General features: G+C 38.7%; 1 protein-coding gene across 6 annotated transcripts; it reads left to right on the top strand.

Annotated features, from left to right (window-relative positions):
* Positions 1–1,539: 1,539 nt before the first annotated feature.
* On the top strand, positions 1,540–34,157 carry PCDH10 (protocadherin 10). Of its 6 annotated transcripts, none has more exons than XM_069855236.1 (7): positions 1,540–4,180; positions 5,541–5,599; positions 6,173–6,279; positions 14,637–14,966; positions 28,119–28,214; positions 30,174–30,248; positions 32,566–34,157. In XM_069855236.1, the coding sequence occupies exons 1-6, from the start codon at positions 1,568–1,570 to the stop codon at positions 30,206–30,208; spliced, it is 3,240 nt and encodes a 1,079-aa protein (XP_069711337.1). In that variant the 5' UTR covers positions 1,540–1,567; the 3' UTR covers positions 30,209–30,248; positions 32,566–34,157. The 6 variants fall into 6 exon arrangements, with proteins under 6 accessions (XP_069711337.1, XP_069711338.1, XP_069711339.1 ...); XM_069855237.1 differs by having other exon boundaries at positions 14,661–14,966; XM_069855238.1 differs by lacking the exon at positions 28,119–28,214.
* The last annotated feature ends 37,932 nt before the right edge of the window (positions 34,158–72,089 follow it).

The raw sequence follows: 72,089 nt of genomic DNA on the forward strand, positions 1-72,089 counted from the left end.
TTACAGACCCACGGTGGAAAGTCGCGCTTTCTCCACCTTCAAACAAATGAGCTGCGCTGTGTGTGCATGATCTCAAGTTTCCCCTTGTTTATGCTTTTTTCTAAAAACGTCGCCGCTGCCGGCCTGGGGGTTGGAAAGTTAGCAAGCGGTGGAAACTCCCTCTCCAAGGGATATTTACAATTCCCCTTGGGGTGATGCTGACGGCGAGCGGTGCCTCGGGGCGGGGGGAGCAGCCGCTCCGGGAGGCAGGTGGGGAAGCTGAGGCAGGCGGGGAGGCTCCGTGAGGCGCGGGGGGCAGGCAGGCAGCCCCTCTCAGCGCCTCGGCAGCCGCAGGATTAACTTCCCCGCGGCCCCGGCTCTCTCCCGGCTCTCTCCCCGCTCGCCCCGCTCTGCCCCCCGTGACGCCGCCTGCCTGACGCGCGGCGCGGCCAATCGGAGCCGCCCCCGGGGGCGGAGCCGCCCGCCCATTGGTTGGCAGGAGCCGGGCGCTGCGCAAAAACAGAAAAGCCGAGAGCGAGCGGCTCAGAAACCGCCGGCAGAGAGCGGAGCAGCCGGGAGAGGAGGCGGGAGCAGCAGCAGCAGCAGCAGCAGCAGAAAGCAGAGAGAGAGACACAGACACACACAGAGACAGAGAGAGAGGGGCTAGGCGCAAAAGCAGCAAGAGAGGAGAGAAACTGATCAGCACATCCATAAAGAACAGAGTGATGATGATGAACGCGATCGTAGCAATAAAAGAAGAAAATGAAAGACTGTTGATAGAAGAGAGAAAAATCTAAAATCCTTTAATAAAGAAAAAAAAAAGAGGAGATCCCAGAGAAATCAGGGAATGAAAGTTTTGAGTAGCAAATCTCTTCTCTGCCTTTTTTGATATGAAATCTTTTTGCGGGTAATATATATTTTTTTTTTTAATTTTGCGGTTTTCTGCCTTTTTTTTTTTTTTCCTTGCATCTCAAGAGGGCATGTCCACCGGCTCTTCCAGCAGCATCTGCCCCTCCGGCTCCCACCAGGAAGACAAACCGAGGACAATCTTGAAATACCAAAATTTCCTCCTTGGGATTTGCTGCTGCTGCCTCCGCCGCCACTGCTGCCGCCGCGGTGCAGTGCCAAGACTCTCGGAATAAATAAAAGCGGGCTACTGTGTATCTCTAGCTACATCCAGCTAATAGCTATTATTAGTTGGCCGTTTATTTCGAAGATCACAGATGAAGTGGGGACGCCGGTCTTCTTCATTGGGTCAGCGTGTGAAACAATAATACCCGTAACAAAAAGGAGGGAGATGGGGGAGAAAGAAATCTTAACGTGAACCAGAAGAAATAATATCTAGCACCCCCCCCCGCCTTAAATCAACCTCTTCCCCCTCCCCTTTCCTTCTCCCTCCCCCGATCCCTCTCGACACGCTCGCAGGCGCGGACACGGACAGACACACAGACACACACACACACATCGATAGACACGCACAGGCACACGCGCTGTACTGTGTATTTTCGGAGGAGGAGGTGGTGGTGGCTTTAGGAAGAGGAGGAAGAGGTGGTGTTGGGGAGGGGGGGATCTCTTTCCCCGTTTGGAGATGATCGTGCTATTCCTCTTTGCCTTGCTCTGGATGGTGGAGGGGGCTCTGTGCCAGCTCCATTACACGGTGCAGGAAGAGCAGGAGCATGGCACGTTCGTGGGGAATATCGCCGAGGACCTGGGCTTGGACATTACAAAACTTTCGGCTCGCCGCTTCCAGACGGCGCCCAACTCCCGCAGCCCTTACCTGGAGCTCAACCTGGAAACCGGGGTGCTCTACGTGAACGAGAAGATCGACCGGGAGCAGATCTGCAAGCAGAGCCCCTCCTGCCTGCTGCACCTGGAGGTCTTCCTGGAGAACCCCCTCGAGCTGTTCCAGGTGGAGGTGGAGGTGCTGGACATCAACGACAACCCGCCTGCCTTCCCGGAGCCCGACCTGACGGTGGAGATCTCGGAGAGCGCCACGCCGGGCACCCGCTTCCCGCTGGAAAGCGCCTTCGACCCCGACGTGGGCACCAACTCCCTGCGCACCTACGAGATCACCCCCAACAGCTACTTCTCCCTCGACGTGCAGACGCAGGGCGACGGCAACCGCTTCGCCGAGCTGGTGCTGGACAAGCCGCTGGACCGGGAGCAGCAGGCGGTGCACCGCTACGTGCTGACGGCGGTGGACGGCGGGCAGCCCCAGCAGCGCACCGGCACCGCCCTGCTCACCGTCAGGGTGCTGGACTCCAACGACAACGTCCCCGCCTTCGAGCAGCCCGTCTACACCGTGTCGCTGCCGGAGAACTCGCCGCCGGGCACCCTGGTGCTGCAGCTCAACGCCAGCGACCCGGACGAGGGCCAGAACGGCGAGGTGATCTACTCCTTCAGCAGCCACATCTCCGCCCGCGCCCGGGAGCTCTTCGGCATCGCGCCGCGCACCGGGCGGCTGGAGGTGAGCGGCGAGCTGGACTACGAGGAGAGCGGCGTGTACCAGGTGTACGTGCAAGCCAAGGACCTGGGGCCCAACGCCGTGCCGGCGCACTGCAAGGTGCTGGTGCGGGTGCTGGACGCCAACGACAACGCTCCCGAGATCAGCTTCTCCACCGTCAAGGAGGCGGTGAGCGAGGCGGCGGCGCCGGGCACCGTGGTCGCGCTCTTCAGCGTCTCGGACCGCGACTCGGAGGAGAACGGGCAGGTGCAGTGCGAGCTGCTGCAGGGCGACGCGCCGTTCCGCCTCAAGAGCTCCTTCAAGAACTACTACACCATCGTCACCGAGGGGCCGCTGGACCGCGAGCAGCCCGGGGGAGACGCCTACACCCTCACCGTGGTGGCCCGGGACCGCGGCGAGCCGCCGCTCAGCACCAGCAAGTCCATCCAGGTGCGGGTGAGCGACGTGAACGACAACGCGCCGCGCTTCAGCCAGCCCGTCTACCAGGTGTACGTGAGCGAGAACAACGTGCCCGGCGCCTACATCTACGCCGTCAGCGCCACCGACCGGGACCAGGGCGCCAACGCCCGGCTCGCCTACTCCATCCTGGAGAGCCAGATCCAGGGCATGTCCGTCTTCACCTACGTCTCCATCAACTCCGAGAACGGCTTCCTCTACGCCCTCCGCTCCTTCGACTACGAGCAGCTCAAGGAGTTCAGCTTCCAGGTGGAGGCGCGCGACGCCGGCGAGGAGCCGCAGCCGCTGGCCGGCAACGCCACCGTCCACATCGTCGTCGTGGACCAGAACGACAACGCCCCCGCCATCGTCAGCCCCCTGCCCGGCCGCAACGGGACCCCGGCGCGGGAGGCGCTGCCCCGGGGAGCCGAGCCGGGCTACCTGGTGAGCCGGGTGGCGGCGGTGGACGCCGACGACGGCGAGAACGCCCGGCTCACCTACAGCATCGCGCGGGGCAACGAGGCCAGCCTGTTCCGCATGGACTGGCGCACCGGCGAGCTGCGGACGGCCCGCAGGGTGCCGGCCAAGCGCGACCCGCAGCGCCCTTACGACCTGGTCGTCGAGGTGCGCGACCACGGGCAGCCGCCGCTCTCCTCCACCGCCGCCATCCAGGTGGTGCTGGTGGACGGCGCGGGCGAGCGCCCCGGAGGCGGAGGAGGAGGAGGAGGAGGCGGAGGAGGGCTGGGAGCGGGGGCGGGCGCGGGCGGCGGAGGGTCCGGCGAGCATCGCCCCAGCCGCTCCGGGGGCGACGCCTCGCTCGACCTCACCCTCATCCTCATCATCGCCCTGGGCTCCGTCTCCTTCATCTTCCTGCTGGCCATGATCGTCCTGGCCGTGCGCTGCCAGAAGGAGAAGAAGCTCAACATCTACACCTGCCTGGCCAGCGACTGCTGCCTGGGCTGCTGCTGCTGCTGCCCCTGCTGCGGCCGCCAGGCGCGGGCCCGCAAGAAGAAGCTCAGCAAGTCGGACATCATGCTGGTGCAGAGCTCCAACGCGCCCAGCAACCCGGCGCAGGTGCCCGTGGAGGAGTCGGGCGGCTTCGGCTCCCACCACCACAACCAGAACTACTGCTACCAGGTCTGCCTCACCCCGGAGTCCGCCAAGACCGACCTGATGTTCCTCAAGCCCTGCAGCCCCTCGCGCAGCACCGACGCCGAGCACAACCCCTGCGGGGCCATCGTCACCGGCTACGCCGACCAGCAGCCCGACATCATCTCCAACGGCAGCATTTTGTCCAGCGAGGTGAGGCCCTTGGCACCCAAACCCCTTCACCCCCTGGCCCCGGGGCTCCCCCTGCCCGCCCCGTCTAGGAACTCCCGCCCCGTCCCACCGACCCTCGTCCCACCGACCCTGGTCCCCGCGAACGAAGCTGCCTGGGGGCCCTGAGCTCCTCCTGAGCCCTGGGCCCGTGGGGCGGGGAGGGGGTGGCAGCCGGAATCGCCCTTGGGAAGCGAGGGTGAGGGGGGTGCTGCTTTTCGGGGAGTCCCTGCTGCTGGCAGGGATGAAATGACACCAGGCGTGATCACAGGGTTGTCTCGAACGCTTTAAAACAGTTGTCTCGAAGCAACGCTTTAAAAACGTCTTCTTTTTTTTCTCTCTCTTTGCATGTGCAAGTAAGGCTTTGGGGGAACCCCCCTCTGGGACTGTGACGATCTCTACAGTTAGTGGGAACTTTAATTAATTTGTGAATTAGGGTTTATTAATTGACTTCTCTTTATCTGAACAGCTCCTTATAACCCAAAGCTGGATTCGCAATGGAAAGCAGCGAGAGTTTCCGTGAAATTACATGCAGAAGCTTAACATTCCCTCCTGTTAAACATGTTGCCTATTTGGTGCTATCTAGTGTGTAGAGAATTTCTGTCAAAGCATATGCTGTGCTATGATGCTCCCCTGTTAATAATTTTCTACCAGTTTTGCTCATACACTCTCTCAGTACCTCTCTGCCTGTGCCCTAGTGAACACAGCACATTCTTTCTTCACATGAATGCTGAAACCTGAATGCGGTCCAGTCTGGCAAAGGTGGTTTGAATGATATTCCCTAAAGCTTGAAGTTTGCAGTAAAATTTCTAATGTTGACTTGTAAGATTGACCTTTCCTCAGAATGTCCACAAAACTCTGTCTTCTGTTGCCTTTTGAAGGACTCGAGGGTATCTCAATGTATCTTCTCCTTGGGGTTCAGTAACTGTACTGTCTCCTCCTGTTTTTATACATCAGAACTAAAAACAGGCTGAAAACTAGATTGCAGGAAGTTTTTTTTCTCAGACTAAGCAGTACATAACTCTAGAAATAGTTCTGTTGATTTTGGTGGGAGTCCTTGTGACGTCCAACAGCGTGCAGTGTGAGAAAACGTGTCAAAATCTCATCCAAAGAAACTCATGAAAAAATCCCTTATGCCTTCCCGTCTGTGTGAGTAAGAAAAAGAGCTGTGTTTTTTTTCTTTTTCCCCCCTTACATTCCAGAAAAAAGATTGTGTAGGCCTATGTGCAGCTAAAGATTACCATTTATAGTGACTATGGTGAGCTACTCTGATGTATTTTCTCACGCTGGTTACAGGAATGTCAAGAGTAAAAATATTTCCCAATATTTTCTTTTCTTTTCCTAGACAAAACATCAGCGTGCTGAGCTCAGTTATTTAGTTGACAGACCCCGACGAGTAAACAGGTATGAGCTTCTTAGCCTCGTTTTCCTAATGCATACTTTAGCAAGTCTGAATGGGGAGCAGAAATGTGTTCGCTGCAGATGTAAAATAGTAGTAAAGCAATGGGAAATTGAAGCGTGTAGATGTCTTACATAGAACACTGTTGACTAAATGAGTTGGAATTGCAGCTTTTCTGAATTGGTTTCAAAACCAACTGAAACGAGAACGAGATCTCATTTTGCATTAGTCTGAAACATGCTTTAAATACTTACGAATGCTTCTAGAGGGTCTTCCAGAAAACATTGGTCCCTCCCAGGTAAAATTTAGCTATCCAGCTTAAGTAAATGGTACCTAATTGTTTACATCAATTATGTGAAAACCAAACAGAGCAGTAATGCTTGCTGTCTGTTTCAGCCAGACCACCAAGGTCTGAAATTGCCAGTTTTGGTGATGGTGGTCAGAGCACCTCTGCAGAAGCAGTGCAGCAGGCAGGAGTGGGGGAATGCAGCACCATGTTTCGCCATGTGATGGCAGAAGAATGTTTTACGAGTTCCTCTTGCGTGTTTATTCTAATGTAAAGATGTTTCTGTGTCTAGTTCTGCATTCCAGGAAGCAGACATAGTAAGCTCTAAGGACAGTGGTCATGGAGACAGTGAGCAAGGAGACAGTGATCATGATGCCACTAATCGAGGTCAATCCTCTGGTAAGTCTGATAAGAGAATGGAAATAGTAGATCTTTAAGTAGGGAGACTAGAAAGAACACTTACTTACAGGAATATAATACAAGAGTGGCATAAATGTGAGCATATTGTATGGGAGGCTGGTTTTAAGCCAGCTTGCTACTACAGTTACCTGGGCAAGGAGACAATTTTAAACCCCTTTCACTCACAGGGCAGCGTTTGTTTTATTCATTTGGTTGAGGGGGCTGGTATGTTATTCTGCATCATCTGCTGTAGCAAAACTTCCTGCCCCTTAAAGTTGTTCGTACATTTTATAGTGCATTTTTTTTTCCAGTGGCGGATTTGCAGCATTTCAAAGCATCAGGCAATTTTGTTTAGGAGGCACTTCAGCTGGCATGGCAGTGTGAAGTGTAGGGGGAGTTCCCAAGGGAAAGAATGAACCCAGTAATTGAATGACAGCCAGACTGTGAGGATTTTTGCTGGGGATCAGTGGGGACACATTGGGTGCTCTGAATATGTAATGCCTTAGAATTTTTTGAGGATTGTTTTTTAATCCAAATTGAGGCACCATGCAATGTAAGTGATCTCCGTCCTAATAAAGGTTTGCTATTCTTAAGTACATTTCTTTCAGTTTCAACAAAGGAAAGAAATGCTTTAAAAGACGGTGATTTGATCCACCTAGAAAATACATACATTGCAGTGTTATTCCCATGTGTATGGCTTGCTGTCTTTGGTCTCATACTGTCAGTTTTCTTCTGAAAGGGACATTTGTTTAGAGCCTATGCATTAGAATTCATTCTCACCCGTGCACTGCATTTTAGCCACAAATGCGTGTACTTTCTTCCCTACCACAGTCTCCCAAGGCCTGGTATGTCTTGATTCAATGCAGTGGTTTCTTTCCCCTTGTTTCCTCTGTGCTCTGTGATGTATAAGGATTCGCTACAAGTGTGCAATACAAAATACCGCCAGAGTCTCTCCAGTCATCTATTTTTTTCCACTGGTCCCCCTCTTAGAAGACAGCATGGCAAGGAACTCAGTGCTATCACAGCAGTGCTGCCTCACCCTCTTGCTCTGTTAACGTCCTCTATTTTCTTGCTGATACAGTCACTGTGCCCTTAACGGTGGGAAACCCAGGCACCAGGGGAAGAGGAGCCTGCTACAGGGCCCCTTTATGTTGCTGCAAGTCATTAATATGCAGACCTAATGAGACTTGAGAAGAGCCAAGAGTCTCCGGAGCTCCCTGCTTCTTGCGGGGCTTCATGCTAAGTGAACAGAGTGTCTATTTTATGTCTGGGAACCTGACAACAAACCAGGTCTTGCCAGAAGTTTACATCTGAACACAGAGCCTCTTTCATTTTTGGCCTATATATGGCGTATGATTTATTGTTGTTTTAAAAAGCCATGTATTTAGCCTCCCCCCCCCTTTTCTTCTGCACTCTTTCTGATGCAGCAATCAGTGCTACTGAGTTATAAAAAGCTCCCTCTCCTCCTGCCCTCCCTGCATTCCATTTTTTTTTTCTTTTACGCATTTTACTGCAGCAGTCATCTCAATGAACATTTCCATCAGCTTAGTCCCTCAACATAATGAACCATAATAACCAAACAGGAGAGAAAAGAATAAACATCTGCAGAAAGGGCTGGGTTTGACTGATGGTGGGAATATAATCATATAGTTGCACATCAACTGAAAGCTATTTTCTTTTGGATGCATTCAGTGCTCTTATTGTTGTGCCTCTGCTCTTTATTCTTTCTCTCCATTTTAAAAGTAGTCTATCTCACATATGAACAGTGGAACTGCTGTCAAACTTGGCATTAGTCCCTAGCTGGGTAAATTCTTCATTTTCATCATTACTATTTTGTCAATACAAAAAGGGAAAAATCTATACTTATAAAATAATTTCAAATAATTTAGAAATCTGATGTGAGTTATGAACTTCCGTGTCTTGAATGGTGTTTACATATGAGGTAATGAATGCTGACAATTAGGTTTCGTCTACTCACAATTACAAGTTTGAACTGAAACGTAAAGTACACAGAACTTCAGTTTAATTCATTGGTGCTGTGATTTGAGAATAATTTGCTTGCATGGTTTTTAAATGCTAGTTCCAAATAGATATTTAAATACAAATTTCTGTAGAAGCTGCTTTAATTTTCCACATACATATAATATAGTTTTCCTGTAAGTTTTGGGCTGAATCCTCCTGTCAAGATGCAAAGAAAGTGCTCCTTGACCTCAACAGTGACATGATATTTTGATATAAAAACTTCACTCTTGCTGTTAGCTTTTGGTTGTGAATTTTATGGGAAATAAAGGAGCATAAGTCTTGTTTGATCTTGAATAGCTAGAGGAAATATCTGAGGGAATGCCTTCTCAGTTTTTCAGTTGTTCTGGTGCTCTATAATGAATTCTTTCTGAATTATTGAAGGAAGACACGCTGGTTGATAACATGACAGAAGTCTGAGCTGTTTTTTTTCCAAGTGTTACCTGATACCATTCAGCATCCCATTTATATTCAAAAACATTGTATTTGCATCCAAAAACGTTTTGCAGATAATTCACATTGACAAATTAAACTCACTCCCAGCCAGTTTTAGTCAGCGGCATGTTCTGCTCACAAAACATCTTTTTACTGTTCTGTACATGCCTTCTGTTACTGTCACCAGTGAACAGTCCTGGGGCACACAAGTAGCTATTCCACAATAGTCCATTGTTAGCCAAGCTGACTGTCAACAGTCATGGTCAGTTACTAACCGGGAAGGAAAACATTCCGATGAAAATCTCTCACTGTGTCATAGAATTATCCTGCATAATATTTAGTGAAAATTCTGAACTAAGCTGTTCTGTGTATCATAAAATGTTTTAGCATGTTTTGAAATAGGATTCTTGTTCACCCTTCTCAAAATGCATTTTCTTAATAGGGATTTAATCATGGTTTCAAATGTGCTGGAATGTATATAAGGGATTTATATTGTTCCCATTAAAGTACTACCTGAATGCCTTGTAATTATCCACATTCTTATCTACCTTAATATCCATGAAGTACAAAATACAGTCATCTGCATTTAGCAGGGAATGGCAAGTAATAGGATTCTCAAGAGCCTAATTTTCATGGACTGAGGCGTCATTTCATTGCCTGGGATAGAAATCTGAGCTTTTTGGAAAACAGCTTTGCAAAGGTGAAGAAATGCCAGAAGGTTTTTTTTGGCAAACAGAGGAGGGGTTTCTCAACCTCCAAGTGCGTGTTCTAATTGTGCTCTGCTTTGCCTGAAAATTGTTGAGACAAAAGCTGCTATTTGTTTTTGAACAAATGCAACTAATACAGCACTACTAGCTGTTATTAACACACTGTATTTCAATCATGTTCTGTAGGAGTAATTTCTAAGCATGAGGTTAGTTTATTTCCCATGGTTGATTAAATTCTTGGCCTCCCTTGTGAAATTGCCAACTTGGGTGCCAATTAATACTCTGCGTGTGTGTATGTTTAAATTGTATGATTAGACACCTGTCCTGCAAGATTTGGACTCATGCCATCAACTTATTTCATATGGTTGCTCACTAGCTACTCAGCTTTCTCAAGCTGAGCATGCAGAGTTCTTTACAATATTACTTCTGTTTCACCTTTTTCCCTGAATTGGCATGATCTCTCAGCTGTGCTTCAGAAAGAAGTATCCAAGATGTGAAGCTAAGTAATTGTACTGTCACGTATATACAATAAAATGCATCAGCTTTTATGATAATCTCTGTGCAGTACTGGACAGTACGCGTTGCTGACTGGCTCAGATCTAAAAATTAGGCTGAACTTTAGGAAGGGAATTGATAAGTGTCTAATACAAAGGCTCAGGGTGGAACATTGCCTCACGCCTTTTCAGTACAGATAGGTAAACCCAACTGGGTTAGTATACTTTATTGCAGAAGAGCTGCAATGTGTCAGTGTTCATAAGGAGAAGAATTTGGGGAGTGGGAGGAAGAATTTTAGTGATAAAGGGACAGAGAAAACTAGTACTCGCTCTGAGCCTATGCAGAGTGACAGCTAAATCCTGTTTTGAAGATCACTCGGGCTAAGAGTCTATCTTGGATGAAGTGAGAGTGAACATGAAAATAGCTCAGAAAAGTGCTTTGACTCAAGCTGAGGGTGATTTCTTTTTCTCTTTTCTTTCCCTGGGCTACATGCTTAATAATGTTCACATCGCAGCGCTCCAAGTAGAGCTTTGAAGTTGAAATTTGGAAGAGCTGAATATTGAAGATGTTTGAGTCTTTATTCATGTTCTCATGCAGATGAAGCCAGTTTTATCCAAGGCAGTACATCAATTACTTAGCAAGAAAGAATGGTTATAACTCTGTTTCATAAAGTCCGGTTCTTCAGTAGATAGTCTTCTGCAAAGGAGGTTAACATTACTGTCCTTATTTGCCAACACAAAACATGAATCATAGGGAAATGAGTAACTTGCTCAAGGATAATCTAAGGGAATGGACAGTTGTTCTGGTAATGGAGCTCTGAAAAGGAGGCCTCATTCCCTACTTGACGCCTATCTTACATCCAATTAGCTTTTTTTTAAGAAAAGCTACCACAGAAGAAATGGAAAATGCTATTTAATTCCAAATAGCAGCCAAAGTTATGAAAAAATGACACATGTTGGGGGGAAAAAGCCCTCTCAATAACAGTTCTACCAAAATAATTTGTCAACATTTAATTTGTATTTTTGCTTTTTATTGCCTTGTTTACTCAGTAATACATATGCACGTGTTCACTTATTGCTCGAAAAGCTGAGTGTATGGCTCTTCTCCCTTAATTAAATTAAGAAAGAATACATAATTTAAAAATGGTTTTAGGCTTAATTTTTTCTTTGATCTAAAATGTTTTTCAAATCAATTAGAATTCATGCACATAGAAATTTTGTCTCCTTTTGAAATCTGAAAAGGAAGCAAATTGGAAATATGCCTCAGAAAAGCAGCGCTACCAAGTATCTGATTCAAAGCACTTCGATTCAGGAAGTTCAGATGCAGATATCAAACTTAACAACTTATTTTTTTTGTTTTTCTTTGAGGGAGGAGCAGGAGCTTGTCTTCCTTCAAAATATGCAAAATTAACTTTGTGTGAGAGCTCATATTGCGCAGTGGTCTATCTAGTAATAAGAATTGAACAAATAGAAACAAACTAGTGGCCTTTGCCATAAGCCATTATATGTAGACTGTATTCAGAATAGTGTAATGCTTATCATTTTTCAGCACTTCGTTGTGATATACAATCTGTTTGTATCTCTGAAGGACGTTTGAAATTCATAATTCAGAGTCACCTTTAAAATCTCAGTTTATCTGCATGCAAAGGTCTAATATGCTAACTAAATTAAAAATACAAAGCATTTTTCTTTAATGTGGCTTTGCATTTATGATGGATAGTTTAGTTCTGAAGGACCTCATATATAACCAGATTTATGAGGGAGATGAGATGGAAGTGTTATACTGCTGAACATTTCTTTTTGTTATAAATCAAGAACATGATTCTTGGTTTATGGAGGAGTTCTGTGCTGAATGTCTGTCTTAATTTACCATGTTATAGCCTTCCTTCTTGGAAAATAGAAGTAGCCTTTCCCTGCCCTGTTTTTAATGATTTTCAATTAGAAACAGAGAATTCTATACCATGACCCACATGAAAAAGGTGGAGGAAGAATAGCCAACATTCATGTCATAGTCAGTGTAAGTATACATAGGTGCCCAGGGATTTAAAAATCAGACTTCTAGTTTGAATTTATTTTCATCCAGAATACTAAAGCCAAGGGCTTGGTTCTGCACCCATTAAACTCTTAGGGAATGTTGTGACTGCTTCAAGTAGGAACAATATCCAACCCTCTCTGAACATTATGTTCCCATCTTAAACAAATATTTATATTCTAGCTGTGTGTTCCAGCAGTGTGTATTAAAATTCAGATGTATATGTGCGTAAATATATATTTTTTTCCTTTTAAAGTTCTTATCTTCAAGGGAGGAAAAGTCTGTCATAGAAGCTTACATTTTATATCCCCTACATTCATTACTCTGTTTATTCAAAATCCTGATTTATAATGCTCTAACATGTCTTTTATAATAAGCTGTTATGTAATACTATTCAGAGCACTGCAGTAGACAAGCAGTATTCAAAAGGGAACTAAAAAATAATGTTTGGATAGAGACATTTTGCAGTTTAACAGCTGGTGTGAAAACAAAATAGTAAAATGGAGGGTAATTTTCCAGGAGAAATAAAAATCCATGAAGAAAAAAAAAAAAGAGTTTCTCTTTGAATATATATATTGAGTATATATATATATCCCCTCCACTGACAAAAGAATTTAATTTAATATTTATCCATAAGTTTTTCTTTCTCCTGCTCTCTTTCAGAAAATGTTGAATGAATATCAGCATTGATACACCATTAGCAACATGTAACTAATAATTTTCCTATTAAAAGTAGAGTTATTTGTTGTTTAAGTGTAACTTTGCTAGGAAGTCTGAAAAAATGAATAAACATTTTGTGTTAATTGTCACTTAAATATTTGGAATGGTAAAAAGTTAAGTTTCACAAATATGTCTTTTCTTGCATAAGAGATTTTTGTGCAGACATTTCAATACATAAGAGATAGACACACATGGTTTTACAGAAATTGTTATATATTCATTTCTTTCTAGGAAGCCTTCATCCCAATCTTTTTTTTCAGTCTCTGATAGCTACTACCACTACAGAATTCAGAACTGTACAATTTGTGCACATTGCCTGATGATCTTCATCTGATTCCTTAATCATATCTGCAGTTCACATTTGCATTCCTCAACAGTTCACTGCTCAGTAATTTATTTTCCTACTTCTGCATGCCAATTATCAATGCAAGGTTCTAATAGAAACTGGACCTTCTATTGTATATTCCTTAATTTAAAATTAAAAAGTCACCCTGAAGTGAAATTAATCTGAGATAAAAAGCTTTTTCTCTTTCTTCACATGTTTTCTGGCTAAGTGCCTGCCTTTAGTAGTCAAGCACTTGTTGATAGCTCAGAAAGATTCTTGCTCACTGAAGAAATTGTTTTTTGTAGTGTCAGTGCATAAATATTACTAATATAAGTCAAATTATGGTTCGAAACAGTAGTAGAATTCCTAATACTAATCCTCATCTTGGAGATCAAGCTAATCCAGTTCTTTGCAATACTGGCTGCTGAATGAGCTACATTGCATGGATCTTATTTGAGCTTTTCATTTTTTGTTCGTATTTCTCTTGTAGTGTCATTTTTTTTGTCATTCTAATTCAGTGCTTGTAAATGCAGTGTTTCTAACAGATTCAGTTCAGTTTTGACATACACCTATTCTAAGACACTCAGTTCCCTTTGTAAATACAAGAAAAAGATATTTCTTTACTCTTCTGCTTTTCTGTATGATATTGAACAACTTGAAGAAGTTAGTACTTACTTTGCTCTATGCCTATGATTTCATACACCATTCCTCTCAAAACAAGTATAATCCAACAACTTAGTGACTCACCGTCAGGAAATATTCTTTTGGAAGGCTGATCTCAGGGTAGTCAATAGAAACATAGCTTGTCACTTAAAATCTTAATAGCATTAAAGGATTTGTAAGCAAACAGTTCCATGTTGGCAGGGACAAGTGTTTGCTTATATAGGAGAAGCATTAACAATTTTGTCAATAGTATCCACTGCCATGTCACATCAGACTAAGGCCACCTTTGTACCAATAATTACAGTAATTTATTATAGGATTCTGTTCCTATTGCTCGGATGATGTGATGGTAGCAAGGACTCATGTTACAATTGATTACAGTGATCTGGTCACTTGAAAGTCGTATTCCTACTTTGTAAGATCTGCTTTTAGTATCAATAGGCTCCATCTGTATATTAACATATGCACAGATAGTTCCTTCACAGGACTCATTAATATTTCATTTTCATAAATGAAATCTGTGATTCCTCAATCGGGACATTTAATTTCTTCAGTCAGAGATACATTTATGTAGAAATAGTTCCTTCATGTTCTTAAACAAGTATTTTCAACTAGTGAGTCACAAACATCAACCTACAAGTAGAATTGAACTTGACGGGTTTTAAACAGTGAGGTCTGCAAGTGATTTTGTGACATAGAACCACCAATAATCTTCTTCTTGGGATATTTTTGTGCGTATGTCTGACATTCTGTTATGTTTATATTATGACATTAAGTTATGTTTATTAAATAGTGTCCTCGACTTCTGAAGACTGGACAGTCACATTTTTATTTCATTGTTGAGGAGATAGGAGTAGTGGAAGAAGTTCTTAGGACATCTCTCTTTCTACTTATGTCTTCGCTCAGCATAATCTTTCATGTCTGTTAGCAGCCACTCACAACGCTGAAGCTTATATCTCTAGTTTCTTTTTCTCTCATGCTTGCAGGCATGGATCTCTTCTCCAATTGCACGGAGGAATGTAAAGCACTGGGCCACTCAGATCGGTGCTGGATGCCTTCCTTTGTTCCATCCGATGGACGCCAAGCTGCAGATTACCGCAGCAATCTGCATGTACCTGGCATGGACTCCGTTCCAGACACTGAAGTGTTTGAAACACCAGAAGCCCAGCCGGGGGCAGAAAGGTCCTTCTCCACCTTCGGCAAAGAGAAGGCCCTTCACAACACTCTGGAGAGGAAGGAGTTGGATGGACTGCTGTCTAATACACGAGCGCCTTACAAACCACCATATTTGAGTAAGTACTATTCGAAAAAGCTGTATCAAAATGTTCCCTTTGCGGGAATAAAAATTAGCTCTTTCTGCTATTTATGGTAGGAATAATACAGACACAATTTTAGGAGCAGTGGGAAAAAATGGCTTCTCTTGGTTTCAGGCACCACTGAAGAAGGCATTGTTCAATGCCTTTAAAAAAAGACAAAACCTTGACTGTTTTTAGCATGACATGACTGTCAACAACAAAAGTACCAGCTGATATTAGTGAGGGAGTTGTTCATTTTTTTTTCTCATGCTGGATTATTTTCAAAGTTCTCTTGGATAGATGGTTTAAGCATTGGCATTGTCAGGCGAACATTTTTTAATACTAAAATTAAATTGAGAGAACTGTCCTAGGGGCTTTATTTGATGATTAAGCAGTATCTTGTGAATAAACAGTATGTGTATTAATTTGAAGTAACTAGTCAATTAGATAACATTAAGGGTTTGGAAAGAAGAAGACAAACTTTTGCCTTCGGTCTAATCATCTTAGTCATCATAGTAATCTTACTAATCATCTTAATCATTGTAGCCTACCTAGTACTGACATTTGTCAGTGCTTCTCTGTGCTCTCTGTCTTGTTCCAAAATCTTGCCTCTTTCTTTAGTCACTCTTTGGCTGTGGTTGGATGGCAAGAAAGAGTGTGAGAGATCTCAAAAAGACCTTCCTAATTCCTTTTGGAGTCTGAACCAGTTGCAAAACCCTTGAGTAATACTTTGATCTAATATGTCTTTTCATTCTATTTATCAGCCTTCTGTATTTTATTAGAAACTGTAATCTCCTTGGCTTCAAGAGTTTATGATGTTTATCTCATCCAAATAAGCCAAAGACATTAACATTGCAATACCACCCTTTTTAAAGCAACAAAAGTCTTTTAGGACAGCGCATCAGGGGTAACAAAAAAATCTTACTGAATGGTATTTCTTTATTTTTATAAAGTATTTAGTTGTTCTGAGAGGTGCTGCTGCTTTGCTACAGATTAGTCTCAGCACAGACAGCTCAGTTCTCTCTTCTTTATTAGCTGGTCAGGTATTTCAGTGCTTCAGAGAGGTCTTTTTGCGCCTTCACTCTTTAGATTTGCTTGATTAGAAGCTTCTAAATTTGGATACTAATTCTAATAAGTGAAAGCGGTTTCTAAAAATCCTGTATTTAGACAATCAGCTTGTTTTGTGGAGGCTAATATCTCAGGTGTGAATCATCTGATCATGTTATAAAGACCAAGGTGAAATTTCACTTAGCTGTGACCTAAGGACTCATAACTGTCTTTCCCCAACTTGTCTTCCATCATTTACATCTAAGAAACATCCTTTAGTACTAAACTGTAATCTAGCAATGCTAATCATTTGTTAAAAATTTGAGTTTTGTAGCCCTGATGGTCTAATTACAGCAGAGTTCTGATACAGTGTGAGGATACAAATGATAATTACATCTGATGACATCACAATGCTATCTCTGTTCTGTTTTGTTGTAGCCCTGGGAGTTTTATTTCAAATAACAAAGAAATATTTTATTGATAGTTTGGAAGCTTTAAAGTTTATTCAGCTAACATAAGTAACATTGTTGAACAATGTGTTTACATATAGGAATTTGTTTACATTTTACTCTTTTCTAGCATAAGGACTTAAAAAGTCAGAGGTAAAATATTGGAAGTAAAGAATATAAATGGTTGGCATTATATAATTGACATTTGAGAATACATTATTAGTTTTGCCTTTTTTTCAAACCTCAAAGCTAAAATGGCTTTTTGTAGAACAACAGTAATAGCAGTAATATTTAGGATTTGTTTTCCCTTATTCAGTATTTTCTTTAGTAAGATTTTAGATTTTAATTGTGTAGCAAATAACAGTACAAAAAAAAAGAAACAATAGTTGTAGCAGCCACTAAATAATGTATTATTAAGAATGTATTCATTGAATAGGGCAAGAGGAATGAGAAGAATAATTTGATTGAGGAAGGAACTTAAGTTGAGCCACTGGATAATCGCAAATGTAATGAAAAGAAATTCAACTTTTTTAATGAAGATCATCTCAAAATCAGTTTGTTAGTAGAACGATCCTTTTAAAAGAAGTGATTAAAATGCATGAAACAGAACACACAAATTCAGGAAAATTACTGCATAAAAAACTGCAGCATGTATGAAAATGGCCATATGAAGAATCAGTAGCAAAGAAGCAGAAGTATATTGAAGAATACAAAAACTATTTGAACTTAAACGGCCTCTTAAAAAAAAAGAGATATTCTAAAGCAGAATTATCTGAAAAGATCATTGATTTCTAGCAAGCAAACTTCAGGATAGTAATAGTGGAGATAATAGTGACTTCTTAGAGCAAATAGCCCAAGGCATACAAATAACTATAGACAGTTTTCAAGATGTCAGGTGTAGTAAGCTAGGAGTCTCCTGAGCTGCAGTTAGTGAGGGCAAGGATGTTGCAGAGGTTATAAACTGTTTCTTTGCATTTCTGTTTACCAGAGGAGGGAAAGAGAAAGAATGACAGGTATATTTAGGGAGTCACCCATTCCAGGTAATGGTTTTGAATAAATGTGCAAGACTGAGTCGGAGAAAATGTTGAAAAATTGACGGAAACAAATAGGAAGAAGTCCATGGACTATATATGTCTTTAATTTTCAGTTTCTAACAAAAGCTGATAACCAAAGAATGTCTGAAGTTGTGTTTATCATTAAAAAAAGAGAAAATATTTTAAATTAGAGACCAGTGAGATACCTTAGCATAGGACATAAAATTGTAACTCAGGATTTTAGGAACAAGGTAGCTAACATCTGTCCAGGAAAATTTCACAGGAAGGTTGTCATTGTACTAGAATTTTGATAGACTGGATGGGAATTAATCAATAGTATTTAAACTGTCAAAAAAACTCTAACTGTATCTTCTATGTAGTAGAAGAAGCTACTAAATAAACAAGTGTTGTCACAGGGTAAAGCATTACCAGAATCTCTGTGCTTAAGAGAAAAATATCATAAGGTTGAAGGAACATTTTACCAGAAGCAAAGTTCCCCAAGTGTCTGTGTGAAAATCTGCGGAATTTAAAAAATCAATTATCCAGAAATGAAAATGAGAAAAAGGAGGTGGTATTTGCAGATGGCATAAAATGGTTTAGGTCAATTGAGTCTCTAATAGACTACGTGTGTCACGTTGTGCAGTGAGGCATGGTCCAGAAAACCCAGTCTTCTTCTGACCTAACTCACTCTGGAACTGAAAGCTGCAGAGTAGCATCAGCACAGTTGAATAGCTGAGTGAACGTATTGCATAAGCTGTGCTGTTAGCGCCTTGGGTACAAATGTAAACTGGTAGCCTTATGTAGAGTTTTCACCGTTTCGTATGAGTGTATCTGCTCAAGTTTGTGTCTGCTTGGTGATTCTTGCAGTGTGTTCCAATGAGTACATTCAGTGCAGAACCTTAGAAAAGATGCATGAGGAAGGCAATGTATATTATCCTGAGAAATTTGGACTCTTCTTGAGAAAAAAAGACCATGGAATAATTCCCTGAAAAGTGTCCCCAGATGTACAAAGCCAGCAAGAAGGAAACAAAATTCCAGGTTATAAAAAGGAATTGAAAATACTCTCCAGAAGTACTACAAAACCCTTATGCAAAACATATCACTATTTTGCTGTAGCTGGTCTATTCGTTCCATAGAAATACGTAGCATGACAGGGAAAATACAGAAAGTGTTTCCATGCAAAGTCATATCAAAAGCTTAGCACTAATTAATTTAGACAAGCTGTGATAGGGATATGAAGCAAGCAGGAGACTGCACAAAAACAGAGAAGGTAATCTGGGTGCTTTCATTTGCTGTTCTCAATAAAAAGAGAGCAGCAAGACAGCAAAACAATTGAAGAGCAACCAGGTCGTGAACTGATGAGATTATACACATTTGATAAAATGATACACATTTGACACAAATAATACAGTAATCTGTCAAACTTGATTGTGGAGTGTGATTGAAAGCAAAGGCTTAATAGTGGGGATTTGAGTGTTTGCTTCTTTGTTGTCTGAGGTTTAGGTCACTGCGTGGATAAGTGAAAACAGCAGCAGCTATATTACAAATTATAATGTAGGAAAAGAAATAAGTCCTCAAACTTGAAAGAGTTTCTTTATGTCTCGTTCCAAATTTTCACCTTATCAGTCTAAGCCATTGAACTTAATCATACACCAGTTTCCACATGAACATACATGTTCTGTATATTATTCTGAGCAGAATACACCAAAAGTACATATCTTTGTTCTCGAATAATATATTTGCAAGAATATATTCTTTACATATGTTTTAGGTATTTATTATGAATACAAATTAGAAAATTGTTATGGCATCAATAAATTGTAGGGATTTTGAAAAGTTTTCTCATGGAGTGACTCCAGGATTCTTTTAACTTGCATGTTCTTCTTACTGCATAATTTCTGCTTGCTTCTTCTTGTTCATCACTGCCTTTCTGCAAACAGTTAAGAAATTTTCGTTATGACTTGAGTGTTGCTAAAACATTAAAGACTTTCTGAACTTTACTGGATAAAATAAAGTAAGTGAAATAGCACTGGTGAGGAGAATAAAATGTAGCTTTTGAACAATTCCTATGATTTTTTAAATAGATTCTAATCATTTCTGTCTAATTTTTCTTTCAGTGGTGTTGATATTAGCCATTAGTTTTATAAGTATTTATATATAATTATATATAAATTATTTTTATAAATATTTTTACTGTAGTGACCAAAAACCCTATTACAAGAACAATACCATGTTGTACCAGAATCTGTAGGATATTAATAGAGACTGATCTTCACAATGAATACATGATCAGTCTGATTCTGATCTAGTTCTAATACTTTGGACCAGGTCCTAAGATAGCAATGGTGGGAATAGCACCACTGCATCCATCTCAGTAGTGGTTTGGTCTATAACTGATGATAAGAAGTAAGTTCCATGTTTTCTTATTTTTTTCTGTAGTTGTGGATGGTACTAAACTTGCATTTCTTCTAAAATGCTCAAGAGCTTTCCTGAAGTTACATACTGACGCTAGCAGTAGAATATTTTCTTTTCCTATTAAGAGATGAGGAAATTTGTAGTATATGAAAACAGTCAAACATTGCCATGATACCTTAACTTTCTATGTAGAAATGCTTATTTGTTCTAAAAAAATTACTTTCTATAGCTTAATCTACTTTGAAAGCAGGTTAAAATAAGTGCATAAAGGCACAATTTGCAGAACAGAATAACAGTGTTTATACAGAGACCTTCTAGAATAATAATTGTGTTCTAAAGTAGCCCCCTAATTAGCTCTGCAATATTTTCTGAATACACGCAAGCATCTTCACTTGATGAACCTCTATCATTATCATGGTAATTATTTGCAACACCATCAACATATTTTATGTATGAATCAGGATTTTATCATATTAGGTATGGTATATACATGGAGAATAAAAAAGTTGGTTTCTTCCCCAAAGAGCCAGCTACCTAAACAAGGTGAATTAGAAGGGAAAAAAATCCCTTTCTTTGGCTTAACTGTTTTGATTTCTGTGATACGGCTGCTTAGTATCAACACTACCTTTCATAGATGCACATAGGTCTAGGCTCACAGAGTGAAGTGATTTGCATGAGACTTCTTTGTATCACCCAAAAAATTTAAAGGTAATTTTGTCCTCACTCTGTGCCTCTGTTTCTTAGCCCGGAGAGCCATTGAGGCACTCTGCAGTTAGAACAGCAGTGAAGGTCTGTGTACAAGGAGGTAGATGGGCTTTGGACTGGGGACAAGTCACTGTGTTTATATTAAAGTTTAGATTTAGTACAAGGTTATCATTGTGCAGAATATTTTGTCACCACCTCAACTTGACTTATCCAAGTTGGTTAACAAAGAAAATCAAATAGCTCTCAAAAGTCTTTGTATGGTTGAATATTTAGGAATTGGACAATCAATTTATTTCAAATAAGCTACCACAAAGAACGGTTTAACTTACAGTCATTATCTATCTCCCTGAATTAGATTAGAACAAGTGACCTAGAGGAGAAAAATGTTCATGTCTTTATACTAGGGCAAGAAGTACCTCACAATCCTTTGCTTATTTTTCGAAGGAATAAAAACAAGTTTGTGTAAATATTTTGATTCAGTTAGGATCATAAAGGCATGTTTCTGTATGGCAGGATAAGTAACAACACTTTCTGCTACTGTTTAGTGTAAATATAAGAAAAGATATTTTAAACAATAAGTCTTTACTGTTTTGGAAAAGTTTGGAAAAAAAGAAGGCAATTACTTTTTCGTATATTTCATGAAGGAAGAAGTATTTTCTTTGGTTTTTGGTTTTTTTTTCCTTTAGTTACATCTCAGTTCTATAACTTATTTCTGTACTTTTATCAGAGCTGTGATAGACGTGGCATTTCCATTCACAGAAATAATAGCTATTTTGAATGGGACACTTGATTAATTTTGAAAAATGAGGCCTGTCTACAGTTGTGCTTTTAAAATTAGCCCACTGGTTTTCTAGTATGAGTCAGGCAAACGTGGCAGCTGTCTGATCCCTTGATTAGTCACTTTTAACATAATTTCTGATTTTTCACACATACTTTAAGTAAAAACACACATAAGTAAAAGCAAACAAATTAGCACCAGTAAGTTGCATTTACATGTTACAGTTCTTGGGGTAAGAAGAAAGCAAATATTGTAATGCTGGATTAAAAGAAAAAGAACAATAAGTTGCATTGAAATGCAATTTTTATTGGTATGAATAAACAGATTATATGTGCATAGTAAAAGTCTTGTTCCTTTGTGAATAGTGCAGTTTTGTGCTCAAAAAGAATGTTAAAATCGTATCTTTCAACTTTAAATCTCATCTGCATAGCTGAATATCTTGCATGTCCTGTCACAGACAGTGGATTTCTTCTTGTATATTCAGGAATTTATCTCTGGGACAGGATATAGCTCTCCTTTCTGCACAAATGAGAGAGATTTTGTACATGCAAAGTTGCTCAACAAAAATGGAGGCTGAGTTGAAAAGCCAACGTCTAATAATGCTAAGAAACCTAACTGAATACTTTTCTAAAAAGTCTAGTAGAGCATTCCCATTTTTGCTGTCTGAAATGATAAGAGATTTATTGACTCACACCTCAAGATTGCCACTTCAAAAAACCCGAAACCTGAAATAAAACTTAAGTAATTAATACTAATTAAATTATAATAAAGGGAGAGCAAGACTATTATGTATTTTTACTCATTATCGTAGGTACTCTACGATCTTGCATAAACCACTTACGATGATTCAGTGTTTAATGATTATTGCATAACTTCTGAAAGGTATTTTTATCTCACATTCTGGTTGGCATTCTTCATGTGAACGTATTCCTCTTGCAACTATTGCTCAAAGGATAGAACACTTACAGAGTGTTACTGCAATAATAGAGGGAAAATGGATAATTAAGAGAGCAAAATTAAGAAGTAGTATATAAGTATGCTTGGCTGTAGCCCAGTAAAACCTGTAAATTACATCATTGTTATCAATTTTTATGAAAATCACGAATATTAGAAAAAGAAATAAAAAGAATAATTTTAAAGCACAGGTGTTAGCAGTTATATTTAAATGCTGTTTACTTGAATTTCTTTATGTAACTGTGATCAAAGTTAGCAGTACCCTCTACTGTACGAAATACTGAATAAAAAAGTGCCCTTTTTTAGGATTACATAGCATCTTTTATCTTAGATGACTTTATAGCTCTTTGCAACTACAGTCCAGGAAAATAATTAAAGAAGTTAAAAAACCCTGAACTTGTACAACATTTATTTCAAAGAAAATGGTATTTTTCTTTGTCTTAAAAACATGACATTTCAGCTATTCGTCTTCTTCTAATATCTGTAAAAGTCTGTATTTGCCAGTTCTGAATGAAACATATAGAAGTCTTGTGTAGCTAACTGTCTCAGACTGGTGCTATATTTATTCATTTATGTCAATTTAGAGAGTGCTCATGTCTGCCGTGAATATACCATCTGTGGAGGTTTTTTTTTTTTAAATAATGAAATACCGTTTTCTGGATTCCTACTCTTTGAATATAAAAAGAACCAGCAGAAAGATTACTTGAAATTTTAGCAGTAATTTTTGAGATTACTGTGTTATGCTGGTTTAGAATTCCAAAATGCCTCTTGTCCTATAAATTTAAATCCTATGGCAAAAGTAACTTAACCACTTATGGACATGAGTCTCTTTGGAAAGCAATGAAATGTTTGCAGTTAAAATTTTCAAAGGCACTAATGTTATTCATTTTTCATAGGCAAATTCTATTCATTATGAATAAATGCTATTCTTAAATATACAAGCCTCCTTATCGTGACAGTCAGGAGCTGGAGAATGGAATGTGTGCCTAATCTTGGATCTATGTGCAGCAAAGTCTTCTCTCTGCTTGCCTCCCTCTGAGGAACTCCTTAGCCTGCATAGCAGAGGAATTTATTCTTATTTCTGTCTCTATTCCTGCACACAATAATTCTGATTTGCCACTGTCATTTCCACTGCTTTAATTTTTGAGGGCTTCCCTTCCATTTTTTATCCCTGACCAAAGGAGGATAAACAGGGAAAGCCATTTATGTAACATAATGAATAACCAGTTAAAGAAGGAACTGCATCTATTTATTGTGTTTGGGCAGGCACACTATAGGGACCGGTGTTGCTATTTATCTGGCAAGCCTGTAAACAGCTCTTTTTGTACACTAGCCACCAAGAAACCACAGTTTCATGTTAGCAGTAGGGTGACTGCTGCTGGGAAGCAGCTGTCAATATATTTAATTTGTTTTAGGAACATAGCATGGTGGAGTCAGAAGAGTGAAAAATGATGTATTTGGTACCTTCTTGTAAGACAGGAAGCAAGAGATACAGGCAATTAGAATATAATTTTTGCCTGCGATATCTAATAAGTTGTCAGGAGAGCTAAATATGATGATAGTAATCATTGTGGATTCACTGAAAACCCAAACTCTCCTATGATAACTTCTTCCTTTAGTAGGATAACGGTCTTTATTGGGTGAAGAAAATATTGTGGAAATGGGGAAGTAAATTTTTAGAAAAGTCTTCCTAAATTCAACCTGAAAATTATCTGCATGTATGAGTTGCAAGAATAAATCTGCATTTTTTGCATATACATGAATATATTTCATGTGTGTAAGTAATGTTGTTTTACATGACATTTTCACAGGTTATCAGGAGTACTGTGGATTAGAACAAAAAAAAAGTGGATGCAGAGTAGATTCACCAAAGAAGTTACGGGGATTTTAGCAAGTGACCCAAGTCCTCTGACTTTATCTGCATCATGGCTGCATTCAGCACTGGAAAAGGATTCATTATGAAACTGCTTGAATGCAATCTTTCTTTATTCACAAGGCATTTTATAGATGCTGATACTGTGGATTCATCTTATGTCAGAATAAAGTTCTGTCACTTTGTGACTTTCTTAGTTGCCTCTTTATGCTTTAAATTGACATCCATCTATTCTCAATTGGAATTTAGATGACAATTGAATGTGGCTGCACCCAGCTGTAGGTATTGATAGGAACTGAGATCTAAACAATTTCTTGCTTATAAATGAGATGCAGTAATAACTTTTTTTCCTGCTCTACTTAAGATAAAGTGCTGTGTGCTTTGTACTTGCAATATTCTTTATGTCCATCTAATTAATTAAACAGGATCCTTCCCAGCACTGGAATGTTATGGTCTGTTCTCTTATACTCTCTGACGTGCCTTTAGCCTGCGTCAGCTAGCTTTTTTCCCTAACGAGTTCTGGTTATGGTGCAGGTGTCATAATGTGGGCCAGGGACCATTTCTGAAAGCAGATTGAATATGGTCACGCTGTATGACCCCCATATATTTCCCAATGTGGCTGAGAAATTTTAATAATGCAGATATAAATTGTCCCATTCTGATAGTTTTAAATAACAAAGAATCGTCTTGGTCAAGTTTCACTCATGGATAGAAACTGAGCCCATGTTTTGAAAGGATTGTGAGAAGTTTATATGATAAACTTAAGTATGGTATCTTGATAAATTGGCAAGGACTTTCTGAAATCTGAGTGTATGCTGCTTTTTAAAACAATGTTAAGTACTGCGCTTTCAAAATGGAAAATGTTCATGAAAAGAGGAAGGACATGCATAGCAGATCGTGATGTCACCTCGTCCCTGTCAGGAGAGAGGTGTGGTGGGAAACACACTATGGCAAAGATAAATTGCATTGGAATACATAGTGTGATGCTAATGTAATACTGTAGTGCATGTTACCTTGTGTAACAACAAGTAAATTAAGTATTTCACCCCAAATCCAGCATGATTAATTTAGCACCTCTGGAGGCCACCAACCGGAGACTTGTACATGTTTGCTTTTCCCTTGAATCTATAGGGAACTTAGGCACTCAAGAGCAATTAGGAGGAATGGTTCATATCCTTCCTGTTCTCCTCAGGTCACTGGTAATTTTAAGTTACATTGTAGCCAGCCTTTAGTGTATTCTGGTTTTGTTGACTCTCAAACTGACATGTTAATTTTCAGGCTTGTCAGTTGAGAGATACGTATATTGAAGATTTCAGAAGAGTGCAATAAAATGGTGAATTTTAAAGAAAAAAAGGCATGGAGGAAGAAGAAAGTAAGATTGAGGAGAAGAAATGACTGTTGCATACAAATACATAAGCATTTTTTATGAAAAAAAGAAAAGAATCAAGTACTGGTATTATGAAAGATAGTATAAGAGTATTAGCTTGCAGCGAATTGGGAAGAGTGTGAACTTGCTACTAGAACATGTATGCAATTACAATAAATTGCTGATTAAAAATTTGGAAAAACTCTTAGGGGATATACTCTGTGATAAGTATGGCATATATCACCAATAATCAAGGGATTATTTAATTGGTCTTAATACAATACATGATTAAAAGAACTCTTGCAAAATAAAATATTCCATGATTCTCTGAATATAATGGTAGTGTCATTTATTATCTTTAGTGCTTTCAGGTAGATAATATGGTTATTATAGTACAGAAAGACAAAAATGCACTCCTTACTGTACCGTGTGAAAAAACTGGGTTTGGTATTTTTATGGTACATTATAGAATATAGCTTAGCGTTTTCTGTGCTGCATTGTAGTAACTACAAAGCATCATTTCTGTAGTAAATAATGGCAACCAGAGATAAATCAAATCTGACAGGTACTATGCCACTGGGCTGTTGCTGGCAGTGGAAAAAAAATGTCAGCATTTAGAACAGAAAATCAAATACACATAAAAGTATCTTATGTGCCACAGAAAATTTATGACTAAATCCAGGACTTGATTCAAAAGAAAATCCTTTCTAATCATATGTTTAATTTAAAGCACATGTTGATTAAGGTCGGTGCTTAAACTTAAGCCTTTGCTTGAGGATAGTCCTAAACAGAGAGAAATTTCATCTAGTGCTTACATAAACTGAGACTTGGGTACTTATTCTTAAGAACTAAAATGCTTTAATGGTTTGTGGTTTGGGATTTTTGGGGTTTTTTTTTTGGTTTTTTTTTGTTTGTTTGTTTTTTTCCAGAGGTCCAGCTAAGTTCAGGTAGAATTTAAGAGTCAGGGCACTCAATAGCACCAGAGGAACATTATTTCAGTCACTGTCATGATGTGTGAACTTTTTTATCAGGTATCCTTCTTGCCATACAAAAATATTTATGAAGGCATCTTGCAAACATTGAAAACATCTTTTAAGTATGTATTTTCTGATCTTGAAATGAAGCTAATAGAAGCAGCAATATGTGTCAGGAAGAAATTTAGTCAATAAACTTTTTTCAAAAAAGTCATAAGTGTTTAAGTTGTTTATATAGCATAGTTACTTGACACTACGTTCAAATTTGAAAAGGGGCACTTTTGTACTTAAGTGCAAAGGGCAAACCTTTTTACCTCTTTTCATGGAGTAAATAACACTGTTTTCCATATTCACTAGGTTATCATCAGCGCAGTGTCCACCACTGTCAAATTTTGACTTGGTGGGGAATTTCTGTTTCTGGAACCAGTTTAAGTGAATGTAGATGTGGAAATACATTCACTTAATGCAGGACAATAGGAAAAGACAATGTATGTGGTTACATTGCTTTGTGCGAAAAATAATCTTTTTGGCATAATCATCTTTGTTCCAGAAGATGTATTCTCAAAGGAAAGAAGGATTTTAAGGGTCTATTTCTTTGGCTAAAAGCAAGCCTGTTTCCAGAAAAGTTTCAGTACAACAATTACAAACTTTTGCGTTTTGGCCTACTTTATTTATTCACAGCCTGAAGACTTAATGCTCACATCTTTTTTTTTTTTGTCATTTCAGATGAGATCTAGGTAAATGTACACATCAGTCCACATGTTGCTTGTTTATTTCAGAAACAATATTTATGGGGTTTGGGTCTGCAGATCCCAGAAAGAACTTCCAGTCATACTGAATTCCAAGTCTTTATTAGGGACAAATTCTGCCTCAGTGCAGCTTACACATTCACATGTAGGAGCTTGTCCTGCCTTCCCTGTCTTGTCTGATGCTAGAAATGTACAGACAGAACGTGGTCTCACTTTTACTTAACCCCCTTGGTGGCCTGCAGGAGTCTACAGACATACACATAAGTACGTAAACAACAACCACGAGAGCAAATTGACTCTCTGATATTAAGGAAGAGTTGGCCTTATTTATTTATTTATTAATACAGAAGTAAGTATGTTTTCTCTTCCTTTTTTCAACTATTTGATATAATATAGAGTAAGGAAAACCACATTAATTGTGTAAAATGTAACATGGGCATCTGGAATGCAGGATATTTTGTCCATGCATGCTCTATAGGCTACAAATTTGAAGCCCCAAATCTCTTAACTAAAGCCTTGAAAGAAAAGAAAAAATAATTCCCCTTAAACTAATTCATGAGGAAAAGATATATGATAAAAAGTTTATTTTCATATTTGTGTACCACAGTTTATTCGACTGGATAAGACAATCTTTTTTTTATAATGCCATGAGTGGAATTTTCATAAAATATTATTAGCAGTGCTTTGAAAAAAACATCTTTAAGTAGTAGCTCATTAAAAAAAAAAAGACTTTAAAAAGACTTTATAGATTGCACAAGGTACTGAATTAACACCTGCAGTGACTGGAATACTTTTTTATCCACAGAACATGGGTGGCAGCAGAGTAATCCCCATCCTACATCCCCCAGCCCCAGCCCCAGCCGTGTGTCTCACCCTTTACCTGGATACACCACTACAAAGGGTGAGGGAGCTATGATAGTTTACTCTGCATTCCCATTCACTTGTTGACCTCTTTCCAAAAATATACTTGATGATAGCTGAACTAGGACTTCAGGTTAACTGAAACAGCTGGGTTGTTTCATATAGTATGCCTTCTACTACTACTTAAGTCCTGGTCTCTATTTAATTGGGCTGAGTTACAACAAGAGTGCTGAATTTGCAGTCTGTGGGTTGTCATAGAATTATCCATTCCTGGCACAGTCAAAACTAATGGGACTTAGGGAAGGGCAATAGTTCATCTGCTACAGTTAATGTATAGACTGTAAAGCAAACTGTAAAAATATAGAGTTAAAATTAATGATGCAAATTTAAAACCAATGTTGCCATAATGTATATGAATGTAATTAATTCCTTTTAAAATTATTGTTCACTACAAGTGGCAGGTATTCACTGTAAAGCCTGAATAACTGGGCTATTTCTGAGTAGAATGCAGGAGGTTACAGCCTCCCGTAATCTGTGCAGCAGTTGCAGTGTTGCCTGGGGACCACCTGATCTTCGTAAACGTGGCGTGGTGAGGCACACGTTTTTATTTTTTTTTATGGGAGACCCACAAGAAAAAGCTTAATGCATTGAGAGCTTTGTATAGAAGCCTGTATCGGGAAGCCCATATGAAGACAAATATTACTTCGATATTGTGCTAACTTATAGAATTAGGATCTGAAATAGAAAGATGACAGTTTAGACACTGACTTTCCCCCCTGTTCTCTGGTTACATAGATTTCTTTTAAGTAAAAGAGAGTTCTTAAAGTTGAAGTATCATCTTAAGTGAAGGGGGATCAGTGGTATTTCTGTAACAGCAGCAGCATGCCTGGCATTTGATATTCTTTGGAGATTTTATTATCTAGGGGTTCATTTGGATCTTGAGACTATTGGCACTTAGGGGAACTCTGCAGTCATTCTGTTACAGCAGATACAATACTGTGAGAGTTCGTGGAGCTCTTAAATTTAGTATGGAGTGAAAGTGACAGTAGTTACAAAAGGTATAGGATGTGTTTTCTTTTGCTACTTTCGTTGTCGGCTGTGGAGGGAAGCAGTGGGCCTTCTTGTGGGCCTAGTTAGTTTAGCTAGCAACATTAAGCAGGAGAAAATTTCTATTCAGAGAGTTTTCCAAGAGTCTTCCAAATTCAAGCAGTCCCTTGTCAGGTTTGCGAAAAGAGTAAAAATATATGGCTGTATTCATGGCTGTAAAGTAGTAGTCTGACATCAAGTTTGGATGCGTTGGGATGATTCAAAACAGGGTGAAAGATCTGTTAAAAAGACTAGTGCTTTACAGTATTTTCTGTTCATTTCTGATTTATCAGCTAGGAATAATCATTGCATGTTTTATTTTCTCTTTTCTATTTCTTGCACTAGTGTTTTTCATTTCTTTTTATGTTCATCTACCACTGATGCCTTTATGTGTCTCTTCAGTCTACACAGAACTAGTTTGCTGTGACTGGGAGGCGTACTGAGGAACAAATGAATCTTACATAGTTTTGCTGGGTTTTATTTCCAGTTTCTGTTGCAATTCCATATAAATTTTATTCCTTGAGCACTCTTAGTGTAATACTCAAAATCTTTGTTAAGGTCTCTGGGGAAGGATCAGTAGTTACTATAGTACAAATTGTGTACTCTAAGAATTTTGTTTGGAATACTTGTGATTCTTTAATATCTTATTCACCTTGAACTCTATTAGAATATATGGGCAAACAATGTAATTAACAGAATTACGAAACTGCTTGTCATTAAAACTTTCTTTCTGACTAGTACTTGTAGTCACACAGACTTGCAACTTCCCTATGCACTAGTTTGAGAGTTTGGTATAAGGGTTATGATAGGGATGAGTAAGAGAGCTGTGATCTCAGAGGAGATATTAGGCACCAGAAATTATGGTGTTCTTGTTCCAGCTCTTACACTGACTCTGATACTTCCATTTCTGTAGCACTTGCCATCTCTGGATCTCAAAGTGGATTATAAAGAATAGTGATTTAAACCTTCCTGCACCTCTAGGAGATGGGTAAGCAATGTTATTCCCATTTTACAGATGGAGAAATTGTGATACAGAGAGGCTCAGTGTTTCTTATTAAAGCTTATTCGTGAACATACATGCATGCACGCACACAGAGCCAGAAATAGATGTCAGAACTTTCATTGCCTTCTGTTTTAATTTAAGTCCATCCTCCTTTCCATTTAACCTCTCTGATTTATATTCCCCATCTGTAAAAAAGACGGAAAATGGTATAGACATGGAGAGATTTTCTTGCACATAAAATTCTCTGCAAATACAGAAAAAAATCCCATAGAGGACGAAAGTTGCCTTTGAAATCCAGTGCATCTTATGTGTTGGCAGGGGATATTTTGGGATTTGGGATAAGGTTTTTTGTATGTAGGGAGAGTTGTAGATGTTCTGCACCCATTGTGTAATATTTAGTTATTGCTATAAAGTAGCCTGATTCTGTAATATAAGCATATCAACTGAAGTTTAAACATTAAAAAGGCATTAGTTTACCTGGCAAAGGACTAGACACAGCCAGTAACTCAGTTTCTGTATTATCTGAAATAATAACGTAAACAGATTTTGCTGTGCACCTCAAGTGTCACATCAACAGTGCTCATGTACTGTGTCAGACCAGAATAGAAGGACAGTGTGCTGCTCGAAAGCAGCAGTTGCCCCAGTTGCAAACCTGTATAGATTTATCCCACGAAAGTCCTACTGTCTCTGTACTCCAGCATGAGTTCCTAAGTGGCAGGCAGCAATCTAGATTTCTCTACTTATGTATTTACAAGAGAACTGAAATTGTTAGTGAACTTTTAGAAGTTTTGAAGATCAAATATAAGTCTTGCTATTGTTATTACTGTTATTGGAATGATTGTTTCCTGTAATATTTAAAAAGATATTTTAAAAGATGTCTAGAAACTTGATTGATCTGATCATATACTGCATCAAGACATTCTACATTAATCAGAGGATTCTGATCTGATTAGTCTTAACTATAATGTAAAAAGCCTTGCAGAAGCTTTTAAATATCCTTTCTAATTCTGCTACTAATTTTCTACAGAAGTGACACATTCAAAACACAGTATATTAGATGTTTTCATTTTAATGTTTATAATGCATCTGGCAACTGTTTGTATGTGGGACAGATAACTTATATATAAATGTTTTTCACACTTTTCTGCATGCATCCTATGACATAGGCAGGCTAGATTAGGCAAACATACCATACCTATCCAAACATTTTCCTGTAAGTAACCTAACTTCCCTGTGATACATTTCATATGTTTACTGGTGAATATATATACTGAATAAATATGACTAATGTATATGTTTGTGTTAAATGGAATGGAGACTGGATGTTTTTGTGTGTCAGCATGAAAGCATCAACATGTATATATGGATGGCATGATTCAAAGATTCATTCTAAAGTTAAAATTCCTTTTTGTTTTAGTTTTAACACTTCATGCACAGAAATATACTGATTTTTCAGATAGGGATTTAAGGGAGTCGGAGCTAAAGTAAAACCTGATTTTATTGTTATAAGCTTTACTAAACAATAGTAATAATGATGATGATACTTCGGAAGTGAGTTAGTTCCTTGTCTCAACTTCACGTGTGACAGAGATCAGAGTTTAATCCAGGGTCTTACTGAAAGCTAGTACAAATCGTTTGTTACCTTTGCTCCCAATTACAGTTAAAATAGCCAGTGACTTGAGGTAATACAGCTACTGCAACTGGTGGATTAGGATATGGGTTTGCTAATGCATTGACCTTCTTCATCTGTGTAACACGAGTTAATTTCCAGCCTGACAGTAAGTGCTGAAATTTGAATTGTAGCACTAATGCACCATTTTTTCATCTCCATCAAACCAGACTAAAGGGCCACTTGGTGATGATGATAATGGTTCACTTTGAAAGAAAAGGAAAACCAGCTTCTGAATCTTTGGGGTATTCTAGATCTTGCTATAAATAATGAGATGAATAAGGAAAAAATAGGCTTGGAAATTCCAATAACGTTGAACCTGCAAGTGACTATTTGCCTTGTTCTTAAATTGATCCTGTATAGGCACATTGGAATACTTGCCATGACAAGTTAGACATAATAATAATACAGTATGTGAAGTTTGGTTTTCAGGCTATCAAGCCTCAAAAAGTCTTTTCTCTGAAAAGTGAATCACCATTAACCTGTTTGCTACAGTGGGAATTTTAAGCTACAGTTTGTGACAACTTTTGCTTGTTTCTCTACACTCTAAGAAATACCAAACCTAAGAACTGTTGGAGACGGATTTTTTATTTTTTTTTTTCTCTCAGAAGTGTCTTTCTTTCTTTCCTGCAGCACGGAAAAGGATATGCTAGTCACTTCTACAGGACTTACCTGAAGCAGCATGATTTGCACAAAAGTCGACCAACAAAAAGCATCAACTTTCAACTTCATTATCTTGGCCATCCAGTTCTGTGTAACTGAAGGATTTGTGTGCTGTTGGAGACATCATGGCCAACAATAGGACCTAATTGCTCTCAGCAGGCCTGAGAAATGAGTTGAAATGTGTAGAACTGTAGAAACTTCAGAGGCAACTGATCTTGCCTCTCTGATCAGTGTGTGCCTGTTTACAGCACTATATATCTTTCTCTCTCCAAAATGTCACTGAGCCCTTTAGATGTTTATATTCACCACAAGAAGCCAATCGTACGGATAAAAGAAATGTGCATTATAAATGCAATATCACTGTTTTAAACTTGACTGTTTTATATTATTTTTGTGTGATCAAGTGTTCCCCAAACTATTCCAACTTTACAAGAGAGATTGTGATCATGTTCTTTTCACGTGGGTCATAAAAATGTTGTTAATCTGAAGGCCCACAAAATTATCAAAGACATTCTGTAGTTTATACACCGTGTTGCAAAGTGTTTACTGTACTATTTCAAAGCTTCTAAATAAATATAAAATATATATATATTATATTATATATAATTTTCCGAAAAACGTGGTACAACTTAGTTGATTTTTAAATGGATTCATACAGTCTACACCATACACTAAAATGAGAAGGTAATTCAGGGTTCCTAAGCTATCCTTGCTAAAAACAAAAATAAAATAAACCTTTAATAGTACTTCCCCAATATTCATATTTTGGTCAATCCTGTTTTTCTTGTTTTAAAAAAAAAAAAAAGCTGTAAGCAACAACATTTTGTCTAAAAGCTGTAATGAATTTTCAATGCCAAAGATGCAGCTGTCAATATTACCAGAATGAGCGCTATGTACTATCAGAGGTATAAATCACTCTCCATTATTTTGATTATATTTCTATGGTTTTTAATTTGGAATCACAGAATCTTTTATAAGGCTCTATAAACTCACCTGTATATGTTGTTAAAAAGAACACTGGGTGTCTGTACATTTTGCAATGTAAGATATAATGTAAGTGAAGTTAAGTATTTTAAGAGAATCATCGCAGACTCATAAGTATGCATACATACACACGCACACAAACACACATGCACATCTCTCTGATGTAGTTTTGTGAAACTATACCAATATATTGCCTAAAAATATTTCTCTTGTGGCTAGGAATAGTTGTTGATAGAATTCAAATTACCAAGGCAAAGTATATGCCAAAATATTGACTCTTTTATCACAAAGGAGATTTGAAATTAGGAACATAGCACATACTCAGCTGACCCTTCTCCCACTGAAGCTAAAAAGGGGTTGGCTACCATCTTTGTTGGGAAAAGGATTAAGCCCTTCTACATAATCTTTATGTTCTGTAATAATTCTGTGGTCTGAAACAGTATCTTAGAGCGTTTCTTTTCTATGAAATATTGAAAAAGGTAAACTTTCAAAAGTAAAGTTTAAAATTACTTTCATGTCCATGGAGTTTAAGTACCATTTACTAAATGTAAAAATCTAGTAAAATGTTTTTTTCTTTTTTTTTCTTTTTGTATTGTGTTTTTTTCCCCACTGTATCTTAATATGTCAAATATTGAAAATGAATGAAGGAACACTGTGTTATCAACCAATGTCTTACCGAATTTGAACAAATTCTTAGCGATGATTCAATATTAAGACAAGAGAAAACCCTCTCATTGATCAAAGTGGAATTTGTATCATGCCGTTGTGTAGAAAACCTGATATCCCCACCAATGCTGCCAGAGAATGAATGTGTGAGAAGCTGATTTTAGCTACTGCTATGTCATAATAGAGTTTGAGTTTCTTCCTTTCATTATTTATATATATATACATATATATATAGACGGTTTCTATTAGATAGAAGTATATAAATCATCTGTATGGAAACCATCTGGCTATGAATCCAAACGACTCTTCTGATCAATTTGTGAGAGCTCTTTATACAAACAGCTACTGGAACAAACCCTGAAGTTATTAATTTAATACTCTGAACAAAAAGCAAAATGCTTGTTGAACACTTTTGAAGTGTACATTTAGCACATTTGTATACCTACAAAATATTTTGTGGGATCCTTTTTAAATGTGTGCATTATACAAAACAAAATCAAAAAAAGCACCAATAGCTATTGATTTGAGCAAACACAACAGCGAAATGTTTCTCTAGCTGTAGGTAGAGGGACTTTTATTCACCTATATGCTTTGCTAATTTTATTACAAAAAGCAGTGAAATATGGGACAAATATTTCATTTAAATGAGGGGTTTTTTAAGTCTTGTTTCTGCTTTTAAAGCAAGAAAGTGCTTGCCCTTCTTAGAACTGCTTTTTCTTTATTTCCAAGTATCTTTTTAATATTAGACATATACTGTAAATTAAGGTTGTTTTTAGACTTTGGGAGGAAGAGGAGATAATTTTCCTTTCTATTTAATGGACAGTTGAAGTGTTTTTATTCAATGAAAATGCCTTCATATTTTTCATGCCAATTTTGCTGAAAAAATTAACTTTACGACATACCCCATATCACATCATTCATTTCCATAACTGAACTCTTTCCATGAACTATGTATGTAATATCCATCCCCCAAGCTCTATGGTTGACTCAATGATCCAAGAGGTCTTTTTCAACCTGGTGATTCTATGATTCTATGAATTATTTTGTTTCTTTCTTTTTTTTTTTTAATGTTAAAAAATGTAGACATCAATCCATCCATTTACAGAAATCCTCTAGAGTTCATTGGGAGAGTACCAGAGGGAATAATGACAAGTTGCAGAACTGCTGAGGAGAAGGAAGTTTTTAAGTACTACGGCCTGGGATCCCAAAATAAAGACATAGCTTTTGCTGATTTCCCTAGCTCACTGTGAATTTCAGTCCCGATAACATTTGACAACGTGAGCTTTAGGACACATTAAGAAATGATGCATAGCTGCTGTGTCCCTAAAGGAGTGCTGAGAAACATTTTTGGCAGCACAGAGGCTCAACTTCTTCCATGTTTCTTTGTTTTAGAGGGGAAGATACCTGTTGCATCCAGCCAGCTCCCATTGACATTGACTTGTTCAGCATCTCCCATATATTTCATCATGCCACTAGGTGCCTATCTGCAGTGATAGGTATGTAAATGCCTTTAAACGTCAGCTTTTGTATTTGCCTCTTCATTAAGCATATGTGATACAAATGTCTAAGGACTCTGATTTGCATATTGGACGCAAAAGTAAGCTGAAGCAGTCAGAAAATGTTTAGATTGGATGTTGAGCTATACCTAGAAGCTGGAATAGGGAAGGTTCTGATATCTTCATTAAAGGTTTTTAAAAATAGTTCAAAAAATGCCTGTCAGGGATGATACAAGTGTACTTAAACTTGCCTCAGAGAAAAAGCACGGACTAGCCTCTCAGTCCTGTTGTTCTATAATTCCTAGTAGGGCATGCTAAGTGTTGGAGGATGTGATCTGTACACAGCTGTAGGGATAAGAAACTTTCATCCTTCAGTTAGGTATCAAAGCAATAGTTAATGTTAAATTTACAATTTATGAACATAATAGAACAAACTGTCTGTTTGAAGAAGTGTCTTTGGAGTAAATTAGAGTTCCAGCACAGAAGACAGGATTTTATAAAAGGTAACAAAATGGAAACAGATCTGTAAACATTTTTTTAGTTTAAAAAAAAATTCTTGATTTATATATGTAGCAATGGATTTCTAAGCAGCTTCCCCATTAGATTTCTTCCAAACCAGACGTTAGTTTCTTCCAGATGGATTCTTCCAGAACTTAGAAATACTAAAATGTTTCACTACTTGAAATAAAATTTCAGTTATTTAATGCAAGTTTTTACTAAGATGCCTATTGAGAAAAATAAGAAAAAGAAAAGAGATATTTCCATTAATATATTCTCAGCTGATTTGAACAAGGTGTAGTAATTTTTCATCAGTATTGTTGCAAAATTAAGTGGAGCGACAATGCACAGATAAATACAATATGTAAAGATTATGCTTCCTGCATTATAGTCACTATATGTGTGTGGGGGGAGATGTGTGTGTGTGTATATAATTATAGTTCAAAATCTGGTAAGTTGCCACTGGATTTTTTCTTACGGGAATACACTCCTATCAGTAAATGCAAACAGAAACACATATGTGATACTACAAAGTCAGACCTGTTCCTGAGTGTAGAATGGAGTTTTGCATTCAAGATTTGAATTCAGCCCCTTCTTTGTGCATTATACCTACAACCAAGCATATATGTCACTATTTGACTTTCCAAATTTTACCTGCTCATAGTGGGCTTTTTTTTCAGTACTATCATTCCTCAGGGTAACGAGTGGATAAATAGATAGTCTTCCTAGGCTGATAAATTGTCACTGCAGTTTTGCAACGCAATTAAATATTTGTATGTCCTGTATGGAGAAAGCTGATCATATCCTGCCATCATTCCATGTTCAAGTCTCGAGTTTTGTGGCATTGGGACTTTTGAATTAAAATTTATACAAAGGCATAGGGGCCAAAATTAGCATCTTTGATATATATCTAGTTATTATGATTTGATTGCAAAATACTGGCATCAGCTGTTTATAAAGAATAGAATGCTGTTTATTCTATTTGAAGTAATGTAAAAGACAGCCAGTAAGACTTGATTATAATATTAAGCTATGAGAAATTCTGAAACTGTGAGTTAAATCCATTGCACTGATCCCTACAATCAGAGCTCAAATTATTTTTAAAGAGCTCCTTCATTTTCTTGTCTCTAATCTGCTAATCTGTCTTGGTATGAAATGGATACATATATATATATAAAAACAAATACATCCATTAAAATCCATTGTGGAGCATCTGTGGTTTTGTAGATATATGTAAGAAATGAGTAAGAACTAACTTGGACAGCTTTCTTTAATTGAAATTGTTTTTGAATTTGAATTTGTTAATAAAGTTCATGATATGGACAGACATCAGGAAAAATGAAGTTTATGTGGGTTAGTTTCTCCAGAAGGCAAATGCTTCATTGAGGAAGCATCCTGTAAAACATGTATAAATGTGAGTGCTGGAAATCTTGCTGAGTCGAGATGAAGCATACTGTGCTAAAGCTTTCTTGTTCACTGTGTCAGCACTGATTAAAGTGTCCTCTGGATGTTAACAACCTAAGCCAATCAGAAGATATCAAAAATGGCAAACAGGATTCAGATAACATTTACCATTCTTACTGAAGAGAGCTGAAGGCAAATAGGTGAATATAGACTAAAATATTTATGTGTATTATATAATATGGAGAATTCAGTCAAGAAAAACAAACATTTAATGAAACTATGCATCCAAATACATGCAGTTCAAATATTAAAGTTCATCAAAGGCTCAAGTTAAAGGTGTATTTTCAATAACTCATTTTTTAGTTTCACTGACAGCAGAGAGTAATGTATTGTAAAACAAAGCCTTACGACAACATGATGAAGGGAATGTAACCAAACTAACCTTAAGTTTAAGAAGTCTTGGATCCCAACATTCAGGTTGCAAAACCAAACTGTATTTTATATGCATCAGAGCCTAATTCCATTAAAGGCAATCGCCCAAGTCACAGTGATTTGAAGGAGAGCAAAAGGAAGTTTTCATTTCTTTCGTTATGTACATGCATTTTTAAGCAAGAGCAGCCTACAATAAAATTATTTGACACTAGAAAAAGGGAAACTTCACTAGCTCTGCTTTTAACAAGCTGCACAATCAAGTTTGGAAATTTGGACATGGCTGAGTGTCAATTTAAGAGAGACACGCTTCTAATAATTTTATCTCAAAGCAAAATAACACAAAGGATTGATTGATATCACTGTTCAGCTTTTCTAAGGAGAGAAAAACAGAAATACAGTCCCAGAAAGATATATTCATGTTTTAACTATGCAGAAAGGCAGAGAATTAAAAATTAATTGGAGCAGGGTATTCTTACACTGCCACAGCTAGTGGTTGAAATTGTGAGCAAAGCAAGAAAAATACCAACCTCAACAATGAATGTTTTGGAAAGTTTTGGTTTGGAAGACAACAACCAGATCCTGAGCACATTATATCCTTTCAGACCTAAATTGAAACTTATTTACTATTATCTTTTCTGGTCTAACTTTTACGTGGAGTCAAAAAGCAGTCCTCTGAAGGGTTCCTGTGTTCACCTTTGTGTTTGGGGGGTATTCCCATTTCAGGAGAATAAAATAGAAAAAAGACCTAGATGAAGTCTAATGTCAAAATTCTCTAGTAATTCCATCTCCATCACTACAGCTTTTCTAGACAGGTATCAGAAAAATTTAGGGCAGAAACTTTATGGGCTGCTGACAGAAGAGCAGTGTTGTGGCACTGTTCCTCTGTAAAGAAGAAAGAGAGAAAAAAAGAGATCATTCTCTGCTATTCCTAGTCTCACAGATGACATTAGTTGGTACTTAAATAGTGCTTTGTTCATGAACATAAATATCGCAAAAGAGAAAGATTTCACCTCGAGAGCAATATATTTGTTGCTGCTTGTGCTGTCTCCAAAAAAAAGCAAACATTCTCCTGCTCAGACCCCTGAAGGTGAGGCTAAATTATGCCGTTGGAACTCATGCCATTTAGTTTATGTAAGAGGCTTGGTTTGATTTATATGCTGACTGTCAACAAAGAAGTGAGACAGAGTGCTGGAAGTAAAAGACAGTTGATTAATATAATCAGGGGAGAAAATGAAATATACCTTGTAATGATATCATTAAATTTCAGTGAGTTTCTGGAAACATTCTGTTAAAAAGCAAACAAACAAGCAAAACACCCAAACCAAAAAATAAATCCACTCCTTGACACTCCAAGTTCACATTTAATTTAGGTTAGACCCACCTGAGTTGAAAAATAACATCATGAAAAGTATCTTGTTCTTTCTTACTACTATTTCCAGGGCACACTGGGGGCACCTCCCTTCAAATAGGGCTGGGCTGATGCTGAGACAGGCATCTGGCCCACGGGCAGGGGGCAGGATCAGTCCCAGGGCTTGATCCAGAGCCAGACGCAGCCTCGGAACAGCTGAGCTGGGAGTGGGCTCTGGCGATAGTCACCCCACAGAACATCAGGGAGCCCCTCCACACAGCCCTTGCTGGGACAGAGCCACCCTTTGCTGTGCTGCTGCTGAGCCAGTCCTCAGCCCACAAAGTCAAAGACCCAGGAGGGTTTCTCACCCTGTTGTGAAAACTTAACAATTTACAAACTTCCTTCCCAGATACATTATTATATTCAACTTCAAATACTATTTTTTAATGGGTGTTACTTCACTATGGTGTTCACTATTTATGTCAGCTAGTTTCTGGGGGGCTGCTAGCATTGCATGTAGTTAAGTAATAGACTTTCCATCCTAATTTTTTAAATTATGCCTTCATAGTTACAGGTGGAGTGCAATTAGCCCATGTCATATTGAAATTCATATTACAGTTTCTGGGTTTAATTTTGCTCCTTTAATTCTGCTTCTTTAATTTCTGTTGTCACTTCATGTGTGACAACACAGGAATTAATTTAATTTTGTTATTAATAAAATAAAATTTTATTTTATTTAGTAAATCTGATCCAAGGAGTACCACTTTATCCAGAAAAAACACTCCAGGCAAAAGTAAATAGTTTACCTTTTGTCTTTTTAATGTAAATCATTACTCGACCTTTACTGTTCAGGGAGAAGGACATGAAATGCAATAAGAGAAAATATTTGAATGGTGCTTTACTGGACTGGGGAAATTTATTTCCTGTTTCCACTCTATGTGGAGTAAACTGGAAAAGACCACTTGCATACAAAACTTGTCAGGTGTTTAATACTTCTCTTACAGAGTGAAATCTGCAGCTTTACTGAACACACTGCTAATATTCACAGATCTAAAGCTTCAGGAAAAAAAGCAAACCCAAAAGTCTGTCTTACTGTTCTCATCCAAAAAAAAATAACCTTGAGCACTGGAAAATCTATGCATAGCTAGAAATTGAAAAAAAACACCCAAAACATTTAATTCAAAGTTAGATTTCTATTAACTGGTGTTCTGAGTGCTTTATATCCTTTATTAGTTAGCAAAATATACTCCAGTGTTATGACAGAGGTCTGGATCACTATCCTCATTTTACTGAAGCTTAACTGAGAAATTACATAATGCCATTTATTGTAGAAGTGGGAATAACACCTAGTTCCTAAGTCAAAATAATAAGGAAAAAAACCACTATAACAACAGTGATAAGAATATAAAATTATGTAAAACTGCATGGGTGCTACAATACTGATAGCTCGCTGCATGCAGGTTAATGAGCTAACTAGTAATCTAGAGAGCAATATGTAATCTGGTGCCCTTGGTCTCTCTGTCAGAAGAGTGTATAATTATTCTTTGCAAATTGGGATGGCTTCAAAGAGAAAAAGGAAGACATCTTCATCTTTCCACTCAGAGCCTAAAGCCGTTTGGATTTGATGATTAAGGAGGGTTGGGAAAAGAAAATTTGGTCTAGATGGCATCATAAAAAAGAAGTGTTTGTTCTCAGTGGCCAACAGCCTGGACAAATACTATGATTAGTATGGTATAAAAAAAGGGCCTCTATCAGCATATCTTTCTTTGGTAATTTTCTGTTCATTACATGTCTTCCCAGAACACCTAACAATAGGATCCAGTTTTGTTGAGATGTTTGTTAAGATGTTAAACACTAAAGTACCAGAGTAGATGGCTTTTGGAATATTTTTTTCAGGGTGTGAGAAAACCATATTCAATCCTCGCCATCTCAGATATTTTCTGCATCCACATCCAGCTGAGAAGAGTTTCTAATCAGCAAGTTGGAGGATAATCTCCTGTTTTGCTGTTCCAGTCTACAAAAGAACTTAAACATTTCTTGGTGCAGGAACTAGGCATATGTGCCACTTTCTATAGCTAACCACTAATTAAATATAGACTCATCCACTTGCTCTCCAGTGAGTGTTTGGTATTATGTAAAATATTTGCTCAGTAGGTATTTGTATGTGACACACGAAGTGACCCTAGGCCTGTTGCAGAACCATTAGAGATCTTGCCTTCTTGCCAAAGGGAGCATACGACTCCTGACATATCAGTCACATAGATGAACATGTTATAAGAAAACACTCAGATGTAACGGCTGTAAGTGCACTCTAAAAGTCTTACATTAACAGAATACATTACTTGGAAGGGCTTACCTGCTATTTACTTGGCAGATGTTGAAATGTTCAGAGATTCTGGACAACTGGATACATTTCCAGAAGGTTAAGTTATTCCTATGCCATCCTATTGATGACAACAGAATTAGTGTACCAGTTAAGCTGAGAAACAATAATTGACTGTTTCTCTGGAATAAGTACCCACACACTGGAAAGACACATAGAAAAAATAAAATAAGAACATGGCTTCCAGAACTAATGGTATAAAAAGAAGGTTTGACCACCCCTCTGACTCCCTTGGACTACTTTGATGGCCTCAGACATCTTGGGGCTGCATCTCACCACGGTTCCCCTCACCAGGCCTGATGCCAAACTCCACCTGTGGGTCAATGTTCCAGCCCTTCCTTGGCACGGCTCTGTGCCCAGGGAGGTGCCTAATGCCAAGGGCTAGGGCTGTCCCCAGCTGCTCTCTGCCTGCCCTGCTTCTGGCTGGGGCAGTGGAATGGGACCTGCCATGATGCTCCCAGAGAGCCCCCAGCCCCTCAGCACCCTGATGCCGGGAAGTCATTGTTCCCAATTCTTCCTTGCAGCAGGGTCAGTGCTTTGAATGTCATTACCGAGACATGTTTACTCAACCTTTTTTTACAGACTGTACTAATCCTAGGCATAACGTATTGTAAAAAAGAGACCCCAAAGAGGATGGCAAAAGGAATAAATCATTTTGAGATGGAGTTTTGTTTTGATCATTTTATTTCCTTGACCTTATGTTATTGTAAAATACTAGAGTATTTAGAATGCAGAATAATAATTGTTTTAAATAAATCAAACTAGAACATTTCCTGGGCATATGTTGTTGATAATGTTACTCAAGGTCCTTGTTTTATCTTCTTGGTCTTGGTTTGCTTTTCAAGGAAAAACCTTGCACCTGTAACCGTTCCATCTCTCCATCTTTCCCCAATCTCCTCACCCTCCAAGATACTTTAATTGGCCTGACAGTATCTTGAACAAATAAGATAATGAGAGAAACTGTAGGAGACAAATGTTGTACACTTGTTGCTGTGCAAGTAAATTCTGGTTTAGTCTAAATAAACCAATGAGAATAAAGGTAGATTCTTAGCCTCATATGTATCCGTGTATTTTTATTCTACTACAGGCAAATACCTTGCCCTGCCACATACATTGCAAAGAATGTAAAGTGATCCATTAATCAAAATATCAAACATCTATGTAGAACTACAGTTCTATAGCTGAGTGAATATACATAAATATTCAATAAAAACAGAATTAAACAATGAGATATGGGGCTGTCCCTCTCAAAGTCACAGCATAGAACTCATGATATAGAGAAGAAATGAAGTAATATAAAAGGGCATCTGAATTAATTGCTTCGTACTCCTGATATAAGCAGATTATACTGGAAGTTTGTCAATTTTTCAGCAGCCATCCAGACTATATTGCTTCCAGACTACATTGCTAGAAGTGAAGATTTCTTCCTGTTCCCATCCTATTCCCAGGATTTGTGTTCCCCTAGGGCTTTTGAAGAAGAAAGAAGAGGGCAAGAGAGACTGTTCTGTCTTGCTGATGGTGAGCATAGCTCATTGGATTGATCTTGTATTTTAACTCCCAGTTGTATCCCCCTTACACTTTAACTCAACATACAGAGGCTAAATTTGGAGAAAATGTCTGCTTAAAAGATCAAAATCTCAGAAGGCTTTGAACCTTTAAATAATATGGAAGATCACAAGAAGCCCATTCAAGTTTGAAGTATCTGTACATCACCTTGAATTATACCAGCACCATCCTTCTCTTTATTGCCCTTAGTGTGCACAGAGTCAAAGACAAAATAGCATAACAAATGACACACTGTGGCCTGCAGAATTGTGGCTGCCATTTGTACGTTAAATCACCAGCAGCTGTCACGATCAGAAGGAGTCATAGTTAGTGTTGGATGGGATAAACATACACACACAAAAATGAGGGCTTGATTCCTTAGCAGAAGAAAGAAAAACAAAATAGAAATAGAGTGGTCTAGACAATACAGGTGGTGAATGAGTAACTCACAATGTTGTAGGACAAATATGGGGCAAGTGCTTTTTAAGCATCTGTCATGGTTTGGCCCCATCTGGCCAAACTCAGCAGCTAAGATGTGCAGTTGAGCCTCTAAAATCCCTTCCCCCTCTACCCTCGGAGGGAAAGGAGAGAGGGAAATGAGAGGAGAAAGATTTTTGGGTTGGAAACTAGAACTATGGCTTTAATGAAATTATAATGATAATGATAACAATGAAAATAATTAGAAAATAATAAAATATAAACACAAGCTGGTGAAGGGGCTGGAGAACAGGCCTTATGAGGAACAGCTGAAAGAGCTGGGGTTGTTTAGCCTGGAGAAGAGGAGGCTGAGGGGAGACCTCATTGCTCTCTACAACTACCTGAAAAGAGGTTATAGAGAGGAGGGAGCTGGCCTCTTCTCCCAAGTGACAGGGGACAGGACAAGAGGGAATGGCCTCAAGCTCCGCCAGGGGAGATTTAGGCTGGACATTAGGAAAAAATTCTTCACAGAAAGGGTCATTGGGCACTGGAACAGGCTGCCCAGGGAGTGGGTTGATTCACCTTCCCTGGAGGTGTTTAAGGCACGGGTGGAGGAGGTGCTGAGGGGCATGGTTTAGTGTTTGATAGGAGTGGTTGGACTCGATGATCTGGTGGGTCTCTTCCAACCTGGTTATTCTATGATTCTATGATTCTATATATGAGCTTGTGTCCCCACTCCACCCCTCGATGACTCTATGTCACCACAAATGCTGCAGAGTAGACATGAGGAAATGGATCCACAGCCAGAAGGGAGCTAGACTCAGGAACTGAATTTGGGAATACGTGCATCTGGGATCAGGAGAAGCAAGCAGGCAGACTAAAACCTCACTGGATGTCAGCCATCACAGAAGGGATCAAGACCCTCATGATCTCTCAGTTTATGCAGAGTATGACGTATATGGCATGGAATACTCTGTTGGTCAGTTTAGGGTCACCTGCCCTATTCGCCCCTCCTCGCAGGTATGGCTCCATTTCCACCAGCTCGAGGATGGCCTTGCTTAGGTATAAGCATTGGCCTTTCTGAATACTAATGTCCTGTCTTATCACTTCAGTGAAGAACACTGTCTCAAAAACGTGCAGTTAGTTTTCAGAGAAATGAACTTACATACAGCAGCTGAGTCACAAAACTAACTCTGATTTACCTCAAACTACAACAGCATCGTTTACATATCCGACTACTTCTGTCTGAATTTGTATTATGTATTGCCTCCCAAAAAGTGAATGGACAATGCTTTCTAAAGTCAGGCATTTTTATTAGGGTTTTTTGTGTGTGCTTATATCGTACAATAGTTACCACAATAAGCAAAAGTCTGGAGCTTCAGAAGGTTACAGCTAACTCTTGTATTTGGGGAATAACAACATCTGCTTCTTAGCACAGTCAGTGCACTTCACTTGGGTTTTGACGTGGAGCCGCTTTTTGGTTACCTTCCTTTGGATGAAGTGGGGAGCAGGCCATTCCTACAGAACCACCACTTGGTCTGTACCCAGGCTGGTTCCTTCACAACTTACAGCCAAAAAGAAATTTATTGAAAGTATTGATCCAAAAATAGTTCATGTCTCTAAAGACTGATTTAAAAATTTCTGAACAACCAGAGCTCCTGTGTAGGTCAAAGAGTGTCAGTTATACTCAGAGTTAATATAATAAGAGTCTGACTTCCTTGCTCCCACAATCATTGGTGCAGCATTTCCATAATTTTTCTTTTAATGTGAAGTTTTCTTTGTTCAGCAAACACAAGACACATTTACAGATGTCTGCTGGGAAAGTACCATGAATTTTTCTTCTTCCCTTAGCTTCATATTTATGCAATCTGTGCTGAGTAGTGTTTTGCAGGTAGGAATTTATGCATTAAACAGTGTTGAAATCTTCTTGTTTGTAGATTGGGTACCTTTCAACTGATTTAAGTCTCACCTGCTACATCTGTTAGCACTTCACTGGAAAGTGTCTTTCCTTGATGGCCTGTCACTCTTCAAGAGAGATACTTCCCTTTTGTTCCTAATCTCTGCACAGCATTGCTTTCTCTTTGTTAGATGGATCACTTCTCCAGAATTCACAATCTTTAATAAACACATCATTGACAAAATGCTTTCATCTATTCTTTAGATTTTGTAACATCTCTAGAAATTATTTTTCTCCTTCTACGTGTTTTGCATAGAGTTGTCAGGAAATCTGTTTACTTTACTTGCAGAGAACTGAAGTTTTTACTTTAAAAAAAAAAAAGTCTTTGTTCTCCTCCCAGCTCAGTTACTGCTCATCAGAGGGCTGGAACCATTTGGCACAGTTTTTTTAACCATTCACCATGACAATTGAATTGATCATGCACTAACCCAGGGCTTAAATATCCCTCTGGTATCACTGTAAAAGAAAAATCTAAGACCTAGATTTATTATATGTAAAATACCTACATCAGAGATTTTTTTTTTACTTATACTTGGATATCAGTATCAGATTTTTATTTATCAGTGTTGGTAAAACAATAGCACATATGAGACCCATTCATAGGTAGAGCTGCTTGTACTAGTGAATGCACAAACACACTACTAAATGATGCCCTCAGCATACGGACCTTACAGTTTAATTTTTTTTAAAAAGCAGGATTTAAACAAACAGAAAATACCCAACAATGAGAAGTAGGAACCTCACCTATACAGTTCTGAAACTCAGTGTTGCTTCATAAAAGATGTGTTGGAAAGATCACCTGCTGGCAGAGGATGAGCAGGGATGAAAATTGTTGAAGATCAGAGCTTTTCTGCACAGAAATATTAAGCCCAGAAATTCAGTACTTGTGTAAGAACAGAGATCTGTCTGGAGACTCACAGCCCTCAGAATTAATGAAGACAAAATGCTGAAGTTCAGGTGGGGCTGACCTTTTGGAAATTCACAAGTTTGAATTGTGGTTGCATGTCATAGTCCAGATCCATCCCATCCAAGTTCAGACATTGACATTAGGTGATGTCATTAGGATATAGCATTAAGGTGCTAAATAATACAGGGAAGGAGAGAAGCGCATCAGGGAAAGCTGAAATTGAAGCAGCACTGAAATGACTGCTGGTGCTGCTCACCTGTCCGAGAGGGAGCTAAAGATAACTGTGCTCCAAGGTTTGACACATCAATAAATTCAGTCTTAGAAGCTCTGTCTTCTTAAGTCTCAAGGCAGCAAGTCCTCGTCAGAAGCTGTTTATTAGCCAGAGAAAGCCACATTTTTAAAATCCTGACTAAACCAAGTAACTGTGCCTGTACACATCATACAGAAGATGGTGCCAAAGTCAGAGCCCTTATTTTGGCATGCCCAGGGTCTCCCCACATCCACAGCCCTGGCTGTTTTCCTTCACATCGCTGTCATGTGTACAGGGCATGTGAAATGAGGGTGACTGCACACTGGCCTGTTTCAGAGATCAGTGAAGTACATTTAATCACCCTTTTCTCTTGGGACACCCCATCCAATATAAGTCTCTCAGATACTAACTAGGCAGCTGGTAGTACCTGAGACTGTAATCTATTGTGAGGCTATTAACAATGACGATAGAGCTTTTTCACTACAATTAATTATTATTATTATTTTACATTTTAATTGCTGCTAACCATTATTTTAAAATAGAAGATAGCAGTTAAAGTTTTAAATCAACAATGGAAACTCAAATAGTTACTGCAGTTCATTATTAGCTTGGAAGAAAACAGAGCAGCGATTATTTCCCTAATTGTCCTTAAAGTCATTATTACATATGCAAGTACAATTTGGTACTCTCCAGAGTCTTTCCCTCATTACACTGTGTGATTCACTAAATTACACGATTGTGATTAGTGCGGCAATCGGTGTCCAAGTGGTATCAGGCAACTACTGGGCTCCTTTTGCAGAGGTCAATTTAATTACATTGTGCATGACAGAAACCAGGCCAACTGAGTATTGCCTTTGCCACCAGCAATTGACACCTGAGTGTTAATGAGCTGGTAATTAAGAGTTGGCACAGACAGGCACATTTTAGTGTTTGGGACTGGGATTACCGTATGCTTCAGTGCCTCTATGCTAAAAGCCTGAAGATATCCATTTTCTATAATATGCAAGATTTTAAAGTAAAGGGAAATTATGACATTTGCAAACAACAAGCAAGAAAACACTTTTAATCAGGACTGAATGATGCCTTTCATGAACTTCTGAGAAATCCTCTCTTTCTACTTGGAATCTTTTTGCTGGTATTTTATTTTTGCAATACTTGTTTACCAATACTCACACTGGAATTGCCTGTAATCAAAGGGTTGTTTTAGAGTTTGTTTAAAAGTAAACAATCATTGTTATTAATTTCACTACTATAGTTTCGCCTAGAAAATTTAATCAGTGTTGAACCCCTGTTGAAAGATCTTTCTTTCAGTTTAGAAATCAATGCGATACATTTCTCAGGGAAGACAAATAACAAAGTTGGTAAACATTGACGGACATGCATTTTATTAATAAGAGGCTATGACTACAGAAATACTAGTCTTACTTTTCCTGTTTTTTTCACTAATTTCCCTGGGTTGCACTTATATGTTTGAGGGTCTGGACTGCTGTCATCTGCCATAATTAAAAAGAAATCTTGTATTCCAGCCTCTTTACACTATAGCTTTATATAGAAGTCAAATATCTCTGAACTTCAACATACCTAGGACGCAAATTGTCTAATCTTTGGTATCATTGATAATATGGGTTTTAACTTTTTGTGAGGTGCTCTTCTCAGCCAAATTGTAATTACCAGGCTCTTCCTAGAAAACCAGAAAGCCATGGGTTTATCTCCAGCTTGTCAGCTAGGGAGAGTGAAATGGCTGGCTGTTTTTGCAGAAGGTAATGAGAGAGGCAAAAGGCAGCTCTGCTGGAGTTGCTTTTCCAGTGCTTTTACACTCCTTTGAAAACAACTTCTATATCCTGTCTAAATTTATGAAGAAGAAAGAGGCTGATGAAGGAGACCAAGCTTAAGGAGAACTGAAAAGTGATTGGCACAAAGGAGAATGTGATGACAAGCTGCCAGGGGAGGCAGGGAAAGAGACTGGAACATTAGAGAGAAGGAAAAGCTATATGGTAGGGAAACCTCCTCTGAAATATAACCTCAGAAACATTAGTCCCAGAAAACATAATCCCAGGAAAATTACGAAGAGGGAAAAGGAGAAGCTGTATGGTAGGAAACCACCTCTGAAATACAATCCCAGAAAGCCAGTATTACCAGCTTCCATGATTACATTGTAAATATTCCAAATTTAACTTATTATAATGTCCCTCCAGTTTTATGGCTATATGCAGCTCAGCTTTAAATTTTTTAAAAATATATATTTCTAACTGTCAGAGAGGTTTTAAGCCAAGTGGGTGAAGCGAGTAAGGTAAATTAAAAACACTCCAATGATTTTTAGCATTTTTATGAGTTTCATGAGGTTAACTCTCTGTGTTCAGTGAAAGGAATAATATGAATGAACTATTCGATGTGATGCAGCGTGTACAGCATTTATAGCTATAATTCCAGTTTTGTTATAAAATACAGTGATATGATACAGTCACACACAAATAATGTTATACAATTCATTATTGCAGTGGTTATTTTTTTTTTGTGAGGACTGCTTGATGAATAACCCTATTTAATCTCTTCTGTATCCCTTTCATGATGTCTTAAGCAAGTAGTGTTGCTACAGACCCTTCCCTCTTCAACACCCTGCAACAACCCCCAGCAAGAAAGGTGCTTAAGCTCTGGGAGGGTCCTTCAAACCTCACTTGAACAAAACCACATTGCAGGGTGGCTTCAGCTCAATAAGGGACCCGACGTGCACCCTGGCTGGCAGCAAGCTTGGAAGCCGTGGGCCTCTTGTGGCAGCTAGATTTTTTTCGTATACAGAGACTGACTTGCTGCAGTGGCTTAGACAATTTTCCAGTGGCTTTACAAATCCATAGAGTGTTCACATCAGATGAAAAACGTATTAACTTTACAGAATCTTAGTTGTGGGATTTACTTCTCATTTTCTTCTTTAGAGGAGTTTGCTTTTTTTCCACTGAACCCTCCATAGGACATACAGCCTTTTATATGCAGATTGCTATAATTATGCTTTGAAATAGCTTTGAATTCCCAGTGGCTTCCACGAGAACATGAAAGGGCAAATGTTACACTGAGCTGAAGGATATGAAAGTGGCACGTGCATCCGTCTAAAATGAGATATAGGGATGAACAGCTCTTTACACGGCGATGTCGGCTCTTGACAGGTTATTGAAGGATCTTTGCAGCCACAGAGGCTGTCTTGGGCAGCACAGAAATGCTGCCTGGGGATAGCTTATCAGCTTACATTTTTCTTTTTTAATACTGAAAGGTGAGTAGGTGTTAAGTGAGGTGGGAGAAGCAGGCGGCCACCAAAGCTGCAAACCTCCCCACCACAGGCTGGTGCTGGCCACAGGCAGCCACCAGGCTCCTAGGCTTGCAGGGGTGGGGGAGATGGGCCTTCACCTCCCTGGGTGAGCCCCCGCCATCATGGCTATTTTATTATCTTATATAATATAAAAATACTATATTATAAAATATTATATTATTAATGCCCCTGAGGTACGGGACACTCCTTACCCCAGGCCTTGGAGTCACCCTCACTGTGGGAAGCCATGAAGACGCCTGCCGCCTTGTGGCCTTATTTACATTTTTTATGTACAGATTTATTAAGGTTTGGTTGTGTGCATTAAGCTGGGTGGAAGTGTCGATCTGCTGGAGGGTCGGGAGGCTCTGCAAAGGGATCTGAACAGGCTGGACCGCTGGGCAGAGTCCAATGGCATGAGGTTTAACAAGGCCAAATGCCGGGTCCTGCACTTGGGGCACAACAACCCTGTGCAGTGCTACAGACTGGGAGAAGTCTGTCTAGAAAGCTGCCTGGAGGAGAGGGACCTGGGGGTGTTGGTTGACAGCGACTGAACATGAGCCAGCAGTGGCCCAGGTGGCCAAGAAGGCCAATGGCATCTTGGCTTGTATCAGAAACAGCATGGCCAGCAGGTCCAGGGAGGTTATTCTCCCTCTGTACTCGGCACTGGTGAGACCGCTCCTCGAATCCTGTGTTCAGTTCTGGGCCCCTCACCACAAGAAGGATGTTGAGGCTCTGGAGCGAGTCCAGAGAAGAGCAACAAAGCTGGTGAGGGGACTGGAGAGCAGGTCTTACAAGGAGCAGCTGAGAGAGCTGGGGTTGTTTAGCCTGGAGAAGAGGAGGCTGAGGGGAGACCTCATTGCTCTCTACAACTACCTGAAAGGAGGTTGTGGAGAGGAGGGTGCTGGCCTCTTCTCCCAAGTGACAGGGGACAGGACAAGAGGGAATGGCCTCAAGCTCCGCCAGGGGAGGTTTAGGCTGGACATTAGGAAAAAATTCTTCACAGAAAGGGTCATTGGGCACTGGAACAGGCTGTTCAGGGAGGTGGTTGATTCACCTTCCCTGGAGGTGTTTAAGGCACGGGTGGACGAGGTGCTAAGGGACATGGTTTAGTGTTTGATAGGAATGGTTGGACTCGATGATCCGGTGGGTCTCTTCCAACCTGGTTATTCTATGATTCTATGATTCTATGTTTACACATACAGGATTTGCATTCAGGCCCTCTTAAACACTTGCACGCTTTTTTAAATGGCTGAGTCCCACAAACAGTTCAAGTTTTCCATTTGGGGCCTTTAAAAAAAAATCTTTTGATTACTCAGTTAGCACCTAAGGTTTTCAGACCAGGACCTCGTTTCGCTAGGGGTGGGTGAAGCCTGCAGGTCTGGGCAGCGGGGCTGAACTTCTGTCACTGGGAGCTTGAGATCTTCTGTAAGGTGGCAATGTTGAAAGACAGTAAAAAAAAGATTAAACAATAACAATAGGAAATCAGGGCTAATAGGTATTGTCTGGGCTAGAGTAAATAGCTCCAGCTGGGTTAGCTTTGTCTGCTGATAAGGCAGCGTCAAGGAGTGGGGAGGCCCTCTTAGGGCTATAAGAATCATGTGTGGATGCATTGGGAAGACTGGTGGTTACAGGTTTTTTTTAGGTAGAAAAGCAACAATGTACAACTCCATCCCCCCAAAAGAAAAGGCCTAATGAGGTACTATAATCAAGGGGTTGTATAGGCTTGGAGCTATATAGGATGCTGTTCTTGAGTATTACTCCTGATGCTTTTCTTTTCAATGCTGTATGTGTAAGGTATTGGGTGTCAGCACTGGAGGTTTTTTGTTTGATGGACAGAGGCCAACCTCTGCGCTCTTTTCATTGGTATTACTTTAAAAATAGAGACATGATAAATAATGAAATGGAGCTGAGTAGAAAATAACTACTCTGGAGGTAATACTTTCTGAATCTTGAAATTATTTATGTATGTTGATGAAAACCTCCTTTTTTTTTTTTTTCTTTAAAGAGTGAAATAATAGCTAAGCACAGCTTGAAATCTAAGAACTTAAGAAACTTGCTCTGTCAGGATCAAGTGGTGGTGATTATGTACAAGCTTTGGAAATGCTCCTCTCTTCTTTTTCATTCCACTTCTATGGAAAGCCTCTGCCTTGATCTAGCTGGCTTAAAGACTTTAATGGATAGGCCAGTTGAAAACCTTTATTTTCTTAAGTACGTGAAAATGGATTACCTGTGTTTAGAGGTTGCAAAGGGACAAAGAAAAAACTGAATGTGCACTAGGATTTGGTTGTGCTACAGCTAGGGGAATTACTGAATTTTCTGTAGTTGTGTGGTATGGCTTGAAGACAGAATAAAAAAATGTAGTAGTTCTTGGATTGAGAAAGGTTTAAATACAGATATAAGAATGAATGCATGCACTGTTAGATGGATGTGCTGTTTAGAGTAGCTCCCCAAACTTCTCTGATTGCAGTAACGTAAGTATGTATCAACACATTATAGACATGTGCTACTATACTAATATGTTACAGACACCATAACATATCCACAGAACCAATAAATAAAAAAGGATGAGCTAAAGATGAAAAAAATCATGTTTTAAAAATATTCTTATTTTATTAAAGGTAGGAAGTATTTTTTCCTTCATCCCCTGGATGGTCTTGTATAATCCTTGGGCTGTGTGCACCTCACTTTAGGGGCCGCTGACTTAGACCATCTTTATAGTTGACCAAATAAAAACACCAGCTCTCACTGTGATAGAAATAAGTGAGGATATAATTTGAAATAAGTGCTTTTATGACTTTAGAGTTCATTGTCCTATTTCTACCAGCGTCTTTTCCTTCCCCTCTTTCTCTGTATTCAAATTCTTCACTAGGTTATCAGCTTCATGAGGTCAACTATCCTAATTCAAATTTACTAGCAGTGAGAACTGAATTTGGCTCAGCTGTGGAAATGCTTAATGAACTTAGTTATGCTCTTTGCTGATACTCTCTGTTGTGATTGTTATCTTGCAACTGCTTCCAGAGTTCAAGTTTTGTGAAGGTGAGGCAAGTTTTAATGAAGTTCTTAGATTGCAGCAATAGCTGAAAACTTGGTTATTTAATTTTTTTTTAAAGGGTCTTGAGATCAAGACCTATTATTTTCTGGGAAACTGGACTCAAGTTTGTATATTGAAGTTCAGACATATATTCTGTTGTCATTTTTATGCACTAGGTTTTTTTTTTTCCTGTTGAAAGCTGTTCTGCAATCAAAAAGTGACAAGAACTCCAGTGTGAACAATACATTTTCTTCCCTGAGATGGACAAATTTCTGGCAATGGGAGGGAAGAGCGGACTTAATGAGAAGTTTGATTTATCTGGTAAGTTCTCATATCTTAAATTTATTTGGTGTAACAGTTTGTCTTTTGCTTTTAGTGAAAGATGTTATTTTAAAAAGTTGTCCTTGGCCTACCACTTGAGAAAATCACATGAAAATCCTCGTGGAAGTGAGAAAGCAGTAGACATATTTGAAAATAAAGCCTTGCTCCCAACAGGTGTGTAGTAAATTCACTCACCCTGTTAAATGCAAGTTGGCATGTTTATCAATGTTTGTTAGGAACAATAGTTAAGAAAGCTTTTATATTTCCTTCGTAAGGGAGTGTGTTCAGCAGCATATTGGTCCTATAACCTCACAGAGAACTGCTCTGATGTTCTGTGTGTACTTCAAAGGGCTAAACTGAAAGTGGAGGTACTGCATGCCTACTTACCAGTGCAGTGCAATGCAGAGATCCTTGGGCTAGCTCAGATGTTTCCAGCATGAAATCCTGACCAGAGTAAAGTGAGCAGCTTCCCAGCGCCCTCCCTGAAACACTTAAGATAGTTGCAATCCTGCGCTGTAGCGCTGAATTGGTGTCTTTTGAAGGACAGTACCCTATGATGACCTTTTTATTAACCTGTTTGCTGTGATCTCTGAACTGAGATGTATGAACTGTTGTCTGCATACATTATGGTTCCTAAAAGTCTCTGTTTAGTTGAATAGTCATTGTAGGATCTTTATGTAGTATATAGAGCATGATAGATGTTACAAACTCGATTTGGAGAAATGAACGCACTGAATGCAAGACCCCTACAGTTAACTGACAGGGAATGCTGACAGAAAACAGCATGCCAGTGTCCATGTGAACCTCATTTTTGTGCTCATGATTTTTATTTATTTATAACACTGGAAATCTGGAAAGCAAAGTTCTGATTTAGGCAATTATCATGCAAACTGGCATTGAGTTAGGATAGTGCATTCTTAAATTTAAAGAGGTGAAGTATTCAAAGAATACCTTGAGTGCTCAGAGTTTAGAGTAGCACATTCAGGGTATGTGACAAATATTTTGCTGATCAGGCAAGCTGAACAGTTAAGATTATGTCAAGTTTTGGCCAGACAGGAAAGAGAAACCATATATGATGTCTTGGCTGCTGCTGTGGTCTTGGTTATATTTTACTTTCACTGGAAAGGGAGAGAGGAACAAATTGCTCCTTTCTTACTACGTTCACACTGTAGAAGGCTCTGGTGAAAGGACTGAAGTGATCAGAAAGTGAGGTGGGCAGCAGAAAAAGATAGTGCTTTCAGCAGGGAGCTACCAGCCAAGCCTGACTTCAGAAGTGATAATGAGTACTGTAGAGACCTAAGAGAGTGGTGTCTGACGTCTGCCTAACTTGAGAAAGGGCTGAAAGATGTTGGGCTAGTAATCGGGACTGGAAGGGGATGCCTCCCCTATTTTAGAGATGTGAGTAGGGGGAGGGATATGTTCCTCCTACTTTAACGGTTTCTTTAAACTGATCACCCACTGGATTTCAGATTATTTTTTTTTTTCCCTCCTTGGATGCTGCCGTGCAAAATGATGTCTTGGTGCATTCTAATAGAACACTGTTGAAATCTGTAACCCTGCTCGCTTTGAAGGAGAGACATAAAAAGATTAGACAGCCACCTCTCCAAGTCTTGTTGAGCTCAAGTCTCCGTACAGGTCTGGATTTTGTTTGAACCTAGGCGCTCTTCTTTAAAGTGGAGAAGAAAATTGAATGGAGGATAAGAGGAATGGGAGGTCATTTCTTTGAATAATAAAGATCCGAACTCTGAAATTTAAGTTACAGATGCTTGGCCATCTATTTCTTGATACATGGGGGCTTTTGTGTCTTCTGGTGCATAAAAATCTTGTTGTTATTCATTAATTTAGAAAAAGACTACTTTAGAAAAGAGAGATCCGTATGCAATTTAATTCATAGGGGATAAGGTTTCTGAGCTTTTCTCATCAAAATAACCTTACTTAATTTGAAAGAAATTGCATTTCAGGCTGCTGTTTTTAAAGTACCTGGTTATTGTCATTGCATACAATAAAACTGCTGCTTAAAAGTCTTTTTCTGTGAAAACTCCTTCAATCATGCTGGGGAGAAAGTAATTTTGCCTAGTGCCCTCTTCATACTTAATATTTATCAGTCTTCCCCACTATACTTGTAAGCTCAGATGTTTGTAAAAAAAATCAAACATGCTGTAGGAAAATTCAAGAAATGATTTAATGTTTGCATCTGTTTTCCACACCTTTGATTTTTGCAGCTAGTTTATATTAGATTTATTTTGGGGATGCTAAACTGATGACTGTGTGGGCTTATACGTTGCATCTCACTGCCCAGTGGTTTATTTCTTGGAAAATCTATTCTTAAGAACTGTCTGTGTAGAAGAGAAGATAGAGGCCAAGAGTGAAGCTTTTCCTTGCTTGCTGTCTTACAAGAAAATACAAGCAGTTGGGCTGGTAAACACCACTTGCAGGGCTGTATCTGTGGGTGTGAATGGCAGCAGGCTCAGTCCCATGGTTTGCAGGTAATACAATCCTTAGCGTCACCAAGCAACAGTTAGATTGTGATTAGCCTCAAATATTCCCTAGTCTTAAGATGCTGGCCTGTAATACATGCTATGCTGTTCATTCCTTGAGCCATTGTTTCTTGTAGATGCTGTAGAATAAATTAGAAAAGGATGGATTTTGACGACTGAAGTGACACCCTGGTAATTTTGCTATTAGTCTGTTTTTTTTTTGTAGGCAGAACAAATGGACGTGCAGACTCAAACTATTCCATATCCATTCTGATCCTTTCTTACTGTTCTTTCACAATAAGCTTATATCTAAATCTGAGGTCTTGACCTCCTTCTCTCTAATCCGTTTCATCTCTCTCATCCTCATTTGCTTTTGGCAAAACATCTTTCCTTTCACTTTGACTCGTAAGACTAGATAAGCTTTGACATGAAAGCAGTGTGCCTGTAGTGAGAAGCAAGGGTTGGAAGCAGCACCATACATCCAGTGATCCACAAACCAACATTACTCTTGAAATACAGCTGTGTAGGCTAACAAGGTACACTCTGCAGGCTTGCTGAGAAGTTTACAAGGTTGTAAAGTGTCTACAACTTGCTTAGTTTCATGCTTTTGTAGATTGGGAAGCACTGGTTTTGTTGGTTTTGGTATCTTGAGAGGTAAACTGTGCCCCTTAATCTTAGGGATTCAGATCCAGGCCTACAACCATGTGAAAGAATATGCACCTGTTTACATGCAAATGAGGATTATGCACTTCATGAGGTTTCACTCCTAACTGTTCCTCAAAGAAACCAGAATAAAATGCTGCCTAATGAATTAGGAGACATATTAAGATTTGTACAGCTCTCAGAACAGTAGAGAGGGCAGACATCCAGGTGCTGCTAGGAAAACTGTTCATCATATTGAACCTCTATTTTCTTGGAAATCATAGAGCCATTATATGATTTGCATCCAGGAAAGATGGACTTAACTGAGTCTGTTTTGTCAGTCTCCTTAACAAGCAGCCCTGTCTGCTACTCTGTGGTTGCAGGGGATTAAATAATCCCCTACCCTTTCCTTGAGTCTCTCACCTGTCTGTCTATGATGCCATTACCTCCAAGAGATGTCACTCCTTTGAAAGCATATCTTCTTTCAGCATTTCAGACTAATACATGGTTGGATGATGATTGCTATTCAGGATTTCATGTGAAGGTTTGAACTGATGACAAGATCAACTTTTCATGCACAGATTTGGGCATGACAGTGAAGAATTACTTCTGAGCTTTGCAATAAAAATGATAATTATAACAAGATTTATTGTACGTATAGGAGAAAGCTGGAATAAAAATTTTAGTACTTAGTTGGGGAAGTACGCTCCATTTGCACCTGTATTGCTATGGGTGAAGTGAACAGGTAGTATCTGCCTGTGGATCACTTGTATTCTTTGTTTAAACCCAGGCGCAAGGAAGACTGGAGAAGGTCATCCACCACGAGCCCGTTGCTTGAGTAATCTGATATGTACTTTCTGTTCAGGCTAATGATTGTAGTTTGAATAACTGATTTGTTTTCTTTTTAACCATCTTTATCTTTTATGCTAGATAATCTTTCAAAACTCTGTTTTCAGAGACAAAATTTATAACACAACTTGAAAAGCAAAGTTCTTCGTAGTGACTATTCCGGAGTGACTTAAAAGGATATCTGTAGGAAACTTGAAAGCTAACCAGATGAGCGCTATATAAAGTATTTCTCATGGATTTCATTGCAAACCTGATGAAAAATGAGAAGATAACACTTGTCTGATTGGTTGAATTTTGATTAATGAAGAAAAAAAGGAACTAAATCTTCAGAGTATCTTCAGAATGTTGTCCTTGGATGGAGGAAAAGTGTAAATCTCATTCCCTGCAATGTTGAACCTGAATTGTAATTAGCAGTGCTTGTAGAATAGGAAAAAAAAGAAAGAGGAGAGGCAAGAATAACCTGTATAATTCAATAAGATTATGTGAACTTTTTGAATGTATTGCATGTGTAGCAGTGCGATTTTCTTTTTTAGAAAAGGAAGCAAACCTGATGTCTTACATTTATTCACAGTTCTTTCTTAACTCTCTAGACATCTGAAGAACCTGATCCTGCATACTATTACTTTATATATAAGATCTGGAGTTCAATGTTTCATTTCTGGTATAACATTGTATTATATAATTGTTTTGAAATAAGCTTTAGCTGAATATGATTTGAGCTGTATGACTTCTGAAGAGCGAACAAGATGATTACTGTGTATTAAAAGTATGAAAGACATACTGGGACAAAGAAGAAGGCACTAATGTGCTCAGAACAAGTATGTATTTATAAATAAATATCTCTATATATTGTCTGACGTTGCAAAAGTATTATAGAAGGAGAACAGCTAGGAATTTATTTACATAACTATAAAATGCTTCCTATCCCAGAAAATGTGCAGGATTGAAAGTAGTTGCAAGTTATTTAATGTGTCAGAACAGAAATCTAGCTGCCGCTGAAAACAGAAGGTGAAAATACAGAATGGACGGGTGATATTTAATGAGCAGTAGCCGTGTATTATTGAACATCAGAAAAGGATCCATATAGCCAGATTAAAGACAGATGACCTTTTTAGAGTTTAGTTAACCTTTTGGTCACTTTTGAGAGTTATCACTTATGAAGATAAAGGTCAAGCTGGAGGCCAGTCTTCATGTGTTATCTTTTTCGCTGCGATGAAAGGTATGCCTCTTTCAGTTCTGATTTCTTAAGGAGCAATAGGAGTTGTTCAGTTTAACAAGAGTAGTGTGTGGAACACTTGTTTTTGTTTTTTTTTTTTTCTAATCCTTGTCAAAATTATTTTGAAGGGGGAATCCTTTTATATGAAATGGATGATCCTCAATCTTTTTGGTATCTTAGTGTAAAAAAAAATTCAAAAAGGTCAATTCTTCATGTAAATTTATGCCTTACTTTTGGAATCAATATAACTATGCACACTTGCACTGAGTAGCCTTTATTTTTAAAAATAGCTGGTAGTGGGGAGAAAGACAAACTATTGCACCAAATAACTCCGTTACAAAAGCCAGTAGTTATATCTGTTATTTATGGATTAGTAGGTGTTTGAACTCCTGATCAGCCAGCTGTTTGTGAACATGGCACACGGATTTACTACCACTCCAAAGAAGGCTATGTCTAGTCCTTTACTAGAGAGCATGTCCAGCAGTTGTGAATTGGAATGCCTATTTCAGGTAGCTGTTTAAGTAGATTCAGCATTTAGGTTACTATTGCAGATGGACAGAATACTTTTTAAATTTAGTAAGGCTTCTTTCACTTACACTTCTTTTAGCTGATGCTCAAGAACAAAATTAAATGAAATTTTGCATCACACAGGAAACATACTCATATACGCAAGTATCCAAGTATTTATCTTGGTGATGTCAGTGGAAATTTAGTAGTTCTCTGTTAGAGTGAATTTCATACCTAGGGAAGAGGGGCTCTGGGCTGGAGATAGAAAAGCTGCCACTCATGCTTTCCCTTCTTTCTCTCATGAGAGCAGCAGGTAGGGAAACTGGACTGATTCTTCCAGGACTCTCAATGGTTTTGAGCATATAGACTTTGTATAAAATAAATGACTGTTCTACAAGTGCAAATAATGAAATATTTGCCAATGGCCCGTTTTCTTTTTTTTTTTTTTTTTTTTTTTTTTCTGGAAGTTTACCTTAATATTTGTAGTGATCAAACAAGTCTTACACTAAAATGAATTTTAGAAACTGCTTTATGAAAGATTTGAGTTGAATGGGAAAATAAATCCTCCACCATCCTCCTTGGAAGATTACAGCAACTGGGGTTCTGAGCGTTACACAAGAACTAGACAGTGAAAAATCTTCAAGGCCAGCCTGTAATCTAAGACAATACCAACACAAACCAGACAAAAAGAACCCAATGAAACAAACACATGTGAATTATGTAACATGAATAAAACCCATATTTTTACAGCCTGTGTGCATATTGGCTTCTTACTGGGTTGGAGACACAATGCACATTGCATTGATACTGAGTTGTAGGTTAAGAATGCAGAAAGGCCTGACAGTTACTTGCTCTTTCCTTCAATCAGTCATTATTAATAAGGCTAACTAAGAGAAAGACCTGATGGTCTTTCCATTGTATCTAACCAGTGGCCATACTAGGTCTAACCAAGGAATTTTCTACTCTGCTACCTCAGAGCCTGCAACATTCACCAAGGAGAGTGCAAGGAGGTGCAAAATATGCATCATATGGGCTTTACACTGCTACACTTGACTGGCATCTAGCCATCTAAGCAGTTGCACATGAGACTAACTCAGCAAACAGATGAAATCTCAGGCTTGTTCTTCTTTGGTAGTGACTTCCAAAATTTTGATGAATATTTACATTAAAAGCAGGATTACTTCTAACTTCATTTTAAATCTTCCAAGTCATAACTCTGCTGGGGGATACCTAGTCCTTTCCCCTATGCCCTGCTTCTTTGTACAATACCTTTTTATTTCTTTTTTTTGAGACTACTTCTCTATCTGTACCCTAGTTTTCTAGGCAAAATAATCTACTTTAATCCCTTTCTAAAGAAGATTTTCCCATACCTTTGATTATCCTTACAACGTTCTGCGTCTTTTCTACTTCTGTCTCTTTTTTTTGAAATGAGATTAATGGAGCTGCATGCAACATGAATTCATAAATGGGTGTATTGCCTTTTGGAAAGATATCATGATGCTTTCTGGTTTTCTGTTCCTTTCATAATAACTTCAAACCTTGTATTTATCTGGTTCTGAAGAGTGAGTTAATTCCAGTATCTTTCCCTGAATGGTAACTCTCACACCTTAAGTATCTGTGTGAGGCAGAGACCACTTCCCCCCGCCCCCCCACCTCCATGTATGTCTTTGCATTCATCTTTGTCTTCACTTATCTGCTTAAGGTACCCTTCAACCTGTCACTGTAATCCTCACCTCCTAAACTGTAAACTCTATACCCTAGCCCCTTTTTCTTTATCCTTCACCTTCCCCTCGATCCATCTTGCTCACTGGAGTACATTGAATGGTGAAGAATCATACATATATATATATATTTAAAGACTGTCTTAGCCATCTACTTTGAAGTGAGAGTTTATTTTTTTGTTATTAATTAATAAGGTGCTCAACAGATAGCAGATGAACAATAGGATCTTCTCTCATCTAATTACAGTTCAATTTCTTTAGGAGCCTTTAATGAGGATTTGTGACAAAAGCTTTCAGGAAACATGAGCATACTTTATTGACAAGATTATCCATGTGTTCCCTAACCCTTTCAAAGAGCTTCAGCTCAAACTGAGAAGAGATTTCTTATCCTAAGCAAATCACTCCTCTTTCCCTCATTTATGTTCATGTCTCTTAATTTTCCTCTTTTTATGAGTTTAACTTTTTGCATTGCCCACAAATGCTGGATTAAAATTTACTGTTATCTTGATAACATTTTTAAAGGTTGTTAAGTTGCAAATAGACACAACTCACCTTCCATATGTGCTCATAATGGTGACAAGTTATCGGATGCAGTTATTCAGTATTTTTGTATTTTAATTCCCTTAGAACCATTTGGATGAACAGCTGAGAAATGGTCCCAATCGTTTGTGGTTTATGCTTATCTTGTGAATTTGTTCCAAGAAGTTTTCTACAGATAACTAGGATAGGTATTCCGATTTAGGCATTAAATAATAGCACTGGCAATGCAGTGAAAATGTGAGTGAATGGCTCTGAGAACTGAGCTGTTATAACCTGATCCCTGGTTGTTGCAAGTTAACAGAATTTCTTATTGTGTGTATCTTAATGTACAAAGCAACATGATAAAAAATTGGCTAGATTTAAATGAAGACTGGTACTTCCAGCAAATGGATGAGGTCTTATACATGGGGCAGGACCTTTTTCTCCTTCTGCTGAAGTCTTTTGTTTGGCTGGACTGTGGCTGTATTGACCTGGTGAAGTGGTGTGAAGAGGTGTGGATGTGTAGCATGAGCTGGGAAGTGCTTAGGATTTCATGTGCACTCTTGAAGTGTAACAATGCACCTTTTTGTTTTCTTTTTTACTTTGGATTAATTTTAATTTAATTCTGTGGGCTGAGTATCTGTTTGACTGGAGTACAAGTACTGGGTGCTGCAATTTAGGCTCATCCAAAAAGAGCGCAGTGCCCACCCCCTGTGCAAAACGAAGCATTGTGAATGTATATGTCTGGAAGTACAGCTTTTAATAAGCTTTGAGTCTGCTAATCCCTAAATATTGAAATATTCAATTTTATTTGAGGATGCCATTGTGAAATGTGCTTCAGGTTTTGGCAAGGCAGGATAGATAGTGAAGGATCTTTGAGGAAGAGTTCAATAACTGTATTTCCTCTTGGATCTGTTCTTCAGGTGCATGAAAGGATAGCTCCAGATTCTTTGCATTCCTGTGTCATGGGTGGGTTTGCTGAGTACAGTCACCTGTACCTCCAAAGTTGAGTGAGGATTTGCCTCAAAGCTCTAACTGAAGATTTGTTATGGACCTTACTTAAATGCTGTTAAAAACTATCTCTCAGTAAGAAAACTTATCCATTACAAGGCAGCTGTTAAAACGGAGTGATCATAGACTTAATCTTGCAGCTGGGCTGAAATTAAAGGCAGTTTTGCTCAAGTTAAAGGTGCCATAATGGACCTCTTCATGTTTTCCTTCATAAATTGTGTTGAATGATGTATTCTTCTGATTCTATGTACTTGGTGATGTTATTTTGGAATATAGTCTGTACGAGACCTCTTAAGATGCTTTAGTAATGGAAGACTTGGAGACTTCTTTTAATCTTAGATATAAAAAATATGGAATGATTCAATGGATCATATTGGTTCTTTGTTATTAGACTTATTTTTTTCCTGTCTTGAAAAGCAATAACATGGAGTTTCTCATCTAATAATGAAAAGTTCTGGAATTATTTGCATCAACTCTTCTTCCAATTCAGGAAAGGGGAGATGCATCTAAATTGAGTACTGCAATGCCAGGCTTCACATTGAAATTAACTTTCCTAAGTCTTTAATTGCCTTAAAGAGTAGTATCTATAATGGAAACGTGAATAGATATCTGACTACATAGATTTCTAAAAAAGTTTTCTGGTCTCTGGTCAAAAAGGCCTCTATTGGCATAACCAGGACACTGCTGGAATGGATGGCTGAGTTTATTATGTTACTGTTGGGTTCTGTAAGCATTTTAGAAACCTCAGAACAGGATTTGCCATTTCTTACTGCAGGTGTCATGTACTCATAGATCCTTAACTAGATACGTGGATTTAAACACTAATTAGCTGGTATGTTTGGTCAGTTAAAGTTATTTTGGAGAACAGTAATTTGACTGCAAAGGATTGACATAGTACATGTTTTTCTACTACACAGTTTTCCTGACCTCCACTTATGGTACCTCAAAATATGGAATTTAAGCACCTCATCAAAAAGGAGCTTTCTCTGATTACGTTTTCATGCCACCAGCCTAAGTCACAGGCAAAGATTCAAAAAGAGCTTTCTTTAGTAGAAGTCTGACGGTGCTGGTCTTCCAGATTTCTTTCTCTTAACTTTGATCTGAATTAGGAGTGTCTTTAAATAAAACATCTGCATCTTAATGAACATTGAGCAGATTTATGCCCTTTATCTATCCTTTGACCTTAATCCTTATAACTCATCTGTGTGTCCAATTCAGCTATTCACATTAAGTCACTTTTTCTATCTTTCGCTTTTCTTTAGAGTTTGAGTGAGACAGGGTAAATAATATATGACACAATTTTTCCTATGTAGACAGCTCCTGCCCTCTTCCCCTGACTTCCACAATCATCATTATCAGTTTAACACTTTATTAATAAAAGGCACTCTAGTCCTTCTAAAAGAAAAGATATTATGAAGAATAATTGGAAAGTAGGGTAATTGAAACTATTCCTGTTACATCTGGTGGAGATTACATTCATTATCTTGGACTTTGAAGGAGCAAGTAATAGTTGTTTTCATGAAACTTAGTTTGAGTAAAATTATTTTTGAATAAAGGCCATCAAATCTATTATGAGGTTTAACTCTTGAATGGTCGCTCTTTGCCAAACAGCTGATAGAATCTGTTTTAAGGTTACTTCTAACACAGAAGCATTATTGTTTATTAAACCGCTAGGAAAATAAGATTTCCTAAATGTTTTAATTGACATTGCAAGGATGAGCTTGACTCTAAGATTTTTTTTTTCCTGCACACTGAGAGATACCTGAAATACTGCAGAAGTGATCATCACTTGCCTTGTGACAGGAATTTCTTCATTAAGATGTTAGCCGGCTCATGAATCAAGTCCTCTCATGAAGTGAAGTGCTTCACTCAATACTATCATATCTTGCACTGTTTGCTTATTGTCAGAATCTATGAAAGATGTAAGCAATTTGCATGAGCAGAAGTTAATTTAAAATTCTCCCTAGCACAGGGGCTTGGTAAGAGATACTTTATGCTTCAAATTCTGACTGCTGTTCCTACCTGAAGGTACTGTAGTCCTAAAATCTGCCAAGTCCTGATGTGAACAGCTCTGATGACTGGAAAAATCTGCATGGAAGTGCAAGTGCATAAATAACATTTTTTCAGCTTCCATGGCTCTGTTTGTATGTCAGTGAAGATCTCTCCACAGGAATCTGATTCTGACACTTGAAGCTTGCTTTGCACTTCAAGTGGGGGTGTCAAATGGGAAAGGCAGCCAATGTATTTAACAGTATGATACTACATCTCAGTTGGTGTGCACCTCTTCATGAGCTAGCAGAAATGATTAAGAGATGGTAGAAGTGATTTGGTAGTTAATTCCAAAAGCATTAATTAAGACCAGCTTTAGTTCTGAAGTTGAAGACAGCCAGACTCTTGAAGAAGACCAAATAGGATCACAAACCCAAAGAGGGGGATATAGGGGACTGTAATGCCTGTATCTTGAGTTATATCAATGGCTGCATCGTTAATATCCTTGAACAAAAGCAAATGCCAGTATCTTATTACTATACTTCTCGGTCTTCAAATACTCTCTTAGTTCATAGAAAGAAAGAATGCAGATGCAGTGTAAACTGAACAATACAGACACGTAGCGTGCTTTTTCAGAAATTAAACGAAAACCTGAGTCACAGGGTGTAAACCAAAGGCCAGATATATTCTCCAGTAAGTTCTGCTTTCTGTGTCACTCATCCACAACTATTGTCATGTTCCTGAAAGCCTAACTCTTTGGGTTTGGAGGCTGTGTGTGGACAGTCAGTGAGAAAGATGTAAGTGTCTTTTGCTAAGATCTTGTTGGATTTTTCTACATCATTAAGATCATCTTATAAGACAAGAGAAATAAATGTTATGGTATTTTTCTCTCCAGTATATCTGATTTTTGCCTATGATTTCACAAGCAGGCAGAAACAATTTGTAGTAGGATTTCAAATAGTGTCCTGTTCATTGAAGCTGATGGTAACTCAGTGGCAAGGCAGTCAAATTTCCTGAGACGAGTTTGAGTTGAGAATAGTAGGGTTTGGGGCTTTTCCTCTTCTCACTCTCCCTTGCTTATTTCACTTGTCACCTATAAAAACTATTTCCAGGTCAGTGGAGCGGCACTAGTAAATTACTTAATTATTTTTCAAAACCTACTTGTCCTTTCGCTCAGCAGAGTGCAGAGCCTGATGAGACTTAGGCCATTTAATCTCTGTGGTAATGGTTAAGTATATTGTGACATGAAGGTTAGGAGTGCAGGGACAGTGCATCACCACAGCGTGACAGAGCACCTGAATTCATAGGGCCCATATCCTTTTGGCTGCAGTAAGTACTGCTGACTACGGCTTCTAACTGGTGAGCCCTGGAGAATCTTGCTGGCGTGCTTAACATTCTCTTTACCACTTGATTATTTTTGTTGATCTACTCTCCAGGGCATAATGAAGAGGAGCAATGTATGTGCTTCATTGTGAAGTGTGGAGTATTATCTTAAATTATCAATCAAGTTGATATCGTGCAAGGAAGCTTTTCAGTTTCTTTGTTCTCTGGTAGATAGGCAACAGGGGAGTGTGTGGGAACTCAAGTCTGGCAACTATAAACTACTGGAGTGAGATGTATCAGAGCTTGTTGGTAAGCACCCTGTTGTGTTATGGGGTGGCTGCTGAACATTTTAGCATGCAAAGTGTTTATTCACTTGAATAAACTAACTGCTCGGGTGATAATTGGTGAACTCATGAGTGGCTGTGTGAACTTCTGGAAGAAGTACTTGAATGAATGAGTTTCGGAACTGGGCACAAAACCCTCCTGCAGGGCAAGAACTCAAAAACTCAGTGTTTTGAAGTGAATGGGCACTGCTGCATATAAAAGTATGCTTATTTGATGTACTATTAACTCCTGTACTGTAGAATGACCACAAGTGTTGTGAAGGTGTTAAAACTGTGGTTTCTTTAAAAGCTATCTTAGGATTTATTGAAATTTCTGAGTTAGTTTTCCATATCAAACATTTTGCAAAATTCCAAGCAAAACTCACTAAGTGAAAAGCCCAATTAATGTGTGTGGGGTGTTTTCACCCTCGTAGGAGCATTAGGTGTATGATCAGGAATACTCACTGGTCAGAAAGGGACAAGTGTGTTGGGAAAAAGCTTTTATCTCATGTGTTTTCTCAGTGTATTACCTATAGTAATGATTTCTTCCTACTTCTGTTTATATAGTCAGAGAGGAAAAATGAGATGATTGTGGGTGGTTTTTTGCTTATCTATAAATACAGGAATTACCTTACACTTATATGAAAAAGTCTATTTCTATGTCTGTAAAAATGACTTAATTTCTAACTTAGTTGAAGCAAACCCATTTTTATTTCTGTAGACCACTTTTGCTTCCACTGAATGCTGCACTAACAACTTTTATATGATGGGCTCAATGCAAAGAGGAGACTAAAAAAGGAAAGATTATATTATCTATAGAGGAAAGAAAAACCTTACATTTCCAAATAGTTGCGTGTATATGTTGTTGGAAGACTAATTGCCTGACTATAGTTCAGGGTAACAGCTCAGTCAAGTAGTTGTGTACAGGTTCTTGTCCTGGAAATTCATGAGTATGAGTGGCCTGATGCTGGAGTTGAGTGTGATGCTATGCACACATAAGGAACTGTGTGCATAGAAGATGCAAAACGTTTCTAGCCTTATAAATAAGCTAAAAATTAATAAATATGAATACATGATAAAATAAAGTTTTGAGATAACTGTTTTTTTTATTTTTTGCTTCCTCCAAAGTTTCTTTCCAATGGGACAGCTGTTTTTTCATCATGGGAATATTTGTTGTGGGCATCAAGAAGGCAGGCAGATAACAGGGCAGATGTAGGTGAAGGGCCTCCAGTTCTGAATGCAAACTTTTATTTTTTGTGCAGCAGCAGGTCATGTGCTGTATTATGTTTCTCTTGCAAAATTCTATTGGTAGGATATAGCAGTGCCCTCCTGACTGGATCAGTAGTTGTGGGCCTGTGTGTTAATTTTATATTGGTTGTTACAATCTTGCAACATATTATCTATTAACAAATAATTTATCTGAAAAATAAACAAATTGCTGAGGCAAGGTTCTTATGGTTTGTGAAAGAGCGAAATGCATCTAAACTCTTATCTCATCCTACTCCATATGGAACATAAATGAACACTGGATACAATCAATGTTTTGGGTCCTGATATCTCAGTTTCTCCTTCCACACTCCATGTGTGCAGGTGCATGAGGCAAACTCTTATTATATCACTAACACCTTGTTTTGAAACTAGCTTTATTTTGTGGCTCTCTAGATACTGGTGTGAGTAAAACCTCTAAGAAACAAATGCAGATTATTCATTCTTTTCACTATGAAGCTCATCCATGTTTTATCAGTAACATGCCTGGCATATTAGAGATCAGAGTTCTAAAAATGGAGCAGAAACTGTATGAGCTCTCTGGTCTTCTAGAAAGCTTGCTTTGGTGGTATAAAAGAGCACTCCTTCATAGACAGAATTTTCTAAAGATTTATTTTGAAGTACTTTTGTAATTCTACAAGAACATAATTCAAGCCTTTTCAAGGGAGGGAGTTTCTTGTGCTTTAACAATACACTGAATATTTTTTTAAAGGATACCGGGTCATTTATGAAATAGGTATTTTTAAGTTTGGGTTATCTTGTTGTTATATGATTTCTTTTTCTTTTCTATGATTTAGACTGCATTTATGTTTTCTGATAATAGAAGGGATGGTTAGGTAGAATAAATACTTGATGAAAGGTAGACTGTTTCTGGCAATATTGTCTTCAGCCTTGCTAAGCATGTTTCAGAGCCCTAATCTTATCCATCTGAAAATGCTTCAGCCTCTGAAAGACAAAAATATAATGTTGATTAAACCTAAACCTGCTTATAGTTCAGTGTTAGGCATTTGGTTATGCTGGAAATGCTCTTGTGCGTGGATCTGCATGGCAAATCTTATATCCTTTGTTCTTCAATTACCACTATCAAGGTAAGTGCCTGCGCTGATTATTCTATATTTGCAGGTGGGATTTTAATGATATTCAATGAAATCAAACAAGATTTTCAAGAGTAACAACTGTTTTGAGAAAATAACAATGGAAAATACTTCTGTACAGAGCAGCATTGCAGTGTTTTTTAATGTATGGCAAGCCTATCAGGGGAATGAAAGTCATGTCACGCTTTGGGTTATTTTTTTGGGTTTGTTTGTTTCTCTTTCTACTAAGAGACCTAGACTAAGACATGTTGCAGCCAAAGACCTAACTTGTGATATGTCTTTCACCTTGCTAAGAGATGTGCCACACAGCATGAATTGTTGCAGCCTGAACTGCAAAATGCTGCTATAATGTCAGGGGCAGTATATAGGGCAATATTGGGTGTAATTTGTGTGTGCAGTTGTCTGGAAGAGACTATAAAAGACAGGAGATGGGAACAAGTTTTGGTTAGTGGTCCAATGGATTTGTGAGATAGACTTCAGAGGGTTTTTAGTTACTCTTTGGGTTATTCACACTGGAGTAGCAAAGCAGCTGTGTATATCGGATCACAGAAAGGGATTTGAGAACAGAAGAAACCATTAATCCTTGTGTGTATTAAATTCTTTCACAAAGAAGATAGAACTCTGTAAATGTCAAGAGTCAGATCTAGAGAAGGGGACATAGATGTTGTGACAAGGTATATTGCAAAGGCTGTTTAAGTAACAGAAATCTATTCAGTGCCTCTGAGAGGGGCACTTGAATTCCTCATAGTGTGGCTAGTGGAGCATTTTTAACCCAGTCAATAGGTTGCAATGCAACTCTGTCCTCTGCATTGCAAAGCAGTAAGTTATGCTACAAGGAAATACTCCCTCTATGCAAATATATCTCTAAAGGCAAGAAATGATTTTTTTTTAATAAGTTTTTGTATCTTGTGCAATATAGCTGTTGCAGCCTGTAGTCATAGCTGCCATGGTTTCTTCTTTTTACTTAGTAACTGATTTGTTAAAGCGCATACTGGAGCTGTAGGGAAAACTGGGCTCATTTCTCACCTGAGGTTAGTCAAACCACCATCTCTCAGGAGAATTTTCCCTGGGACTACTCTGAAGCTTGTAATCTGCAGCTGTTGTGCTCCAAATGAAATCTGGATTCATCTGGGACAGAGGAGGCGAGAATGGTTTGGGAGTTCTCCTGCAGTGTTATTGGACACACCCTATAACACTTCTCAGTGTGAGACTGTTCTGTCTATAGATGGGGGATTTGACTGTTAAACTAAAAAGTCTTTCTTTATTCCACAGAACAATATTTAGAAAGGGAAGAAGCTTCCAGAGGGGAGTTTGAGACTGAAATGTGGTATTTTCTCCTTTGTATGTGGCTTGGCTCATAGTTAGGTATGCGTGCAGCAGTCTTTTACTATCAGTAACAGTTACTGTTTGATTTAATGGGGTAACAAAACAGAAAAGACCTCTTGCTATTTTGCAGGGTTTCCACTGACTTCTTTGTGTGCTCTTTTGGGGAGAGATCACAGGCAGCACACAAAATAACCCTGGAAAGATGTGATCTCAAACAGATGTTCTGTTGATAGAATTCCCTTGAAGTGCTTGGCAAGGCTTGGTGGCATGTCCCATTGTCCAAAACAGTGCGTGAATGTGCCTCAATGAGCAAATGTACGTTTACTGCAATTTTATGTCTGCCTTGACATTGCAGTTCCAGCTATAATGGGTAACAGATTGCCTCGAGTCTGTCTTAGTGATGTTCCTTCAGTTTTCAGACACGTGAGGATTTTTGTCTGTCCTGGTTTGGGGGAACTTAAGGGCTTGTGATGTGTGGGAGTTTCCTTATTTTTCCATTTCTTTTCAGAAGATGTAGTCTTAAATTAGATAGTTGAAGCCAAAGGCACTTGAAATTCCTCCTTTGACTTAACAATAACTTTATTCTGTAAATCTTCTACCCAGCATGCTTGGTTTAGATCCTGGCAAAGCTTGGCTATATTTGCTTTTTTGAAGTATAATGCAATGTTGAAATAACCAAGTGCAGTGCAGAAATAACCCACTAGCTTTTAAACATCCTGTACTTTAAAATAGTTTAATTGCACAAAACAGCTCTGTGCATGCTGTTATGATGTTATATAAGTTTAAAAGAAAAACTGGCCCACATTTGCTGCCTTCTTGTAGAAATATGATTGTTAGTCTGGGAAGTCTAACAATATAAAAGTATGCCTTAATTATTTTTATCTTGGAATCAAGTCAAAAATTGGATAGATACATGCTCTATGTGTACATTTTTAGCACAAATGCAGGGGAATGCCTAACTGTAAAGAAGGGTCTTGGCATCCAAGAGTAGTGCTAGGTGAGGAGGAGGGAAGAATGTATAATCACCAAAGAGAAGGTGATAGAGGTTCAGCTGCTCCTTTCAGGTATTGGCAGCAGTTGGTATCTTTGGTTGTGTCAGCTCTAAAAAGGCTGTATGAGGAGAGAGGTAAGGAAGCTTTCTGTTATTCTAGAAGCTGCATTAAGTGAAAGAAATTATAAATGATAACTTCAGGTGGAATGCAAATTTGCAACGTAGATTTTTAGAAGTATTTTTAATGACCTAGTACAGAAAAATCATTGCTTTAACTTATTTTAATATAATTATTTATCTGGAAAATGTTTTTAATGCTCTTAAAGGATAATTTACCTGTCAATTTTGCTACGCTTTGGTGTGCTAATTAGTGGCTGCAAGGAAAATATTGAAGTGCAGAAGCAGCAGGGGCATTAGAAAGAGGTACGTAAGCTTCAGAAGTGTAGGAATATGGTGTTTCTGAAAAATGTTAATACATCAGAAGTAGCATATTTTACTTCTTTTCTTCAGTTTCTTAGAGAGCTGAATGCAATCAATACTAAGGATCTCTCTCTAAATCTCTAGCAAATACTACACTCTCAAAATGCAATTCAGTGTGGGTAGCTGATCAAGATGGTTCTGCATGAGAAAGCTGCCTTAGTTCAGCAGAAATTAGGATTTCTTACAGTGCTTTATTAAAAAAAAAGTGTAAATCAGCACTATAAATTCCTGTGTTTACGTACTTCATGTAAGACCGTCTTGAATGCTTTAATACATCTTAGTGTTGCAGTTGCAAAAGACCTTTTTCTGTCAGTCAAGAAAGGTCTCTTCCTTCTTTGGCATCAGAACAACCAGATGCCTGAACTTAATAAAAATAAAGAGAGAAGACTGCTGAAAAATATTTTTTTAATTGTTTTTTTTTCCTTTGGTGTCTGGAAGTTTCTTCCTCTTTCAAGCATCCTGTTCTTTTGTTGCTCTTCAGAGCATGTCATACACCTGTTAAGGCCAGGTTGGATGGGGCCTTGGGCAGCCTGGTCTGGTGGGAGGTGTCCCTGTCGGTGGGAGGTGTCCCTGCCTGTAGCAGGGGGAATGGAACTGGATGATCTTTAAGGTCCCTTCCAACCCCAACTGTTCTGTGACTCTGTGACCTGCAAGAGATCTGGGAGGACTTCAGAAGAGAATGTGGATTTGTTTTCACTTGTCCCAATTGCCCATCAATGTTGAATCCTTGCATCCTCTTCTTGCTTCATAAGCTTGAATAGCAAGCATATCCTAAAGCTCCTATGTTTCAAATTTGTTGTGAGATGGAGAGGGGATTAATTAT

The sequence above is a fragment of the Phaenicophaeus curvirostris genome, chromosome 4, assembly GCF_032191515.1.
Source record: "Phaenicophaeus curvirostris isolate KB17595 chromosome 4, BPBGC_Pcur_1.0, whole genome shotgun sequence".
NCBI lineage: Eukaryota > Metazoa > Chordata > Aves > Cuculiformes > Cuculidae > Phaenicophaeus > Phaenicophaeus curvirostris.

Excerpts from the sequence above, each read along its gene's own strand:
- PCDH10 (XM_069855236.1), top strand. The coding sequence starts at position 1,568 with ATGATCGTGCTATTCCTCTTTGCCTTGCTCTGGATGGTGGAGGGGGCT. Across the intron at positions 5,600-6,172 it reads AGACCCCGACGAGTAAACAG|TTCTGCATTCCAGGAAGCAG; the intron begins GTATGAGCTTCT and ends TTCTGTGTCTAG. Across the intron at positions 28,215-30,173 it reads TGGATACACCACTACAAAGG|CACTTGCCATCTCTGGATCT; the intron begins GTGAGGGAGCTA and ends CCATTTCTGTAG.